The sequence below is a fragment of the Pinus tabuliformis genome, chromosome 4_1 (genome assembly GCF_031772625.1).
Source record: "Pinus tabuliformis cultivar Carrire ecotype Pingquan chromosome 4_1, CPIR1, whole genome shotgun sequence".
In the NCBI taxonomy this organism is placed as follows: Eukaryota; Viridiplantae; Streptophyta; class Pinopsida; order Pinales; family Pinaceae; genus Pinus; species Pinus tabuliformis.
In genome coordinates this window covers 198,172,101-198,244,189 of record NC_142303.1, presented here as the reverse complement: position 1 = coordinate 198,244,189, position 72,089 = coordinate 198,172,101, and positions in this window count along the sequence as shown.

Genomic DNA, 72,089 nt, shown 5'->3' with positions numbered 1-72,089 from the left:
GGTAATTACCCCCTTTTTCTATCTATTGGAATATTTTATTAATGAAGTAAAGTCACAGGGTTTGCCTATTCGCAACACTAAAATGTATGTTTGACTACAACTTCTGGAGAACAGGAACCAATGCTTCAGCATCCCGCAACAGATCCGCAATTCACAGCAATGACCAGCCATAAGGAGGCTGCACAGCTAGAGTCACAGATCCCTGAACCATTCTTGGACCTTTCACTGATCTTGTCTATCTGGTGTTGGTGCCATTCCAAACTAATGTACATTTCTGGGTATACGGTTACTAGGTTTTGGGGAAAGATGTTGTTCTCCCTCGCTGTGTATAAAAGACAGGTTATTCCTGTAATTGGGGGACTCCCCATTGATATTGTAATAGCCCTTTACAGATTAATAAAATATCATCTCTTTTGCTGCTCCATTCTTCGTTGTGATTAACGCAGCCCTGATCAGGGAGCTAGGCCTGCTCTCCTGATCAGGTGCTACGTCTTTCTGTGTGTGTTATTTGTTATTTTATGCTTGTTGTTACAGTTCGTTAATCCTCATAATTTCTTTTCTGGAGTTTTATATTTAGTTCAGTTTTACAGCTATGTTTTGAATCTTAATCAGGAACCCTTGGTTGGAACGGACTGTACTCTTGCCCCTGCATATACCTTGCCAATTGCCTTGAAAAGATACGCACCCGGATTGATAAATTAATGTAGGAAAAGGGTGAATAGATTGTTCATTCCTGGATACCAACATTTTGGCACCATTGTCGAGGAGGCTAACAAGGTGCGAGACATGATCCAGACCAACCAGAGGGTCAATCTCTCGTCCTGGGGAGAGAACGAGTTTTCTCACTCTACTTCAAGTCCTAATCATAGGTGTTATTTTTTCTTGTTTTTTTATTTTTCTTTTCTGATTGATTGGGCCACTCTCTTGTCCTAGGGAGGGAGGAGTCTTTTGACACCCTACTCCAGGCCCTGAGTTAGATTTATTTCTTTCAAACCTTTGTGTGTTTTAATTTCGAGAAACCCTAGCTTTTACCCTGGGGAGGGAGGAGTCTTTTGATGCCCTGCTTCAGATCTGGAAGTATTAGGTCTTCTCGGAGGTGTGTGTTTGTTCCTGGTTCTTGTCCTAGGGAGGGAGGAGTCCTTTGATGCCCTGCTCCGGGCCCTGAACCCTAGAGTACTGTTTTTTAGTTGTCTCTCTTTTTGTAATTTATTTTGTCTTGGGAAGGAATGGTCCTTTGACACCTTACTTCAAGACTAAAGCATTGTAAGTTGATACCAAGACCTTCTGTCATATCAACATTTGTATGAACAGAGAACAAAATAAGAGGGACAGAGGAAGAGCCCCAAAGAGAGGAGGACCGGACTTGGGAAGAAAGACTTATATCCAACAAATTATAGCAAAGGTAGAATCAAAAGCATCCTCTCGTGCAACCGTGAGACCAGGTGCATGGAGAGTAAAGTCTGAGGGACAATCAGTAGATCAACCAGTGTTGTCTACAACATTCTTTGGTGATTCGACACAGCAGGTCCCTCCAGCAGTTGAGGAAACATCCAGCAGTATACCTGACCAGGGAAACCTTACGCTGGTAATAGAAGGGGAAGAGGTCGCAAGCAGAACATCGACAGGGTCAGACCACTCCAGCAAGGGAAAGGAGGTCATAGCCGAGGGATCAAGTCATCAGGATGTAGGAGAAGGAAACGAAGGGGTACTTGCATCACCAAGGGACCAGGGAAGTGCTGTTAAAGCAACTCGAATCCGAGTGGTAAGGAATCCTCAGCCATCTTCCACAGAGCCTGTTGAAATACCTAGCAGTTATTGGAGGATATTTATGGCTCCCACAACCTCCACCATCGAGTTTCTGATCGGGGATCTGGGAGCTGGTGCGCCCACAAAGCCTATTCCATTAGTAGCCTTACCAAGCTTTCATGGGCTTGTTTCAGAAGACCCCGACACATTTTTATTCGAATTTGACATAGTGTGCCGGGGGTATGACTACATGATGGATGCCCAGAAGTTAAAAAATTTCCCTGCTACATTAAAAGGGACACATTTTTATTCGAATTTGACATAGCGTGCCAGGGGTATGACTACATGATGGATGCCCAGAAGTTAAAAAATTTCCCTGCTACGTTAAAAGGGACAGCTCTACGATGGTTTATGGGCCATGAAGGAAGCTCTATTTCCACATGGGATGACATGTGCACAACTTTTCTGGAAAAATACCAGGATTACTGCAAATCCCAGAACATAAAGGAGGAACTTTTTAAGTTCACACAAAAAGAAGACGAGAGCTTGGAAGATTATGTGGAACGATTTAAGTACACATTACAGAGGTCAGGTCACTCTGACTTGGATAAGGAGATTCTAAAAATTATCCTCCTCCGGGATTTTCGTGAGGACTCTTTGGAACTATTGAACATCGTAGGAAAGGGAGACATCTCCAAGGAAAGCTTCGAAGTTATTTGCGAACTATGCATTCAGTGCTCAAGAGGGCTCGCAAGAAACAGACAAGGGATTCGCTCAACAAAGGTGTCTAGCGGGGGTGTTACGAAGGCTGAAATCGGAAACTTGCTAGACAATTTGAGAACGGATATCCTGAGTACTCTATCAGCACAGATGGATATGCTACAAGTAAAACAGAAGCAGCTGGAATTGGAAAGGACCATGGCTATATTCTGCCCGAAGTGTAGAAAGAAGCATCCAGAGAGGGAATGTCCATTAAACTCCATAGAGGAATGTGCAATCTGTGAGTTAAATCATGCAACAAGCTCATGTCCCTCCTTGCCAGGCTTGAAAGCAGTGTTTCAAGGGACAGGGGAAGACATAGAGCAACTGTACCTCATGGGGTCTAGAAAGCCATGGCAGCCTCGACCACCAATGGGAAATCAAGGTATGTACTCAGATCCATCTCAATATTTCAATAATTTCAATATGAATCCTCAGTCCATTCCCTATCCTCCCATGTGACCACAATACCAGTTTCCACCTTGGCAGTAGTGGAACCCTCAAGCCAGTTCAAGCTCCCCATGGGCTCCAACTTGGCAAGGATCCTCTCCTAGATAGTTTCCTCAGTCAATGCCACAGTAGCAAATCCAACTGCCTCTAATGTGCCTCATGGTAATCAACCTGCCCATCCTCAGCCTCCAATCCAACCTAACCTGAATCCTAATAACAAGGTAGTTCATCAAACTGACACTCTTAACCTACCTTCGTATAGCATTTCTACTGCAGAGTTGTATGAAATGAATTTGCGATCAAGGTGGACAGTCAATGTTCAACCTCCTCTAGTTATCATTGAACAACTTGATAGTGAAGGTAAGGAATCAGAATTAAATAATGAAGAACCAAAACAAATTGATAGAAACCAGCCGCCTCCTGCAAAACAATATCAATCTGAACCACCTTATCTCGAGAGACTAACTTTGAGTAAACCAAGCCCTCAAGCTGAATTCGATTTATTAGGTGAATTACAGAACTTATTTGTCAAAATTCCCCTGTTACAAGCTATGAAGGATGTACCGATATATGCAAAGACTCTTAGGGAATATTGTTCAAAGAAACCTGCAAAGAAATCCAAAGACCCCCTTACTATTCATGTTATGGGAAAATTGTCAGATTTCATGATGGGAAAGTCAATGCCTGTAAATTATGGAGATCCAGGGAACGCAATTCTGATAGTACAAATTAATGGGGTAGAGATTCTGAATGTGCTAGTAGACCTAGGTGTTGCCATCAACGTTATCACCACTGAAACCATGCATACATTAGGTCTTCGTAACTTGAAACATACACCTACAGTGTTGGAATTGGCAGACCAATCTATAGTAAAACCTGTAGGGAAGTTAGAAGATGTAACAATTTCAGTGGATTCATGGCACTATCCCATAGATTTCCTTGTTTTACATACGCAATCTTCGGTGGGCAGCCATCCTTTGATTTTGGGCAGACCATGGCTAGCTACTATGGATGCTTACATTGGGTGTCATTCAGGGCACATGGTTATTTCAAATGGGCACAACACTAAGAATCTAGTGTTATACCCACCTGCAGAGCCAAACCCATCCATAAAACCAATAGGTAGCAAGAAAATTTTATCTAGGAAAGAGTCTGAAACGGAAAATGAGGAATTGAGACCAGTCCTCACTATTGGATAGGCCCTTCAGTTAAAAATGGAATCAGAGGATGATGTAATCACCTCTTTCATGGATGATCCTTGCTCCGTTTCAGAGCCAAATCAACAAATCCTAGAATCTATCCTAAGCTGCGAGACACAAGAAACTATTGAAACAGCAGAAGGATCAGAGGAGCTACCTGTTGATGCACCCCATGGAAGCGTCCCAGTGGAATTAGAACCAGGAAAAACCCTGAATATTAATCCAAACCTGTCAGAATCCCAGAAGAAGCAACTTGTAGATGTCCTTCGAAAACATAAAGAAGCCTTTGCTTGGGATTACTCAGACATGAAGGGGATTCCTGCTGATTTATGTACCCATCATATATATTAAGGAAGATTGTCATCCTGTAAGACAACCTCAGAGAAGAATGAACCCCGCATTGAAAAATGTTGTGAAAGAAAAACTTCAAAAATTACTGGACGTAGGTTTTATTTACCCCATTTCAGATAGCCAATGGGTTTTGCCATTAGTAATGGTCCCCAAGAAAAATGGTAAATGCCAAATATGCGTGGATTATAGAGAATTAAATAAGGCAACGCAGAAATATCATTTTCCTTTATCGTTTATTGACAAAGTTTTGGACACATTGGCCAGCAAAAATTTCTTCTCCTTCTTAGACGAATTTAGTGGGTATAACCAGATCCGAATAGCTCCTAAATATCAGGACAAAACCACTTTCACATGCCCCTGGGGAGCATTCACATACCGGGTCCTTCCTTTGGCATGTGTAACACACCTGCAATGTTCCAGAGGTCAATTTTGGGGATCCTCTCTGATTTGGTGGATGATAGTGTTGAAATTTACATGGACGATTTTACTCCATATGGGGATTCATTTGTAGAAGGGCTGAAAAAATTAGAGAAAGTTCTCAAAAGGTGTATACAAGCGCGTGTCTCCGTAAATACAATAAAATGCCATATGATGATGGAGGAAGGAATTGTTCTAGGACATTTGCTCTCAGCTGAAGGAATCCGGACACCCAAAATGCCCACGTAGGTAAGCATATTTATTGGTTGTGCTGGTTATTACAAGCGTTTTATAGTATGTTAGAGCCTAGATTTGCCTCAGGCTGAAAAGACAAGGTTCTAGGTCCACATCAAACCACGCTCAGCCTCATAGCTAGCCCTACGAGGATAGGATAGGGCTCTCTCCGGGTCAATCTTAGCAAAAGGTAATCGATGAGGCTCGAGATGACTAAATTTTCAACTGATCTTAGGCTAGGTATTAAGTGCAAGGATTTGATTTGGTTTTTGGTAATTTTTGTTGAAAAAATGGGAAAGGCAAATTGGGCTTGGGGATGAGGCACAGTTTCTGCAGAGTTCTGATTGGGGCAAGGAAGGAAATCGCTTTGATGCTTTAAAGTGAGTCAATGGATAGATCAGACCGATGAGGAGCTAAGGAGAGCAAAAGATTCTCAAGAATTCTCCTTAAACAGATGAAAACATGAAAATTTAAACAAATTCAAAGGCAGAGCATAGCAGTTATGGATTCTACCTCAATCACTCATTTGTTCAAATTCAAAAGAAGAAGCAGGAAAATGATACACATAACACTAATGAGCTTACAATTACTCAGAGAAGCACACCATCAAAACATAAAGCCACATGGATCCCAAACAGTGCTGCAAAATCCTGGTCTTTCCTTTGCCAAAAATGCAGAATGAATGTACAATAGAGTGCCAAACTTTTCCCAAGAGTCCAACCCTGAAAATGACTTAGAAATTACATGATATAGCTAGCCCAACCCATTCCCTTGCCTCTAGGGGTCAAGCTCATCATTCTAGGAGCTGTTTCAACCAATTCTAAACAAAGCACTAAAATCTAGGGAATCAAAACAAATTGCCTCTATAAGGTAGGAAACTTATTCATTCATTAAATTTTCACTTTTTAGTGAATAAGTCCTCTAGAACAAGTAAATAAGTGCCAAAATTACATCATGTTCATCCAATTACATCAAGATAGATCAAAAATTACATCAAAAAGCAAAAATAGTCAAACTGCCCGAATTTCTGAGCTGAAAGGTGAAAAATTTGGCAAAAAACCTCTGTGCGCCACGCCAATTTCTTTGTGTGCCGCGCCATTTTGAGACTGAGTTTGAGGCACTTTCTGAAGTCAAAATTCAGCCCAAGTGTGCCTGTTAGAAATCCCTACCTGTCTACTTTCCAACCCAAGTGGAATTTCTAAATTTGGTGCCCATTTGCCCCTCCAAAACCTCAATCTCCCAAGACTGCTTCCTATGTGTGAAATTAGGGGCACAGAGGTCATTTTTTAGTGTTTTTTGACCTCCTGGGGATTCAAAACTTGCCCAAACTTCTTGGCCATGCACCAGAAGTCATGATTTTTCATGAAAAATCCAAAAATATAAAAAATTTTGCATTTGGAGCCTCCTATCATAAGCGTGCGCCACGTGGTGTGGCGCTCAAGGAGAAAAACCTTGTTTTTTGTACAAAAATTTGCCAAAATGTCAAAAATGCCCCAAATTTCTTGAAATTTGGGCTGCAGCTTCTTCATTAAGTGTTATGTTATGTTGGGCTAAAGAGGCTTTGGCCAATATTTAAAGATGATCAAGCTCCCTTTGCCTCTTTTGCTTCCTTATTGCCTTCCTCAATTTTGCCTTTAAATTCCTTATTCGTGCCTTGCAGACCTTGTTTCGTGCCATGTAGTGGAAAGCCATGTGTCTCAGCAATGCATGGTCTTTTTCGGCCTTATCCAACAACCTCTCTAAGTGCATGTTAACTCTCTCGAGATTGGCCTCCCGATCCTCATTAATCTCTTGCTCCAATGACGTGAGCTCAATTCTTCTCCTTTGTGCAACCTGGCGATTCTCGCAAATGTTTTGTAGCTCCATGATTTCTTGCTGATCCTCAAGCTGTTTTTTCCTCTGCTCCAAGTACTTCATGGTCCACTTATCTCTCTCTAAGTCAAGGGATAAGGCTTGGATCTTTGTTTGCTGCTCCTGGATGATCTCCCTAAGCTTGGCACTTTGTGGGCTCGTATCTGTATCATCATCATGAATGAGAATGAAGTCAGTCTCTCTTTCACCTAAAGGCCCCTCATCCTACATTGGCCTCTTGCCTTTGTCTTGTACCTGTGATGTTGATGGAGGAAACGAGGCCCCTTCCACACCGGGTGGAGATAACACTCGTTTTGCTGCTACAAACAAATGTTTGATGCCTCTCTGATATGTGATGAATACCGGCACACTAGCGGTCTCATGGCGCTCATACTGATGAGAAGGTCCACCTTCATGCTTAACCTCTGATAATCCCCGTGAAGCTCTGAAGAAGTCACGAGAGATGAAATCATCCCAAGTGATGCCCTGTACTCCAAGCTGATGAACCACCAAAATCTTAATAAGAGAAAAATGATAGACACTGTTAAGTTGTTGCTGAGGGGTTTTATGCTGCATAAAGGTGGTCATCCTCTCTATGTTCCAGCAAATGAAATACGGAATGTTCATCATCCGTACCCTGGTGAAATGCATGAGCAACCTGATGTGATAAGCATATAAATGAGAGAACCATCCCTCGCAGCTGAAATATTTCATGATCGACTTCATTAGTGGAGCATATTCATCTTTCAGATATTGGAATGGGAACACTCTCTTGAGTTGCCTCAAGAAACTGGTTTTAATGTATGGCTCATAATGCTTCCGGTCAATCTTTTGTTTCTTGTGTCATGGTTCACCAATGTTCGGTATACCGGTTGCTAATGAGACAGATTTTGGTGTAAGTGTGAAGGTGACACCAGCTAAGATAGCTTGATCTCCATGTAAGTGCAGCACGAATAGATGAGCCAGCTCATGATGAAATTAAACACTAACCACCTTTTGACAAAACTCAAAGCATGACTGATGCTGAAAACACAACATGGCAAGAGGACAGGCCTGCAATTCTGTAAGGGTGGTCAGTTCTTCCCTAACATGTCTGCCACTTTTATGAGGCCTCCGGGGTGCCTGTTCTTCCAAGGATGAGTCACTTTGGGTTTCCATTTCATAGTCCGATGAATGCTCAGATGCCATGATTGTTGTACAAAATACCTTGAAGAAAAGATGTTGTTGTATATGAACTGTGCTTGGACTGGTCTTTAATGATGTATGAAACTGCTGTGTTGTAATGCAATATAGTTGGATTCTGCCACCAAGGGGAAAAAAATGCAACAAGGGAATGTTAGGAAGGGGAAAATAGTAAGGGATTAGGGAATATTAGAATAAATTTTATTAGGGAAAGGAGGAGGGTTTGAGGGGTTTTATGTATAGGGTTGGGAGATTTTTATAAGGGCTAGGGTTTTGGGGTTTTGGGATTTGAATGTAGGAAAGAAAATGTAGGATTGATGAGCTTAGTGGGGGGGTAGGAAATGATGAAACAAGGGAGAAATGGGGAAGGAGGAGAGTCCTTGGTGACAAATCAAAGATTTAAGAACCCACAGCAATATTCCTTTGAAGGAACTTTAGAGGTAGGGTTTGGATTTTTGTTTCAACCGTTATCACCCATAAACCACCATCACTTATCACAAAATTTGATGCAACATCAAGAAGAAGGCTCTACCTGGCAAATCCACGCAAGGAATGAGCAACTTGGAGAAATTTCAAGCAAATTTGGGCTGTGGACTGTATGTGCCGCGCCAAGAACCCAGTGCGTCGCGCCCGTTCAGAATAACACTGGATAATTTCTCCCAGTGCGCCGCACGCTTCCAGTGCACCACGCCACTAGTTCTATGCACCGCGCCGGCTAGTTGCAAGAAATTTCACCCCAAAACATGCACTTGCTCACCCAATTCACTTTGAAATGCTTCTCTTTGACCTTGGCATGCAGAATGACATTGATCTTCATGGAAAAACCTTTATAAAGACATTGATTTGATTTTTGGTTCTTCAAAACCCATTTTTGTAATGTTTTGAAATTGGCACTTTTTCACAATTAATACAACTCTGTCTTTTGGTTCCTCCTTGATTTTTTGGTTTGAATGATGAATTTCTTGGTAATTTTTTGCAGGGATAGTTGTCATGGAATTTGGCAAAGGAGACCAGGGCTGCGCCTGAAGAAATCAATAGCTGAAGAACATTTGAAAATATTACAAAAACAAAATGTCGACTTTTCTTCAAAATAGAGTTTTGAAGAAGAGTCATAATCCATCCATATGACGATGAAAATATTTGAAATGAAAACTTATTAAGAACATCCCTCTGGCCTGCTGGCTTTATTGGACATTGTGAAGACACAAATTGTGAAACCCTAGACCTAGTGACTGAAAATAACTCTTGCTAATCAAAAGACACGAAAACTTGATTTTGATGAACAGACCTGAGCCAGCAGTGCAAAGCATGAGGGGAATGAATGACAAAGCCCTTTCATCAGATTATGGCATGCCCCTAATGGAATGCAACTGTCGAGCGAGATGGGACACCTAAAAATGAAATGCAAAAAGAGTTTTGATCTCTGACGGAGGGATGACCAAACCGACTCTAACATAGTAAATTTTGCGAAAGTAGCATATCCATTTTTTCCATTGCTAACAAAAGATTCAAATTTTGTGTGGACAGGTGACTGTGATACAGCCTTTACGAAAATCAAGGAATTGTTCTGTAGTGCTTTGATCCTTAGAGGGCCGGACTGGGCATTATCTTTCAATATTCACACGGATGCTTCCCAAACAACGATTGGTGTAGTATTAGGACAGCAAGAGGACAAGGTACCATATGTAGTTTACTATGTTAGTAAGAATTTGGCTCCTGCCAAATTAAATTACATAGTGACTGAAAAATATTTCCTTGTTGTCATCTACGCCATCAACAAATTCCGACACTACATTACCGGGTATCCTACCTTTGTACATACTGATCATGTAGCTATCAGGTATTTAATGAATAAACCTGTTACCCTGGTCGCATTACAAGATGGCTTTTTCTACTACAGGAATTTGACATTACTATAGTAGATAAACCAGGGAAGGACAATGTGGTTGCAGATTTCTTGTCTAGGATAGAAAATGATGGTAAGAATACACCAATTGAAGATAATTTTCCAGATGAACATCTTTTTGCAGTTTCTGCTAACACTCCATGGTATGCAGATATTGCTAATTATCTTGCTACAAGGAAGGTGCCTCGTCATCTGTCATATAAGGAGAAAAGGAAGATTATTCATCAGAGTACCCAATATTCATGGATGGCAGGATATCTCTTTCATACAGGGGTTGACCAACAGATTCGGCGTTGTGTGGCAGAAGATGATATCTATGAGATATTAAAGGTTGCACATGATGGACCCTGTGGAGGACATTTTGTAGATAAAAGAATAGGTCACAAAGTGTTGCAAATGGGATATTACTGGCCTTCCATCTTTCGTGATGCTCGGGATTATGTCCGAAGGTGTGATAGTTTCCAACGGATGGGACAACCTAGGAAAGCAGATGAAATGCCTCTACAGCCCCAGATAGTCCTTGAACCGTTCAAGAAATGGGCCATCAATTTTGTTGGACCCTTTAACCCACCTCATCAAAAAGCTTACATCTTGGTTGCACCGATTATGTGACCAAATGGGTGGAAGCCAGAGCAGTCACGAGAGCAATAGAGCAAGTGGTGGCAGACTTTCTCTTTGAAGAAATATTTTCCCGATACAGTACTCCAAGGGAAATTGTGTCGGATGGAGGATTGCAGTTCACATCTCACATGATAGGGAAGCTGATGCAGAAATATGGGGTCAAACATAGAGTGACAAACCCCTATCACCCTCAGGTGAACGAACAAGTAGAAAGCACAAACAAGATATTGGAAAATATCTTGACAAAAACAGTAGCAAGTCATCGCTGGGACTGAGCATAGAAACTTCCAGAAGCTTTATGGTCATATAGAACAACATGGCAGAACACAACTGAGTTTTATCCATTTGAGTTAGTCTATGGGAAATTCCCCTTGTGGACGGTGGAATTTGAGATAAGTAAGCTCAGAACAGCTTTAGAAGTAGGTCTAGACCTATTAGAAGCACAGAAACACCGTCTGGAATAGTTGAATGAGTTGGACGAAATTAGATCAGTAGCTGTCCAAAAGACTACTGCTGTTCAACAGCAAAGAATGAAATGGCATGATAAATTTATCAAAAGTAAGGTGTTTCATGTGGGGGATTGGGAATTACTTTATGACTCCCGATTTAAGGATTTCAAAGTCAAGCTTTACGCTCGCTGGATGGGACCATATGAAGTGGACGCAGTATTCGACAATGGAACGGTTAGGCTAATTACAATAGATGAGAATCATACCTCGTTATTAGTAAATGGACACCGTCTAAAACTATACCACCGTCCAGCCTCTAAAGATCCCTTTGTCAAACACCTTTATGATTCATCTAATTTAATGGTTGTTGGAATAAAGTACACTCTCACTCTTCTGTAATATATATATATGTGTGTGTGTGTGTGTGTGTGTGTGTGTGTGTGTGTTGTTATTACTTACTTATTTGTATTTTGCGGGAATAACAAAGGAATATGGCCAGGAGAAATGTAACACTCGGCATTGTTACTCCACCAGTGCTGCTATTAAACTGTTGTTGTTACTCCACTAATGTTGTTACTCCACTAGTGCTATTACTCCACTAAGTGTTGTTACTCCACTAGTGTTGTTACTCCATTAAGTGCTATTACTCCACTGGTGTTGTCACTCCCTGATGCTGTTACTTCGCAATCGCTGTTACTCCGTAACTATTGTTACTCAACAGGTGTCGTTACTCTGTCACTGATGTTACTCCACTGGTGTTGTTACTCCATAACTGTTGTTACTCCACTAGTGTTGTTACTCCGCAATTGTTGTTACTTCGCTGGTGTTGTTACTCCGTAACTATTGTTACTCCACCGGTGTCGTTACTCCGTAAATGTTGTTACTCCGCCGGTGCTGTTACTCCATAACTATTGTTACTCTGCCAGTGTCATTACTCTGTAATTGTTGTTACTCCGTAACTGTTGTTACTCCGTCGATGTTGTTATTCCACCATTGTCGTTACTCCCTGTTGTTGTTACTCCCTACTTTTGTTACTCCCTGTTGTTGTTGCTCCATCAAACATGTTGTTGTTACTCTGTCAGACATTTTGTTGTTACTCCACCACAAGGTAGGTCCCCAGGTATGTCTCCTTGACTTTTATGGATTTAATTAAAATATTCCAAAAAGACATTAATATGTGCCGCAGACGGCCGTAATTAAGTTGGGGGGGAACCGTCATAAGAAACAACGACGTACCACGAAAATGCATTCATGACACATGATTCATACCAAACTAAATCTAATGATTACGGTACTTCGTAATCACGACCTCGATGCCTTGGAATGTGTATTCATACGCGAAGAGTCATAACCAGTCACCTCACCAACACACTGCATTAAACCACTGAAATATCCAACAGTACCGCCATAACCCGCCATCATTCTCAAACGTACCAGTACTATTTTCATCTGTTTCCCCAAAGCGACCATGACGTTATTACAGTTGCCAATGGTTTGGATCCCTGTCATTTTCCCCTACTAGCTAACTGCATTCGTCGTGTTGATCCCGCCTCTACAACAATGGGTGGATGGTCTGTGCGGCATGAGCCAGAAGATACAATGAGAGTTCGGAACAGTCAGGAGGTATGGCAGGTCTTTGAGAACACAGGTTGGAATGTCTACTTTGACAGGTTGAGAGGGTCGAATGAAGAAATTGCAGCAAAATTCACACTCAACCTGGGAGAAGAAAGCTCTCGGGTCTGCGGGATAGAAGTCCCTGTTATGGAGGAAGCCATTGCAAAATGGACAATGATGGTTGTCAAGAAGAACTTCCCTCCCAGAGTTTCCTGAAGCCTTTTTGTAGGCAGGAGAAAGCATCGTTCAGAAGGGTTGAGGATATGACCGGCACTCGCTACTGCATCCATGGGGAGGGGTAGCAGAGTTTGTCATAAAATATGTAACTTGTGAGGGGAGATACTCCACTATATTCAAATATCATCTCCGAATATTAGCTCACCTCCGATTCCCCCAAGCAGAGGCCTTTTCACTAAATTTTCCTTATTTCTTACTGAGAAGTCTTCAGCTGATGGCGCATTCAGCTCAAAGGTCACAACAGGTGTTGGCAGTCATTACCCACCATGGGCTGATCCAGTTGTTGGTGATGAATGCCATTAGACGAATCCCGATTCCATGGGAACTGTTTCAGGATTCCACAGAGGAAGAGATAGCAGCCGCTGTGGCTACCAGGGAAGATGAACCAGAAGCCATGGAGGAAGAAAATGCAAGAGAAGATGATTATGTTGACCAGGAGGAGCCAAAAGAGATGGAGATGGAAGTTGAAGAATTCGAAGAAGAGGTTGCTCCCCAAGAGCAAGTCGAATTTGTGGAACCAATGGAAGACGCAGGAGTTGACACAGAAAGGCCCACTAGTACCGCAGCCGAGGCTAATCCACAAGAACCAGCCTCGATTGTGGAGCTAGCAGAGCAAATTGACATCATGAAAACTATAGAGGCAATACCACAACAAGCAAGGATAGGAGAATCGGTCAATATTGCAACCAAAGGGACCCCACAAGGACTCCCTGCCACCATGGAGCTGATGGAGGAAGACAACCCGAGCGAAGAAGAGGTCGTGACCACCCCGACCATAGAACCAATGGAAGAGGAGGAACTAGGACAAGAAGGGCTCGGAGCTGGAAAAACCATGGAACCTGTGGAGGAAGCTCTGGGAGAACTAGGGCACGAGGCTGGCGCTGCTCCACAAGAACCAGCGTCAACCTCGGGACCGAACACTGAAAATCCCTACCAGTTTTCCTTTTTCTCCTCCATCCTAAGAGGAGCAAGGGTATCTCGTCCCCCTCTGCGTACAGAAGAAGATCTTGCCATTCCTCTTGCCTTGAATTTATCACGAAGACCACAACCGGATGGGGTAGATGCTGCTCAAGTGACAGGCACTTCGGAGCCTGAAAGGAGAGAAGAAGCAGAGGTCCCTGAGGCTGGGGAACCAGGAGGGGTTCCAATAGACACATTAACAGGAGGGCATCTCGCAAGGGCACCACCGGTCGTGGTGAGCACACAACAAGGGGAAGTAACCGTTGGTGAAGAGGAGGGACCAAGCGAAGCAGTCCTGATGAATGAGCCAGTGGTAAAACCAGGTGAGAAGGCCGTGAAGCAAGAAGTAATCGAAGAAGAACGGAGAGTGGAGGAAACCCGACAGTTGGCATGGTAGAAGATGTCCCGGTGGATTTACCTCCAGCTGCTAAAACTAAGGAATTTTTGGTTAAGTAGGAATGGGTAGAGCTGCGTGAATAGCGAAGACTCCCTGTCAAGCAAAAATACCAACTGCAATTTAAAGAGACAATGCGGCTTAAGGTGGAGTTCAGGAAACTAAGGAAGTAGGTACACAAAATGCAAAATCGGATGAAGAAATACAAGTGGCAAGCCAAAAAGTCCAAAGCCATAGGAGTAGAAGCAGAGACTCAAGTGGACCAGATAGCCACAACCTTTGCTGCCACTCAAACAGACCCAGTTGAGCGATTGTTTGAAGACCATGAGTATGCCTTAACAACCAAAGTGCAGACTTGGAAATTTACTGTAGCTTGATATCAAAATGAGGTCAGAAGAACTCAGGAAAGAGCCTCCACAACCATTTTTGAATATGTGGAGTGCATAGATGTTATTAAATTGAGGCATGTGAAGCAGCAGATCAAGATGGAGCAGCTGGAAAAGCAAGTGGCAAAGCTGAAGACTGATAAGGAGTAGATGTTTAACTTCGTGCAAGAGGTGATGGCATGTCATCCCCCTGCTTCTTGTTATTCTCTATTCTTTCATAAACGTTTTGTTTTACTCTGCATGGGGAGCATTAAGAATGAAATTAGTCATGAAATAGAGGACAATGTACAATTCCTCCGCATAATGAGGAGCCATGACGTGCCAACTCAGTATTTGATGTGTGAGTTTTACCTGCATGGATATCTACTGCACATGGACAGAGAATTTAACCCGGTCCCATATGTGGGGGACATTCATTTAAGGGCCCTCACCTCTTATACTTTTAATCAGATCAGCTGGCAGAAGGCCTTTAACACATTTGAGTCCAATCAAGTCACAAAGCCATTTATAGTAAGAGGATAACATGAAAGGTCAATCACCATGTTCACTAAACACAACACCTTTTTGGGAATTGAGGGGAACAAAGAAAGAATGTTGAGGACACAGAAATGGTGCCTTGATCTTTGTGTCAGGCAATTGGTCACATTTCAAGATGAGGCCCTTGATTGCTATCAGAAAAGGTGGATGATGTCACCTACAGCTGTCTGAAACAGGGAACCTTTTGGGGCACCAAATTTTGCACGAGCGCTCCCCAAAGTGCCCAGGTATGTGGCATGTGTCCGAACATGCGGGGTCTGGTGGATGGGGATCCAGTTTCAGTTCCCCACTATCTGGTTGCTAGTAGAAGATTACACCCCAGCATATAATGTTCTGGGAGATTGGTGGAAGGAAGTCCTCCTCTCAGATGGTTTTAAAGTTCCAAGGACAGAGATGGTTGAAGAGTATGATCTCGCCTAGCTCCAAGAGGCCAACAGTCTGCAAAACCCAGACCTGCGGAGGCGGCGAACTGCATGAGGGCATGCAGAAGGCTAGTTTGGGGGAGATGTTGGGCACCAAATCGGGCTATCTTTCTATTGCATTTCCATCACCCTTTTTGACCTCTTTGCACTTATTTACCTATGTTTACTATGCTAAATCTGCAAGGTAATTACCCCCTTTCTCTATCTATTGGAATATTTTATTAATGAAGTAAAGTCACGGGGTTTGCCTATTCGCAGCACTAAAACGTATGTTTGACCGCAACTTCTGGAGAATAGGAACCAATGCTTCAGCATCCCGTAGCAGATCCGCAATTCATAGCAATGACCAACCATAAGGAGGCCGCGCAGCTGGAGTCGCAGATCCCTGAACCATTCTTGGACCTTTCACTGATCTTGTCTATCTGGTGTTGGTGTTGTTCCAAACTAATGTACATTTTTGGGTATACGGTTACCAGGTTTTGGGGAAAGATGTTGTTCTCCCTCGCTATGTATAAAAGACAGGTTATTCTTGTAATTGGGGGATGCCCCATCGATATTGTAATAGCCCTTTACAAATTAATAAAATATCATCTCCTTTGTTGTTCCATTCTTCACTATGATTAACGCAGCCCTGATCAGGGAGCTGGGCCCGCTCTCCTGATCAGGTGTTGCGTCTTTCTGTGTGTGTTATTTGTTATTTTATGCTTGCTGTTACAGTTCATTAATCCTTGTAATTGCTTTTCTGGAGTTCTGTATTTAGTTCAATTTTACAGCTATGTTTTGAATCTTAATCACGAACCCTTGGTTGGAACGGACTGTACTCTTGCCCCTGCATATACCTTGCGCGTTTCCTTGAAAGAATACGCACCCAAATTGATAAATTAATGTAGGAAAAGGGTGAATAGATTGTTCATACCTGGATACCAACACCCACTGATAATAATAGATTTAGACTTTGTATCATATAGCATATTTTTCTTACCTTGTTCATCTTGGGTCAGTGTGAAGCCTTTGTCAACGATTTCCCATACTTCGTATCCTTGCGCCAACAAATGAACCTGCATTCTTCCACTCCAAAGTGCATAGTTATTTCCATTGAACAAAGGAACTATATTCTTAGTGTACTCTGTGATCTCCTTCCAGTTGTTAGACTGCTATTGAAGGAACTTGGCTTCGATACCAATTTTTGGAAATACTGAGGGGGGTGAATCAGTATTCCTTAGTAATTATCACTTTTAAATATTTTCAGAGCATTAGTTAATCTTTAATTATTATTAATGTTTATGCAGTAATAATAGTAAATAAAAGAACATAATAGACACAAGAATTTTAGGTGGAAAACCCCCTCCGGGTCAAAAACCAATGAACGTTTTTCTAATAAATTCTTTAATCTTCAGTCCCAACTGAAATGAAAGCAACAACTTCCTAGAATTCTATAAAAGCATTCTTCTCCAGCTCCCACTGGAAGGACACTCCAATGCCCTAGTTTCTTCAGTAGTCAACTGAATGGGTGCCCCAACATCCTAGACCAACCTACCACCCAGAAGTTTTCACAAGCTCCAACCTATAGGAGACTTCATGCACCATCCTAGCGCCTCCTTGACACCCTATAATGACTGAAATGAGACAAGAGTGTGGACTCCCGTACCAAGGACAACGATCCACAATAAAATATGATTTAAAATGATTTTAACCGAACACCCAATCACACTATGACCTGCAACCCAACCATGACATCATCCCAGCAGAGACTCCTATACCTCCCAATAATGCCTTTTTGACTCTAGGTAGATTGACTCTTTTACAATAATCACTCTTCCAATGATGACACTTTTACAAATGACTCTTTTATAACTTTACAATTATGACTCTTAGCCTTGACACTTATTCATAATATATGGATGGTTGTCATGTCTTCAAAGGATGTCCTGATGCAATGCTTCATTTGATTTGATACTTCTGCTCTTGAATTCTTGATTGAAGTTGTACTTGAATCTTCTTCTACCTGCATGTAAAATTTGCCCAGTGAAATACCCTTCAACCTACCTCTGCCTACAAAACACATGTAAGTGCATAGTAATGAATAAATACAAATTAAAATTACAATGCGTACATGAAGTGTGCTTGTCACTTGTGTTGTTGACTTGTTGCAGCAGTAGACAAAGACTCCCACTCTTGATATAGGCCTCGACTCTATGCAAGACTATATCCAAAACTAACGTTAAGATATATACAATAAAAACTAATGACAGACCCTAGACTTGTGATGGACCAAGTTCTAAGTACAACAAAAAAGACCATTCTATAAACTATGACAAGACAAGTAACATGAACTTACAACATCACATATATTTAGCAAAGGTGGTGTAGCATCAAATGTGTAGTATCAAGAATAGGACATCTGAAATGTGGTATCAAAATTAACTGTGACATATAGAGACATAGAGATATAATCAAGACCCTGTATATACTTATGTTGTCCTGCAAAAACATATTTCTGAGATGATACTCAAAATTCAAATGTAAACACTAATCATCTGTGAAAGCATGCTTTTTCTTGAATTCTAGTAGCTCGATATTGAACCTATTGTACCTATGTAATTTCGGATCTATAGGGTCTAAAATTTCGTCCTGTGGTATCCCTTTGAGTCCTCTTTCCAACCCCACAGATCTGATCAAGATTGGATTCTTCAATAAAGATTTATGCCTAATCTGACAAGATGACCTGATTATAGACTAGTTCAGTAGAGCGAATTTGTACGAAGTGCCACATGTCACTTTTGCAACCTTCAGCCCTAAAAATGCTACTCAACAAACTAAATTCCTTCCTATTTATGTGACTATTTTCAAAATTTGAATCCAATGCTCAGAGAGAACATTATGACGATTTTCCCAACATCACTTGTTTGACATGGAATTCGGGAGCCTACAAAAACACTAACTTCCTTAGATCATATCTCCGAAAATATAGTGAACCAAGCTCTAAAACTCAGTCAAGATGTTCATCAAGATTTTGGTTCAAATGGGTTTTAATTTCAGCTTCTGAAGCTTCTCAGAACAAATGTTATAGTGAAAATTCCACAATGACCTGTTTGAAGCCACAAAATCCCTACTAGAGGAGGATATGAGGGTCATTATTTATATGAATGTCTTGAGTTGATAGGGCACTCAACAAGTGAAAGTTGGAGGGATTTTAGGAGCAAATCGTTTTTATTAATTATTGACTTTTCAATGACCACAACCAATTATGAGTGCCATGCCACAACCCCATAGGGTTTTAGCCCACTAACTCGGGTTACTAACTTCAAACATGAATATCTCTCAAACGCGAAGAATTACTTGGCGTGTCATATATCAACGGAAACATCTCGACAAGTAGAATCCATATGGAATATCCTTGACTCAGAATAGAGTAATTTTTCGAGTCAAAATGCAAGATCGGGGTAGCCCCTGGTGCTGCTTGGGTTTACATCAATGACAACCGTTGATCAACATGTTCTCTTGAAATTGAAGGCATCACCTAGAGCTAAGATTTTTATGTGGTACATCCTTCGCAACAAAGCACCAATAGGGGATAATATCCAAAACCAAACTTATCATGGACCAACCCGGTGTATACTCTGCAAACAGGAATTGGAAATAATTGATCATCTATTTCTTACATGTCCTATTACTACCGCATTTTGGCATGAGGTACTCACAAATCTACAACTTCAATATAGATGGCAAGGTGCAAATATTTTGGAAGCATGGAAATTGTGGTGGACAGCAACTCACACTCCTAGGATTCAAAATCTTCCCATTTTGATTTGTTGGAGTATTTGGCTTCAAAGAAACAAATTCATATTCTTTGGTATTATACCTTGCTGGCCTCATGTCATAGCACACCTCATCTCTACTTATCACAGTATCCCGGAGGAAGACCATCCCCACATTGTCTGTAATATATCAGCTGAGATTATTGACAAAAATTATCCTTGGGAATATTTTGATGGTTCAGCACAGCTTCATGGTTGTGGTGGGGGTATTTTACTACACATCACAAATAATCATTTCTATAAGATACAGATGGGACTGGGGGATGGGACAAATAACTTTGTTGAACTCATTACACTCCATCATTTATTATATTTTGCACTTGAGAAGGGATGTTGTCACATTCATATTTTTGGTGACTCCAAACTTATCATAAATTGGTTTAATCAACAATTTGCATGTCATGTACACACACTCTAGAATATATTGGATGAGACTATGATGTTGAAATCTCTATTTGATTATATCTCTTGTCATCATATATACAAGGAACACAGTCAAGTTTTTGACGGAATATCCAAGGCGGCCATGCACCAACCACGGGGGCTTTGGATGATACACGAATAGACTGATCAATACTTCTACATATATTATCATTGGCCATATGAGGAACACTAGCTGAATGGGGCCAACAGGCCCTGATTTTTTATTTTCAAGAGATTTTGATGTATTTAAAATTTTACATTGTATATTTTATGTTAATATTTCTTTGAGAAACATATCTTATGTAAATATTAACAGTCTCCCATCTTGGGATAGTTTATATTTTTTGATAGCACAACACAGACAGTGGCATGACCACACATACAGCATATGCTTTCAACATCTAAAACATGTAATTTTCAACTCATTTAATGAAAATTAGGATTTTCCCTTGGGAAAAAAAATATGTAGGCATCGTCTTTGCCCACTTGGTAAAATAATCTATGACCACAATGATGTAGCCATGCCCCTCAGTGGATTAAGGGTTACATGTCATAAATTTAATTCCCCAATTTGTGAGAGGTCCAACGGTGATAATAGGATGTAAAGGAGTAGGTGGAGCATGGGTTATACGATCATAGATATGGCAGGCATGATGCTTTTGGACCGTGATGATGCAATCTTGAAACATAATAGGCCAAAAGTAGTCAGCACGCAAAATATTTTGTGCAGTTGCATAACCAAACATATGTCCATCATATGCCCTAGCATGGAATTCATTCAGATCTTTCTCAGCCTCCTCATGAGTGAGGCACCGTCTAAAAATGGCATCAATACAATGACAATAAAGGGTGTCACCAATTATAATATTTTTTTTTAATCGAATATTTCGCTTGTCAAAGCGAGAGGTATCAGGCCAGAAATTCAAGGTCTGCGAATAGATGATGATATCTCCATACCAAGGATCAGATGAATTGACAAAAACAACAACTTTTCAGGAATAGAATCGTCAAATGTCATCTCAGTTTCAGAAGAGGGAATGTCATATATCAATTCAATAAAGAATAAGGATTTCTTGGATTTGGACTTGATGAATTCTGAATCGAACTCATAGAGAATGACAATCCATTTGGAGTAGTTTCCCCCCTACAATTGTCGTGATAATATGTATGTCATGGGGTTGAAATCAGAGACAACGAGAGCCTTGCGAAGCAAAATATAGTGGTGAAACCTTTGGATAGCTTAGACAGTCGCCAAAGCTAGATTTTCAGCGTGAGTATATTTGATTTTTGTGTTGTTTAAGTTCTCACTCAAATTATAAATGGAATGTTCGTCCCCTACGTCGTCCTCTTGAACCAATACCATAAAAATGGTAGTAACTGCAGCATCTAGATACAGGAAATAATCGTGTTGATAATCTGAGGGATACAACAATGATACTTGAAGCAGAACATCTTTCAAAACATCAAATGATTTTTGGGTATTTTCATCCCAATGGAAGGGAACCCCTTTCTTCAACAATCGAGTAAATCCTTTGCTCAATTCAGCATAATTGAGAACAAATCTTTGTAGAAAGTTAACCTTCCCTTGGAGGCATTGTAACTTAATAAGAGAGGAAGGAGCAGGCAGATCAAGGATCGCATGTACTTTAAGCAGGTTAATACAAATTCTTTTTTTGATACAATGAAGCCAAGAAGTCGATCGGATTGAACACAAAACAAACACTTGTGCGGATTGAGCTTGATATTATAATGTTGATAACATAGAAATATAGCCCTAAGACGTATTAGATGATTCACATTGTGTTTTGAGTGGGCAGGTAGGTCACCCAAATACGGTTGTACAATGTGCTTAATGTCATGGAAGGCATAGTGAATCATAGCCCTCTAAAAAATTTCCCCAACATTTTTCAAACCAAAAGGGATCTTTCGATAGAAAATGTGCACTACAAACAAAGAAATGTGGTTTTATGTTGGTCCAATATGAGAATGTTAATTTTGTTGTAGACGAAAAAACTAGCCATAAATGAAAAGACTTCACGTCCAGCACAATCATCAAAAATCTGGTCGATAAACAGGGTAGGATAGTTGTCCTTAAGACAAGCATAGTTAATGTCTCGATAATCGACACACACATGAATCATGCCTTGTTTCTTCATGACATGAACAATGTTCGAAACCCAATTAGTTAGAGGAATTAGGTAAATGAAACTGGAACACAGAATTTTTTCAATTTCTGCCTTAATAACAGCAGCTTTCTTAGGATGGATCGGACGTAAGCTTTGTCAAACTATCTTAGCATCTGGATACATTTTAATCTCATGTACAACAATATTTGGATCACTAAATGGCATCTCTTAATATGAATGGGAAAAAATGTCTCATAATTCCTAGAAAATGGCTTTATAGATCTTGACCTCATCAGGAGAGCAAGATGCACCAATATGTATATTCTTGACAATTTCGGGCTTACTTGAAATATCAATAGGAATAGTCTCTTCAATATTTGATAAATTCTTCTCATAATCGATATCATGAATATATAGGGAATCTGTAGATATCTCAATGACATTGGTGAATATATATCACTAATATTATCCTTGAAGGTATCAGGTAAGGAGGAATGATGATGATTATCTTCCCATGGCGCATCATTTGGAACCATGATCTCCATGATTCTTTCATCAATAGAAAAGGTACCAGAGAAAGAATCAGAAGATGAGTCATAATCTAGGTAATGATCGACCTAATTTATCAAAGAGGAGAAATAAAAATGTGTCGAATACGCTGAATAGATAGCTTCATACTCGAGCTCAACATGATTGATCGGCTTGCAGTCACCAAAGGTATCAATATTAGAAGTATCTGATACTATCTAAGGATCAAATGGAAGAGTACAGGAAGAAATCATGTTGATAAAGGGAACCAGATTTTGATTTTTAGGAGGAAGGGAAAAAGTTCCCATCAAAGTGTAATATTTGAGTAATCCAACTCTGACATGATGATAAGGATGTGAGGATTCTCTTACAAGAAGGATGCTTCTAGTAACTTGATAATTATTGGAAAAGAAGGTGAGATGATCAATGGCCATGATGCCCCCTTGATGAGGGAAAGCAATCATTCTAAAATAAGTCAAAATGATAGCATCCATGGCATAAACCCTTGTACGTCCCAATAAAAGGTTATAATCTAAAGGTCCATATATAATTTCAACTTCTAAGAACACCATCTTTCCAGCTAATTATACTTGTAATGAAGTCAAAATTCCATAAGGCTTGAAGCCTCTTCCATTAAAGGATTTGAGAGTAGTGGGTGACTGGTTGAGTTGAGGAGAACCAATGGCCTTCCAACAAGAGAGTGACATGATAAATCTCAAAGATCCTTCATCCACAATTGTACGATGGATGGTCTTACATCGAATAACAGCCTCAATCATAAAAGATAATTGTGGTGGAAGCTTGGGTGTATGATTCTCATGATTAAAGACTACAAGACTAGAAACCAAAGGATCGATGCCCCTAATTGCAGCAATTTAAGTCTTCTTCTTGGTGGGAAATTTCTGCAAAAACTCGAGAGTTGACATAGCCAAAGGAGCTTGAGCCATATCCTCAATTATGTTACAGTTATGTGTAGATATCACACAAGGATTAAATGTGGATTTGTGAATAATTCCCTTCAAAGGTTTAATAGTTAATTCAGCTGGAACCACATTTGGAGAAGGATCCAAAGTGGATGACGTAGAACTAGTAGGTTCATTAGTAGCCTTAGAAGTAGAGGGATTCAGATTACCGTATTCCTTATTTCTTGTAGCCACCATAGCTTCATTCTTTTGTTTGGTGGAGGAAAGCATCATAATTGAGGAAGAGGAAGTAGGATCCCATGCAACCATGTTTGTCTCTCGGATAGGAAATGGATATGTTAACACGGTGGGTGTAGCAAATGGCTTAAAAAATTGATTTATTTTCGCTCGATGTGGACAATCCTGAGTGAAATTTTCCTCATTACATATTAGAGAAGGATAATGAGGTTTCCATTTTTCTTTAGGAGACTCGTTACTTTGTCTATCCTGCGAAGGATTATATTTCTTCTTACTTCCCAGTTGCTAATATTTTCCTTTTGTGGATTGGATAGTATTAATCTCAGAAGTAGTAGTCGCACTAGTAGTAGAGGACAAGTATTGGGTAGCCACAGCAAGAGTTGAACCAGATAGTTTTATCACTGATTTTTGGCTAGTAGAACCAATCATGCCATCAGCACCATGCGATTCTTTACCAGGAGGTTGTGGAACAATATTTTGAGGTCTAAGAGCATTAGGTATTTGTAGGTTTTAACCCCGTACAGAAATTACCTGCATAGGAATTCTAAAACACAGAAAATAAATAATGCAAGAGAATAACACATATACACAGAGATTTTCCCCTGGATCCTAAAACCGGGACTACCAGCTTGATTTTTCATTATGTTCTTGTCAATGTTGCAATACATATTTATACATGCCAAAGCATCTAATACCATGGACCAAAAACCATTGCGTCAAAAACCATGGACCGAAAACCATTGCGTCCAAAACCATGTGCGAAAATCATGCACAAAACCATAGGTAGGTCTGTCCAACCTAATGTAGGGGCCAAAACCAAAATTTTTCGGGGTGCTGCCCTGGACCCCATAGAGTGGGGTTACCTGCACCCCTCAAACCCCCTGTGACTCCCCTCGCTACGCAATCGGCGCAACGAAGGGGGGGCTCCGCCCCCCTCCTAACCCCCCGGTTAACTACGTGGGCTAGTCGTGGAAAGAATATAACACAACCCAACATTCTCCCACTTGTTTTTTTCTTTCCATAGGGGGCCACAAGAGAGCTTAGTCATTTATCTAGCCCTGCAACACCCATTGTTTCTCTACACCAAGAGAACTTCTCAGAGCTCATAGATTTTTTCAATGCATCTGCAGTATTCTTCAAAGTGTCCACCTTTACCAGCAACACCTTTTTGTCTTCTATCATATCCCTCACAAAGTGATATTGAACATCAATGTCCTTTGTCTTTGAATGATATGCAGGGTTCTTTGCCAAGAAAGTTGCACTTTGGCTATCATAGTCTATCCTTATAGCTCCCTATACTAACCCCATACTTGAACACAATCTCTGCAACCAAACTGCTTCCTTTCTTGCATGAGTGGCTGCCATGTATTCTGCCTCTGTAGTTGATAGTGCCACTACAAATTGTTTCTTACTCATCCAACTGACTGCACCTCCAAATAGGTTAAACACATACCCACTTGTAGATCTTCTCTGATCTAGATCTCCAGCCCAATCTGCATCAACAAAGCCATGAATATCCAACACTCTATCCAATCCCGGTCTTCCTTGGTAGCACAAACCATGATCACTAGTGCCACGCAAATACCTAAAAACCCGCTTCATAGTTGTCCAGTGCTCCTTCCTTGGTTTTGACATAAACCTGCTCAATACTCCCACTGCATGTGCAATGTCTGGTCTAGTACAGACCATCACATACATCAGGCTATGACTGCACTTGCATATGGAACACGAGACATTTCCTCTTCCTCCTCTTGTGTCTTAGGACACTATTCAGCAGATAACTTTACACCTACAGGAATAGGAACCTTCACCGGTTTACTATACTGCATATTAAACCTCTACAATATCGTCTCGACATACTTCCTTTGTTTTAACCAAATCTTCCTCTTTGTCCGGTCTCTTCTAATTTCCATGCCCAAAATATAGTTTGCAACACCAAGATGTTTCATGTCAAATTTGGAGGACAAATGGGTCTTCAAATCTTGGATAATTTCTTTGTCATTTCCAACCAGCAACATATCATCCACATACAAGACCAGATAAATAACATGGTCACCAATTAATTTAAAATACACACAGTGATCTGCTTTGTTTCTAGTGAAGCCAAGTCCCCATATAAATGTATCAAATTTCTGATACCACATCCTTGGTGATTGTTTTAACCTATACAGAGACTTCTTTAACTTGCATACCAGTTCTTTCTTACCCTTCACCGCAAAGCCTTCAGGTTGCTTCATGTAGATCTCCTCTTCCAGATCCCCGTGAAGAAACATTGTCTTCACATCCATCTGTTCTACCTCAAAATCAAAAGCAAGAACACTAGATAAAAGTAATCTAATAGAAGTTACCTTGGCAACAGGAGAAAAAATATTACCAAAATCAATTCCCGGCACCTGGGAATAACCTTTTGCTACCAACCAAGCTTCTCCACCTTTCCTTCTGCATTTGTCTTCTTCTTGAACACCCATTTGTTGCCAATGGGTTTCCTTCCACCTAGCAACTCCACCAGATCCCAAGCCTCATTTTTGTGCAAAGATTCCATTTCATCAACCAAGGCCTCTTTCCAGAGTTTTCCATCCTCTGAATCTATTGCTTCCTTCATAGTTCTAGGATCATCACCAGTAATAGATAAAGCAAAATTTGAACAGAAAGCAAATGGACTACACCTTTCTGGTTGCCTTCTTTCTCAAACTGATCTTCTTACACCCGGAGTTTGTGGCTCTTCATCTTCTGATTCCTCCTCTACTGTAGAGTCTAATTCTTCCTCCTTTAGCTCAAACTCTATCTTCTCAAGTTCCTTTGGTTGGACTTCATGTTTACTAACATCTTTCATCTCTCTGAACACCACATCTCATATGTTCCTTGTTACTAGGTTCCAAAGCTTATAAACCTTTAAACCATCCTTATACCCAATAAAGATGCACTTTTCAGATTTACTATCCAACTTGGTTCGTTTCTCCTTTGGAACATGTACATATGCATTGCATCCAAATACGAGGGTTTCTTACCAGTCCATACCTCTTGTGGAGTCCTATCCTCCAACGCTGATGAAGGTGATATGTTGACCAGGTAACATGTTGTCTCCACTGCCTCTGCCCAAAATTCCTTTCCTAACCCGGCACCACTGAGCATGCTTCTTGCCTTTTCCGTCAACATCTTGTTCATTCTTTCTGCAACTCCATTTTTCTGAGGTGTATATGGAGTAGTCTCCTGCTGTGCTATACCACACTTCTTATAGAATTCTTCAAATTCCTTACTGCAAAACTCTGCACCATTATCTATCCTCATCACCTTTATCTTCTTCTTTGTCTGGTTTTCCACCAGAGCCTTAAATTCTTTAAACCTGTCAAAGACTTCAGATTTCTTCTTAAGGAAATATATCCATGTATTCCTTGAGAAGTCATCTATAAATGATACATATCACACAGACTTACCCAGTTATGGAACCTTCACAGGTCCAAACACATCACTGTGCACAAGCTCTAATATTTGTTTCATCCTCTTACCACCAGAGGGGAAACTCACCCGATTCTGCTTCCCATATACACAATTTTCACAGAAATCAAAATCCAAAGAGATATTACTCATACCTTCTACCATACCTTTACCATGAAGTATTCGAAGGCCCATCTCTCCAATATGTCCAAGCCTTTGATGCCACAACATGGTCTTCTCTCCAGAGACCACTAAATTTTCCGCTCCACTTTTAGGAACCACAGAACTGTTGCACCCATCAACAACAGTGCTACCTTGCAGCCTGTACAGATTTCCAATCCGAACTCCACGCATCAATACTAGTGCTCCCCAAACCATCTTACAGGTATCCTTCTCAAACACTATTTTTACACCTGCATCATCCAGCTTGCTTATAGAAATCAGATTTCCGGCCAATGCATGAATATGTAGAACACCCGGAATTGTTCTAACCCTTCCACCTTGCAACTTCAACTTTACTTTTCCTCAACTAATGAGTATAGCCTTCCTATCATCTACTAATAAGAAATCACCACCATCATATTTCTGATACTCACAGAACCACTCTCTATGGGGAGTGAAGTGAAAGGATGCACTAGAGTGAATCAACCATGCCTCATGATCTACATGTGTACTTGAAGAAGCCAAGTACACATCCCCACCTTCATCTAAGGTGGTTTTTGCCTCTGCGGAAGGAGCATCATCAGATCCCTTTCCTTTGTTAGGAGCTTTAGATTTACAGTCCCTTTTGTAGTGCCCTTCCTTTCCGCATTTCCAACACACCACCTTTATTTTTCCTAGAGATTTAGATCTCCTTCTAAATTTATATCTCCCACTCGATGACTTATTTTTGTTTCTATTCTAGGACCGTCCTCGTATAGACAAGGCATCACCATTATGGTTCTCCATATTTTTCCGTCTCATCTCCTCCGTCAGTAAGGATGAGACTATTTCATCAAACTGCAAGGCAGTTGCACTCCTACCTATTGCAATAACCAAACTATCCCACGAATCTGGTAGAGAACACAACAAACTAATGCACTTATCTTCATCTGAAATTTTGATATAAATAGATGATAATTGACTTACCACAGTATTAAACGCATTCAAATTCTCTGTCACCGAGTCTCCATCTTTCATCCTCAGGTTATACAATTTTTTCCGCAGGAAAAGTTTATTCACCAGAGACTTAGATTGGTACAAATTCCATAACTTATTCCACAAAGCCTTAGCCGTAGCTTCCCCGGATACATTCAACAATACTGAATCTGAGACACACAATCGTATTGTGCTCTTTGCCTTTCAATCTAAATTCTTCCATTCTTCATTGGACACTCCCATTGGTTTAGTACCCAGATCTACCGTGATCCACTGATCTTTATCCACCAATAGATCCTCCATCTTGTGTTTCCACAACTCAAAACTCTGACCATTAAATTTCTCAATCTCTAACTTTCCAGTGCTCGCCATCTTCTTTCACCACCAGAATCGATCTCGCAGATCTCCTACTGAAAAGGGTCTACCACAGGCCCAAGCGAAACCCCTCAGCAACAAAGGCATCCCCTTGAAGCCAAAACAACTCTGATACCAAATGTAGGTTTTAACCCCGTACAGAAATTACCTTTATACGAATTCTAAAACACATAAAATAAACAATGCGAGAGAATAACACATAAAACACATATGCATGGAGATTTTCCCCTGGATCCCAAAACCAGGACTACCAGCTTGATTTTTCATTATGTTCCTTTCAATGTTACAATACATATTTATACATGTCAAAGCATCCAATACCATGGACCGAAAACCATTGCGTCCAAAACCATGGACCGAAAACCATCGCGTCCAAAACCATGTGCAAAAATCATGCACATAACCATAGGTAAGTCTGTCCAACCTAATGTAGGGTCCAAAACCAAAATTTTCTGGGGCACTGCCATGGACCCCATAGAGTGGGGTTACCTACATCCCTCAAACCCCTTGTGACTCCCCCTGCTATGCAATCAGCGCAACGAAGGGGGGGCTCCGCCCCCCTCCTAACCCCCCGGTTAACTACGTGGGCTAGTTGTGGAAAGAATATAACACAACCCAATAGTATTTTGTCATATAGTGAGTTGGATTATGTATAAATAAGATCAAGATATTGGGCACGAGCAATGACTTGATCTTCGGTTACAACTTTGCCTATAGTAACATCTTTTCATTATAGGTGCTAACAAATACTTAGTAAATTATTCAACTAATAATTGATCGGGAATGAAGTCCTTGACCAAACGACCATGACGTTGCCACTCATTAGTATGATCAGAAATGTGAGTGGAATCAGTTTGTTTGAAATTGGTCAAAAGTTCAGTTCTATTCTCATAATGAATGGGCAACTAGAAATGAGTTAAGAATGTGGATGCTAAGGCACCGGAATTGTTGAACGAAGCTCGTGGAAAATCAATATACCACTTTTCTTCTATACTAGTAAGTGTGCATGGGAAAAACCATAAACGGACAAAATCATCATTTAAAGAGTTCCAAGAACACCATAAATGATACGTCATAACATCCGTAGATGGGTCTTCCCCAAGATTTCCATTGAATTTTGGGATATCTCTTGACAATTTCATAGGAATGACTAGCCACCAAGGAGAATGACAAATAGGATCATTGGTAATCTGGGTTAGATCTGGAAATTCAAGGGTTGCCACAAATGGAAACTACCTATTAAAGTATGGTGGAGGCTATCACGGGTAGGAGGGAATGGCTTGAGAAACAGGTATATGCCCTCCAGTATAAGGAGGGTTTTGGTAACCTGGATAAACATAACCTTGTTTCCCAGCTCCAAGATAACCTTGAAACAGTTGAAATGGCTAATTTTGGATTCATTGAACTTGGTAAGGCATTTGAGGAATACCTTGATATGGTTGCCCTAAGGGATTTGGCATCATCCAGACATAAGGTTGGCTTACTTGTGCCTATGCCATGCCATATATGGGTTGATTCACTTGCATTTGAGGAAAATCCTAAAAAAGTGGTGGAGATTGTAAGGCACCTTGAAGAGGTTAGGTAAGTGGGACTTGGGAGGTCCCAGATACCGATCAAATAGGTTGATTTAAAGGTGTAGCCTATAAAGGTTGACTAACTTAAGAAAAATATTGAGAAGGTTGAAAGTAAGAACCTAAGATGTAGGTGGAATAGGTTGAGAGGTTTGAATTTGATTCACAATCTATCTAGGTTATATGGGAAATGTAGGATGCTAAGGATTTGTAGCCATTCCTGGAAATGGAGGACTCGAATAGGGTAGAGCACCAACTTGCGGTATTTGGTCAGGAGATTGGAACATTCCAGAAATAGGTTTCCCCCTACTAAAAGATAAGGGGAATATGGAGGCAACTACCCTCCTGGAGGAGGGTACCCAGTGTAAGGTGGAGTGAGTTTTTGTAGATTTCCATACCCACCAACATGTGGACCATATTGTTTCTCAATCGAGGGTTCAGATGTAGTAAGAGGAGCAGACTATGTATCACTCATCAAAGAAGTACCATATGACATTCCAGAAGAGGATGACATGGGAGAAGTCCATGGACTAGTTGATGCACCAGAAAAGGTACCAGATAATGATTGGTAATTAGGTGGAACTCATGGACTGTGAAAATTTGGAAGGCACAAATTTCTACTGCAGTAACTGATTAATTTTATTCTATTTGTTAAATTACTAAAAAAATTATTTACTGTGTCCTGCAACAAATACTGAAACTAATACAATGCAGCATTCACCAATTAAATTAAATGTGGAAACAAAAAACTGAGAAAGAAAGAAATACACAACACAAGTGACACAGTTATTTTTGGAAAAATGTCCCCAGAAAAACCCAATGTGGGAAAACCAGTGCAGTAGCTGAGGGTTTGTATTATTAAGTAGTAGTTTTATGAATACATTTCGTTGGATGCTCAACTAGCTATCTGATACAGAGAGAAACTGGAAAAAAATTTAGTGAGAGAAATATCACACTGTTCTGGGAGATTCGATTATGATCTGTGGCTTGAAAATTGGCCCCACGCTACCTCTATGTAGCTTCTACATCAACCCTATGCAGAACTGTGTCACTCTGGCTGGGCTCTACGTCAATCCCTTTGCTGACGTCCTGCTGACTGTAAATTAGACCTTCAAGACTTATGGTCTCACACCTTGACTTATTGCACTGAATCTCACCTCTCCTAGCTAGAATTCGAAGTCCCTTTGAAGCTCTGCACTACCTCTGCATGGCACTACAGTACGTCACTAAACTGCCCTCTGCCTTCTCTGCCTTGGACTCCATGAATTTGGATATCTTCCTCCAGTCTACTATCCCTGCCCCTCACTAAAATAAATCACTTACATCTTCTCTCTAGAAATTGTTTTGTTTCCCTCTCTAAGAAATGTGATGTCTTGATCTCTCACGATGTGTTTTCCAAATGCCCATATTCTTGACATCCTCCTGACCTGCCTGCAAGATCCTATCCTGTAAGTCGATCCCATAGGAGCTCATAGCTGCCAAGTGATGTACATGTACCCATCTACTAAGAGAAAATTCCACCTTATTCTCTTTTCCTTTGATGTACTTGAACTCAAAATCAAACTTGTTGATCGTGGCCAACCATCTAGCCTACCTGGCATTTAGATTTGGTTGGTCAAACAAATACCTCAACCCAATATGATCAGTCATCATTAAAAACCTCTTGCCAAAAATATAGTGTCTCCATAGCTTCCATGCATGTATGATCGCAGCTAACTCAAGATCATGCGTGGGGTAGTTCTGTTCGTGCTCCTTCAGTTTCTGAGACTCATAACATACCACCTATCCATCCTGCAAAAGGACTCCACCAATCCCCCTCTTGCAAGCATCTATGCATATCACAAACTCTTTGTCCAGATCTACAATCTAGCATTGGTGCATGTGTCAACAACTGCTTAAGTTTATCAAAGCTAGCCTCACACTCCTTTGTCCATTTGAACTTCTTACCTTTCCTTTGCAATGATGTGATGGGATAAGAAATATGCGAGAAGTTCCAGATGATCCTCCTATAATAGCCTTCCAGACACATGAAACATCTCACTTCATCCACACTCTTAGGATTTACCCACTCCATGATGACCTTTATCTTCTCAGGGTCTACTGTAATTCCCTCCTTGTAGACCACATGTCCCAAGTAATGTACCTCACTCTGAAAGAAACTACATTTGTTGAGCTCAGCATACAATTGATTCTCCCTCAACAACCTCGACAATGCTGCTAAATTCTCAGCATGCTCTTCCTCATTTTTAGAATATACGAGTATATCATCAATGAACACAATAACAAACTTATCCAAATATGGACGCAACACACTATTCATCAAGCACATGAATGTAGCTGGAGCATTAGTTAAGCCAAATGGAACAACAATAAACTCATAATGCCCATATGTGGTCCTAAACGCAATCTTGTAAATTTCCTCCTCTTTGATGAATACCTGACGGTATACGAATCTCAATTCAATCTTCGAGAACATTGCTTCTCCCTTCAATTGATCGAACAAGTCATCGATCCTCAAGAAAGGGTACCTATTCTTGATCATTACTTTGTTCAATTGTCTATAATCAATGCATAATCTGAGAGTACCATATTTCTTCTTCACGAATAATACTGGTGCGCCCCAAGGTGATACACTTGGCCTAATGTATCTCTTGTCCAAAATTTCCTTTAACTGCAACTTCAGCTCCGCCAACTCAAGTGTGCTCATCCTGTAAGGTGCTTTTGATGATGGAGCTTCCCCTGGCACTAACTCAATAGAAAAGTATACATCCCTATGAGGTGGAAACTCTATAATGTCCTCAGGAAATACATCCTTGAACTGTTGTAAAACTAGGTACCTGTTTAACACATCTGCATCCTCAACCTCCTTACCCTTATCACTAGAAATTTGTACTGCAAATAACATACACCCTTTCCTGCGACTACTCTTTGCTTGCATATCTATCACCATCCTAACTGATGTGGCTTTCTTCTTACCCTATAAAACTCTTGGTTCTCCATTTTCATCAACACACTCAATAGCTTTGTCATAACAATCTACCTTGGTTCTATGAAGATACAACCAATCCATGCTCAACAACATACTGTATGATCCAAATGGTAACACATTTAGATGTGTTTTGGTAGGAATACCACTCAAATCAAATGCACAAACTCTTACCGAATGATGAACTCGCTTCTTTGTACTTGTAGCCAACTGCACTAACCAAGATTTTTCATGAAATTCCTTACTCAAACCACACTTATTCACCAAGTCAGGACTAACATAACTATAATTAGATCCATGTGTTGGGGTAGTTTAATCACTATTTAATTTGATTGAACCACAAATATTTAATTGTCAAACTAGGGTAGGTTTGTTTATTTCAAAGGTGTCTGCATTATCTGTGCCTATACATAACAACTATGGAAAGAAATGAAAGAAAATGTCGTTGAAAACAATTGCAGAACTTAAAGAACTCATTCAGAAATTAAAAATGCATTCTACAGGAATGAAATATACTCATCACACTTCATGTTTTTCTCAAGGAACATGCACACCACACATCATTAGTAAAATTGTATCAGTTGATTAAATAGTATAGTTCTAACCTATCTTGTGTAACAGCATATAATGAATCTAAAAAGAGAAGTGCATCAGTACTACAATTCATGCAACAACATTAATGAATCACACTTAAAAGAAATATAAAATAAACAGCTAATTTACTACTACTGCAATCCCTGCTAAAGAGGAGGGCCCTTCCTCCCTAGCAAGGTGCAGGGATGGAATGGAAACTAATTAAAAACTCAACACGAAATCTATATGAACATCACCATAAGTGTTTTGTATTAAAAATAATTGGAAATTACAAGATCACAATGTCGATGTTGTTCCCTTTTCATGGAACCGAACCTTTTTATAAAGTTTACAAGCCCCAAAAATTAGGGAACAAATCATTCATGAGAATCTTATGATTCTCATGATGATTGATATTAAGAGAAAAATAGAAAGCACTACAAATATTTTTCCAAAAAAAGACCAATTCAAGTTACATCATCTCCACAATCATAACCGCTAAGATCCTTTGACCATCCGTGTATAATGCATGATTCTTGACAATTGTCTTCGAAGACAGCAACCATGATCTTTGGCAATTGTGATGTAATAGCAAATCGAGGTGTAATAGCAACTCGAGGTGTAATAGCAACTCGAGATGTAACAGCAACTCGAGGTGTAACATCAAAACTTTGTACTGTAACAGTAAATCCTTGAAGTGTAATAGCAAGTGACAACAACAGTTGCTCATCCTTAGTCCTTAGTCGTAGACAACATGCGAAAGAAAAATAACCAAAGAACTTCTCCATAATTACCTTTATTAGCCATCTCAAAAAGACATCACTTCATTTGATATTTAACGAAAGATGGCAAAATAATTTGTTGAGAAAGGATTTCTCTTATAACTAGGGAAAATGGTAATTGGGACATAAATTTCATAGTTTTATAGAGAGAGAATGATCAAAAATGGGGAAAGAGGTGCCTAAGATATGCTTAAATTTTGCACCCAACATCTCCCCCCAACTGAAGCAACTGCATGTGCTCATGAAAAATATTTAGGTATTGTTATTTTATCATTGTTATAAATATGTCAAGTTATAAGCACCAGTAGTATCTTCATCAACTGGTCTACAACCCTGATTATTCATCAACTGATGTGACCATGATTCCTATTCATAATCACACAATCGGTAATGGGGTTGGTATTCTTCAACCGGAAGCCAAATCAAGGGATACTTAAATCTAAGCCCTATCGAGAAGGCTCCCATTGAATTCACAATCCTAGCATATTCTAGAACCCGTGTAACAACAACCACAAAATTAGGAAACCCAAAAGGGTCACACTCTTGCAGACTTGCACTACTAGCATTTGTATGTTTAAGGCATCTCGTCAATGCTTAGCTCTTTAGCTGTGTAAAGAGGTTGAGGCAAAACCCAACAATCCTCCTCCTGTAGATGGTTGATTGTTCCCTTATATTAGGGGTACTTAGAAACTTCTTAAATTCACACCTTAATTCAGTAGCCATGCCTGGTTCTTCTCTTATCCACAAGGTTTCCTTCTCTTCATTGGTGTTAGATGAATTCATGTCTAGATGCCATTCTACTTGACTTCTCATGCAAGAGATGAAGGTGCCCAACTACAAGTCCCCCATGTAGGAGAAAATGTGTACAACAATATGCAGGTTAGTGTATTCACAAATCATATTATGTATAAAAAGCTCACAAAGTAAGCTTTTCTCATCAAAATCACATGCACGAAAAACATCTAAAAAAGTCCAGGTAGAATTACCTAGATACAGTCTATTCTCATAGACATATTTTAACTGAAACAAATAAAATCTTTCCCAAAGAAAGATTGGATAGGATGGGGAAGGCCTTCTACACCCCAACAAGTTCAGGGTGAGTCTGTACAACTTATTTTTATCATCTGTTAAGTTCTGAATTTCCTATTGTAATTGTTACACTCGTTCCTCCTTTTCCTTCTCAATTTCCTTCCTTTCCCATCTTGTCCACTCCTCTGTCAACTTCTTCTTAGCCCACTATTCTTTGAGAGTATTTACAATTTTTCAAAACTCCTCTAGTGAGATCACTCCCTTTTTCAAAGAGAGTGTCAACCGCTTCCAATATCAACAAAAGTTTTTCTGAACACCATCCGGCTTCAGGATCTCGTGTCTCTCACATGCAACATCAATAGGGAGTGTAACAACATCTCAAGATTCAAGTTTTTCTTCTCTGGATGTTGGTTCTTGTGTAACAATAGCTTCATCAGCAGGTTCTTGTGGATCAGCTCTTACTTCTTCTTCATGAGGGACCTCTTCCTCAATTTTTGGTTCTTGTGTAACAGCAATATCGTCGGCAGGTTCTTGTGTTTTGGCTTCTAGGTCAATCATCGTGCGATGCTCCATTTCAATTGTTGGTTCTTGTGTAACAGCAGTGTCATCAATGGGTTCTTGTGTATCAACTTCCCATGGTTCAGTTTGGGTTCCTTTCAAGATGGTACTTGCAGCAAAAACTTTATACCCGGTTGTCTCTAAAATCTTAGTACATGTTGAACATACAAAACCTAGTGTAGTTTTTGTTCTCATCTTATCAACGCCTCTGCCAAAGTATCCAGACCTGGGACCCTTGTTTCTACTTTACTATCCTCTAATTGTTGCCTTAATTCTTTATTTTCTTTTTCTAATTCTTCAATTTTATGCAGCAGGATTTGGGTCTCATCCTTACCTAATAAAGGAACCTCTTCAGGATGGGCATGTTCTTCTTCTTTTTTCTCCCCTGCATCCTTATGCCTACTTGACCTCTGTTTATATTGAGGCAGGGGCTCTCGATGAGTTCTAACTCTGACCCTCTTCTTAGGTATCCTACCACCTATTGACTTTTCCAATGATCTTTTCTTGATTATGCTCCCAGAGGATTGCCCTTTCTCTTTAATCACCCTAGCTTCCTTTGGACCGTCAACAAGGGTTTCAGCTTACTTCCAGCATGAAGTCCTTATCTTTCTGCTCATAAACTCTTCCCAACTCTAGCTTTTCCATTCTAGGGTGTCCATTATGATTAATTTTATAATTTCGTGATTGGTGACACAAGGTTTTGGATGCACAACAACCTTCACAGCAGCATCCATATGATTCAAGTTCTCCAACATGAAATATGGGAGGTTAACCAATTGTCTATGTCAAAAATGGTTTAACAACGGGAAATGATAATTAAACACTATTTTCGTCTGTCCTTCTGTTGAAGCCCCGAAAATCGGGTCGACAACAAGGGGGATACCCACCCGGTCCGGACCTTGGTTGGCAGCTCCTTATCCGTTTGGTATAGCGGGTCCGACTGGGGATAATGGGACCAGCTTCCCAATCTAAGGGTGTGTGTGTGTGTGTGCAGAGTTGGATGTTTGCTGATCTAAGAATACTTAAAGCTAATCTACTTCAAACTTTTAAACTAACTCTATGCTATTGTAATCTAATGAGAAACAGCACATCTAATCTATGCTAACCCGGGGTGTATTTCTTCTATTATGCAATCTAAAAAGATTTCAGACAATAACTGGTAATAAAGATCATTCAGCTATCATAAGAATGGAAATCAATTCAAGATGAACCACTTTGCATAAAAAGTTAGGCAAAATAGTTGTGAACAGCATATCGCATAATAAGTTATTCATATATCAGACATAAATAAATGACTCCACCGTAAAAAAGTGCCAAATGGTAACTCACACATTCATGCAATAACATATAAACAACTATAGACTATATATCACTTTAGGAATATAAGCAGAAATGGCCAAGAGATAAAAGTACCATTTATGACTGGTTCTACTCATAAGCTTCAAGCAACAATGATCTATCTCTCCTTGCTCCAACATCTACTAAGAGTACATAAGTGCAACATCAGTAGCAGTTATCAAATGCAAACATTAATAAACCTTGATCCATCCATTCATCAAAACCCCCTCCGAGGGTGCAAAAGTGCATGTTCTGAGGACAAGTTTTTGACAAATTTCTGGACCCTTCTCCAAATGCATGAGAAGGGTTTAAATACTGCTAACTAAAATAACTTAATTACATAAATTTCGGATACAGTTTAAATGACCGCCCTTTTTCTTAAGCAAAACTATTTCTAAAAATTGAATCTAATTCTTGACTATTTCTGTATTTGCTCCTCAGTGTTGCGAGCATGCAAAATTCGCCTGGGAAGAGTCGGCTGGTCGTCTTCTGCTTTTGTTTGAGCTATGAAAATAGAAATGGCAAGCACTGGCACCACTTTCTAGTAAACTAGAAGATATTTTTGAGAATCTTCCTTTGGCTGGGTGGATTTACTGCGTGTATACTTGGTAATAACCCAAATTTCTCTCAAACTGCTCCTGCTTTTGCTATTTCGGTTTCCGGCCTTGCGAATGACTAAGCAAGTTAGGGACTTTGCTTTCTGAACAATTTTCTTAGCGATGCGCGATTAGCGCTAGGTGCTAATCGTGCATCGAAAACTGCCTCCGTTCTTTGTTCCGGGCTTTTCTGGTGCATTTTCCGCCTTTAGCGCTTTTTCCTTCACCGGGTAGAAGTTTCAGGATTTTTCGTAAACATGCTGCTTTTGTGAGCTTTCTGACCCTGAATGTTGAATCACCTATTGACATCAGCATCTGTTGAGTGATACTCTGGAATCTGCGGTTCTGTTGCATGCGGCATCCGTTTATGAAGGCATCTCTTCTCTGTTCTCCGAGTATTGACGCTTTCCCCTTTTCCTTAGATGTTTCCTGCTCATTGCTTCATATTGTTTCCTGTTTTTCATTCCTGTAGTTCACGCAAAAGAGTAATGATAATCAATACTGATATGAAAGCTCTGACCTCTATGAATGTATAAAATCATGACACTCATCGTGAACTAACTCTTCGAAAAACACAAAACTGTCCTTCTTGAATACTTTGGCGTACATTCATTAATTTCTTTTAAGGCGCGTGCCCAATTTTGGTTTATAGATAGCTTTTCTTGAATGTTGAGCCGAGGAAATTTGCGATGGGCGATAGCAGCATCGCGTCATCGCATTACCTAGATGTGTCATCGCAACTTTTTCAGATTAGATTATCACAGATCGCGTTTATCGCAGATTTCAAATCGCGTTTATCGCAGATCGCAAATCGCGACGAGTCGTTAAATCATTGGGTGCTACTTATGCGATATTGCGATACGCGACATCGCATATCAGCCGTCGGAGATTTCTTAAGATTTTCATTTAAGAGCGCTTCATAATGTACGCGATGCGATGAATTTCGCGTCGCCTCTTTGCAGTTTATTATGCTCATAAGAAAATGCTTTATTCTCTTCTCGCGATGCAATATAGTTTTAAGGAGTTAAATACAAAAGTTTTAAAAAAAATGTTTTTTTGGATTTTTTATTAAGTGTCCCCATTTGCTTAGTGTTATTGCTAATACTAAACAAAGAGGGGGGTTGTTGGTGGCCACAACACCTTCACAAGTATTGTATTTGATAATGTATAAGGAAACATCTCCCCATGGTTGAGGAAGCGACAATCGGTCAATTCCCCTACCCTTCTTCTCCAATTGTTCCTCCCCTTGCATAAATTTCACCTTGAGAGAAGGATCATTGATTTTCTAGTTAAGCCACCTTTTTCCTTCAGATTGCAATGTTGATACTCTGGAAATTACTTCTTCAGTGACTTCTAACTTCAACCCCCTGACCTCCGTCTGATTCCTATTCAAGTTCTTGGCAAACTCCAGGGCAACAATTTCTTCTGACCCTTTGAGTCATTCGAATAATTCGAACCACCCTGCCTCTTTAAAAATATGGCATGCCTCCAGGCAATTCTCCAATGCTTCTATGGAACTGGGCTTGTGCAAGACCATTTCACTTCCCATCTCTGCTTCAGACAATACCCTTTGTGCTTTGTCTTCTTTCTCTTCTGAAAATTTTGTGAAATGAAGATACAGTGCTTCGTTGAGATAGATATCGAGGCAATAAAAGCAAGGCAGTAAAAGCAGTGATGTCGGATCAGGGGATCGTACGATATGCGTTATGGTCTCATTATTAATCTGGGGTCATGAAGATCTGTTTTAAATGTGATTTAAACCTATAACATGCTTGACATAAAAGGATGATAATGATTGTAGGATTTTTCAATGATTACAAGGTCTATCACTTTAATGTTTGATTTAAATTATAGATTGTGAAATGATTCACCCTCCCCCGAGTTTCAATGCAACGGTCATCCTTGACCGTTAGGTGGAAAATCATATTAATTTCCATAATTGTTAAATAAAGGAAATCAATATACGTTTCGAATGACTCACTAGTGGTGACGTGGCAGAGAAGTATTGGTGACATGATTGATTCCGACGAAAACATGCTGATTAGGTCCTTTATTGCGGTGGCAACATCCTGGTGATATCATTTATTAAGGCAGACGATTGTGCCCGATTTCTTGTTGTAGACTATTAGATGTTACAGGTGTAACAACAGTTTTAATTGCTAATACTACTCTTTATAGCATAACTCTAACTACAATAGTTTGAAAAACTTTTAAAGAAAGAAGGAAAAAACTTAAGAGTGTAACATCATAAGATAACATGTATGAACTAGATGGTGTTGTAACCAGGAAAGAACATGTAACAGCTGCCGCATAATGGTTTTCAAATGCTACCATTATCTACATGCGCCCCTAGAAGAGGTTTTCGCACATATTTTTGTTTATATATTTATTATTTTATTTTTATTTTTTATTAATTTTTCTCTTTTTTATTCTTCATTTTTTATTATTTTGGTGTATCAGCTGCCAATAGATTTTGTTTTCAGCTATTACACTTATTGAGAACAAAAAATTTCGCAGCGCAAGAGAACTTTCCCCTGCTTCTATAATTTGAAGATCAGATTCTGAGACAATGTTAACAAATGAATCCTTTGAATCTGGTTTGTGATATAACCAAAGACGATGCCCATCAACAAGTAATGGTATCTTAGCATTGTCGATGGTGACTAAACTCACAATCCCATTGTCAAATACCATATCAACTTCATAAGGACCTAGCCATCTGGTGTAGAGCTTCCCCTTGAAATCCTAGAACTGTGAATCATATAATAGAGCCCAATATCCTTTCTGAAACACCTTTTTTTTATGAATTTTTCATGCCACTTAGCCCTATATTGTTGGATGATATCTATTTGTTGAATGGTATCCAACCTCTTCTCATCAAGCTCATTTAGCTGACTTAACCATTGTTTCTGTGTTGTGGCCAAATCTAGATTCACTTGTGGTGTTGTTATGAGTGTCTTTATTTCAAACTCTATGGGAAATAAAGGATTTTTACTATACATTGATTTGTATGGTGAGAATCCCATAGTCTTCCTCCATGTAGTCCTGTATGCCCACTGCGCTTCTAACAGTTTATCAACCCAATTCCTTTGGTGGCTAGCCACAATCTTGGTAAGAATTCCCTCAATAACCTTATTGGTGCTTTCCACTTGGCCATTTGCCTATGGATCATAAGGTGAAGTAATCCTATGACAGATTTTGTATTTCTCAACTAGCTTCTAGATCAAATGAGATGTAAATTGTGGCCCTCCATCTGTCACTATTTCCCGAGGAGCCCCAAAGCGAACAAAAATGTCTTCAAACAAAAATTCCGAAATAGCCTATTCTGTAGCTCTGGTTAGTGCCTTCGCTTCAACCCACTTGTGACATAATTTGTGGAGAACATGATGTAGGAATTTTGTTGAGATTGAGGATTAATTGGCCCTACAAAATCCAAGGCCCACTTCTCAAATGGTTCTAAAACTATCTGGGGGTGTAACGGCATCTCATATGACTGGAGCGGTTGACCCATTCTCTGACAGTGGTCACATCCTTTCACATTTTTTTTTGCGTCCTAAAATATAGTAGGCTAATAGTACCCTATTGAAAGCACCTTATACCCTGTCCTTTTATCTGCAAACTACCTCCCATAAGGTTCTTCATGACAAGCTTTAAGGATATCAAATATTTCATCCTCCCTCACACAGTGCCTGATATGATGATTTGGCCTGGTGTGAAAGAGGTTTCCTTCGATCCAAGAGTATCTTACACTTTGCTGAACAAATATTTTCTTCTCATGCGAGGATAGGTGTTGTGGGAATATTCCTACAACAAGATAATTAGCTATGTTTGCATACCATGGTGAGTGAGTTGAAATAGCAAAGTGATATCCATCGGGAAAAGAATCTTCAATAGGCATGCATTCATTATCAACAGTCATCCTAGAAAGAAAATCAGCCACTACATTATCTTTCCCATGTTTATCTAGGATTGTTATGTCAAATTCCTGTAACAGCAATAACCAATGTGTTATCCTACCATTAGTGATTGGTTTATTCATTAGAAAACGAATGGCAGAGTGGTCACTATGCACAAACACTTGGTATCCCGTAATGTAGTGTTAAAATTTGTTGATGGAATGTACTACTGCAAGAAATTCTTTTTGTCACCGTGTAGTTCAATTCAACTGGAGTCAAATTATTGCTTATGTAGTAGATAGCATTTGGTTTTTTTTCCTCTAGCTGACCCAACACAGCTCCCACAGCAGTATCAGATGCATCAGTGGCTATATGAAGCGGAAAGCCCTAGTTTGGTCCTTGCAAAACAAGGGCTGCTCATACACACTTTTTCAATTTTGTAAAGGCTTTCTTGAATTTCCCTCTCCAAACAAATTCCATATCTTTAATAAGAAAAGAAAATAAAGGGGATGCAATTCTTGAAAAAAATCTATAAATCTTCTATAATACCCTGCATGTCCCAAAAAACTATGTACCTCTTTTTGAGTTTTGGGAACTAGAATTTTCAAAATTACCTCTATCTCAGCAGGGTCTACTTTAATTCCATCAGCAGAGATAAAATGTCCCAGCACAATTCCTTCATTCATCATCATGTGACATTTGTTTGTACTTAAAGCAACATTAGTTTGTACACATTATTATCACTCATATTTTCCTTAAAGTTGTCATAAGAAGGAAAGGGGTCCGAGGTAACACAAACCAACTTTTAAGTACATAATCTAGCCAATATGTACTCAAAGAGGGCTCTCTCTTTAAGATTTAGCTTTGTTTTATAAGATATTAGGCTAGTTATGAAAGCTTGGGGGTTTTGATTGTGTTTGGTGGTGGAATTCAGGAGCAGATGGATAGAACAAAGTATTTTAGGCCATTGGGCTATGGAGTCAATTGCAGATGGATAAACTGGATTAAGATGATTCAACAAAGGAGGGCTTCACAGGGAAAGATATCCAAACAAGGAACAAATGGTAACTTGAAAGGGTGAAATGGACTTAAAAGGGAAGAAGGGAAGTTAAGAATCCTTCAACATGTTTCAAGAAGAGGGAAATTGGGTGATCACTAATAACAAGTAATTAAGAATTTCTTATTAAATGACCATAGTGAATAAACTAAGAAAAAAGGAGCAATTAAGAATTCCCTGCCTATGATAGCTTAGAAGAAAACATTTAGAATAAAAACGATTTTAAAGACAAATTGCAATTAAGCACTTTCTGAAATATACTTTTTCGTTTTAATATTCAGATATGAAACACAAGTGAAATATTAAACCAAAAAACAATAACACATAAGATATAGAATACTTATTTGTCCGGTGTTTGACACATGAATCCCGTAAAAAGTCCTTTGCGTTATTTCTTCATCCAGCCAACCATACAAAAGTTGTCCAATAGCTTTTGTTTTCCAAAATAATAAGTCTACAAAAATGTCTAAGAATCCACCCTAAGTACTCTGAATGAGGGAGTATTTATACAAAAATTTACAATAAAATATCTCATAACTGAGAGAGATATAATCTAGGATGACTAACTACATTTTACATAAAAGTAGAGACAGATGGTCTCGAAGATAGAAGCTAAAGGTGAACTAATAGTTTGTTGTCCCTATTTTTGTGAATGAGCTGGGGGCAGACCCTATGATGGAGCATCTTGTTGTCTTCCTCGTAACTCTGTGCTGGCTATTTGCTTTTTATCTTCTTACCGATACTCTTTGACATGTTTTGATACTCTTTACCTGTTTTATCCTTATTCACCTTCTTTTACCAAAATTGACTATGGTAAATACTAAAAACTTACTTTTTTACCAAGGTAAATTATAAAATTTTTGTCATATCTGTCCACCAATCTTCCTTTGGTATTTTGGTCCTTTGTAGTTGCTTGAAGATTTCATAGCCTCTGTGTATTTTACAAAATTAGGCTGCACTAGAAACAAATGTTTTATTTCATGTTCAACATAGAAAAGGTTCTCTAGACTGTCATAGAGAACTCTACCTGTAGGTAGTGCCTTGGGTGCAGATGCACTAGCTGATGAACTAGCTTGGTTATTTTCATACTGACTCAGCTTGTCAACATAATCTACATGCCTCATCAATTTATCATTAATCACTAGAGGACTGGGAAGTCCTTTGCTCTGTAAAATGCCAAACTTCTCCATAAATTCATCAATGTCCTCTTGCATGTTTTGACATCTTCTTTCTAAGTTTTGCATCAAAGACCTTTTGGTCAATACCTTCTTGATTTCTAAGATAATCCCAGTTCTATCTTCAATATTCAGCTCTTCTAGCTAGTATTTATTTTTTCTATTCAAAAAGTTTACTAGCTTGATGGCTTCCTTAGGCTTCCCTCCCAGCTCTTCCTTAGTTTTCTGAAGCTCTTGAAGAGCCACTTTCACTAGTTCAATCTGTTCAAAAATAATTTGTATAGATGACCAAGCATCATTTATTGATTGAGTAATGTTGGTCCATAAAATTTTCCTAATGTCTGTTAAGGGCTTTTCAAAGGTGAGGTCCTTCTCTAGTGTTTTCACCTGCTGAGCCAAGCCTTTATTCTTCCTTACCTCTTCAGCAAAATTAATCTTTGAAACATCATATTTCTACTCTAAGGTGACAAATTTTTCTTTTACCTTTTGGAGTTCAGAAACTTGGAGTTTCATCTCCTCCATTGACTTGATTAAGTCTTTTGTACTTAGACTTGCAGTTCCTGCCTGTGTTGTTCTTGATCTTGTACCTGTAATTGTTTTTGTTGTGGCCAAAGGGACATTGGGTGCCAGAGTTGTTGCAAGTGTTGATGGGACTGTCGTGGAGACCACTGGTATCACATTTTGAGGCTGAGAGGTCGACTCACTCTACCTGCTCTTTAGTGATTTTTCTAATTCTTTCTCAGTCTCCTTCAACTGTTCATTTAGCTTAAGGACTAAGTCCATAAGCTCTTCTTCAGATTTCTTTTGGATAACTTCAGCAGTTTGTGGATGCCTTGATGGAGGCAACTTTAACTACTTTCTCAAGGCAGCTATGTCTTCATCTTTCTTCTTTATCAAGGCCTCTGTAGCTTTTACATCCTTTGGGTTATGACCCAATCCAATAACCAACTCCTCCAATGATTTGATTCTATTGTCTTTAGCCTGTGAGGAGGCTCTTTCTAGTTGTAGTTGAGCAATGGTATTGTTTAATGAATTTTCTAATCTTTGGGCCATCATGGCTTTACTGGTCAATGTAGAATATACCATCTCCCATGTCTGCTTATGTAACTCAATCTGATCCAAGGGGTGAATGTCCTTGGCCATGACATCAAAATCAGTTTTGAAGTAATCTGCAATTGATTGAGGCTGTTGTACTTTGGGCTTGAAAAAGCTCATCTGCATCTTTCCTTCCTTGATGTCGTATGCTGACATCAACCTATTCTGATTGGTGGGAGCCATCTTTAAATATTGATTGTAGACCTAGACCCTTAGTGGTTCATTTCTAGATTTTATTTCTTTGAACTTTTCTTTAATGTCTAAGTTCTTATTTCCTAAAGGCCTGAAGGATGATACTTTAGCACTTTGTTGTCTCTCTAGCTCCTGTCTTTGTGAGCTAGAAGGTGTCCCACCTGCTGGGAAAGTATGTTGACTATCTACACCTTCTTTTCTTTGACTCTCTGTAGTTTCTTCAAAAAATTCCTCCTCTGAATGGGGGTTTAGCCGGTGCCTCTTAGCACCAGGCTGATCTGATGGACCACTAGCAGGGGTAGCTACTTCCCTGTCTCTCTTTAAGCTCTTTTCCTCATTCAGAGGAGTCTGCAAAATTGGGGGGTCTCCCATGTTGACTTGAGTTGGGTGGGCCTATGTTTGAGCCTGCTCCTGAGAGGTTTGAGGCTGCTTTGACATGGTTGATTGTTCTGTTGCTGGAGTGTTGGTCTCTTTTTCTCTTCCCTGTGATGTCTCTGCAAGTGGTGCACTGGTCTCCTGTGAGTGCCTTTGTGAGGTATCAGCTGTTGAGGCACTAGTCCCTGATGTTGGCTTCTGAGAAGTCTCAAATTGCACCTGTCCAAAAGAATCCAGGTCAAGTGTCTTTTCCAGATCTTTCATTACATTTTCTACATTGACCTGATCACTATCCATTTCTACTAGGGTCCCTTCCCTCCATTCATCCATGTTAGCATATTGCTCAATCTCTGGAATTCTGTGATGAAAATATGGTGATAGTCTATTTTTCATTCTTCTATCACAGATGAAACTGTGGGGGTCATATGGAGTCCAACTAAAACTTTTGTTTAATTTCATGTAGTCTTCTAGGATTTGTTCTGCTACTTTCCATGCTTCCCTATTGTTGTAGAAAAATGGGCCTAAGTGATCCTTGATCCTCAGTTGTGCTTTCTTCTTGGCCTTAGTAAAATGAATCAGATCTGAGTTTATCATCTGTCTATAATACTCCAATGCAAACAACCTCATTGGAACATATTTAGGTAGCTTGAATGGGGAAAGCTCACACCCATATACCCTGATCTCTGTGTGATTCTGGTACAAGTACCAGTCACCTACTCTGTACTATTTTGATAGCTGAAGGATCCTTTTGATTTCATCATTAATCCTAGGAGGAGGATTTCCTGTCAGCAAGGTGGTCACTGGGTGGACAAACTGGTCAATGAACTCATTATATGAATAAGGGCAAGCAAAAGATTCATGGAAGATAGAAGTCCAAAAGATGACAGACCTTGGATTACCCTTTGTATCAAGTTTCTTAACAGAAAATGGGAATTTGTCAGATTGATAGTAGAGGATGAGGTGATATATGAAGGTGGAATACTTGAAAACCTTTTCATTCTCCAGTCTCATGAACTGGTCATGGATTTTGTCAGCAATAAATGAAGCATAATCATACTTGATAGCAGGGGGCTGACCAAGGGTAAAGAGAGACATCAACACTAGGGTCAACTCATCTACATACTCACTAGTGTTGAATCCCATGATTGCAGATATCATATCAATTATGATTTTGCATGTATCTGTGAAGAAAATTGATAGATAAGGAGGGGGATCTTTAGGTTGATGCTCTTTTAATACGAAAGTTTGGCAAAGGTGACTAAGTTCAAATTGGAATAATTTGGTTGATTTCTCAAGCAAATTTCCAAGGGAAATGGGGGTGAGGGCTTGACCAGGATGAAATTGCAGCATCTCATTGATTGAGTCAGTAGTTATTGTGAAGAGGACTGTTTGGTTGGGGGACATCACTGCTCTGAGGTTGGGGTCGTAATTTGCATGGCACTGATGGATTATGTCAGGGAAAACATGCACAAAGGGGAGAAAGTACATTGGGAGGTTGGATTCCCATAGTCCTATGGCATCATAGCCATTCAAGTGGTTATCTCGGCATTGGAAAAAAACTTTCAGATGGTCTTTATCAGTGATTAGGTCTTTTATTTGAAAATCCTTATCTACCAGGGGCAGATAGTCTAAATCACGGTGAGGGGTGGTAATGGGTGCAATATTTAGGGCTACCGGAGTTTCCATACTAGTTCTTGTGGATTCAGAAAGGAAACTGAGGTTTTTTAAGTGAAAATGATGAAATAGCAGGTCTGGGAACTTGAATTTCAAGTATAGTGACTGAATTATGGTGAATTGGGATTCTTTTCAATTAAATTGTAGCGAAAGCAAGTATTCAGAGGGTTTCTTGACGGGAAATTGGTAAATACCTGCTTTTAGGGACGAGCAATAGAATGCAGGTACACTGGGTGTGAATGGAGGACTTTGGGCGGCGTCGACTGCAAAGTTTGAAGTTGGTTGGCGGTTGGGAGCACAAGCTAGTTGACCTCGTCATTAAGTTTGCATGGAAGAATATGTACGCATAATAGAACAATGAAATGATTTGTTTTGTTTTTTATGCAAAGTCAAGAATTTGGCGGGTTTCGGGATTTGTACGGGTGGCGTCAGTGGGAGGATTTGATGTTTTGTCGTTAGTGGGAGGCGGTAAGTTTTTTTTATCACACCGCTTATGGAGGGGGGGCGGTATTTGGGCTTGGGCGAGCGATTCCATAGAATGAGTGACGTGTGGCGGAGGCACTATTCACAAAACCGCTTCATGATCACATGCTAACGTTCGGTCGTGGAAGGCCGTTCGATATGCACGACAGTTGTCAGATCTCAGAGGCTTGATCGGATAGCTATCGGGGAGGTAAGGTGATGGGGTTTTAATGAAGGCGGGCCCGATATAATTAAAGGTTTTTTAATCATATCGGGAGCAACAGGATTGGTCGGGAAAGTTATTAATTAACCATGAGGGTTAATTAATCCTTTTTTAATGTGGCGGAGGTCGGGTTCTTAATTAGTTACGGATTAACTAATTAATCCCCATTAATGGTGTATTATGGTTATATTTTAACCGAAGGGGAGGGATATCTTTATATAGGGGAACTATATAATATTATAAGTTAGCAGTTAATATGACCAAGTGAAGTAAGCGCTAAGTCTAAACATTTTGATGTGTATATTTAAACTTAGGCTAAGTGAGAAATGAGGGTTTTTTATTGAAAATGTTTTAATTTCCCTAAGTAAAATAGGATTTTACTTAGGAAAAACTTTATCAAGGGAATGAATGATTTATGAAGGGGTGTGATCTTTGATGAATGGGCTTAAGTACTTAGGCATTATAAATTATTGGGCCAAGGGTCCGGTCCCTCCAGAAGTCAGAGAAATGCTCTGAGCCCCTCTAATTTGATAGATACCTTGGCACTTAGGGGAAAGTTAGTGAAAAGTTAGGGGAAATGAGTAGGGAAGTTAATTATTCTGACTTTGTTTGCTTGATATGTCTTCCATGTGCTACATGCCATATGCCTTGTGATGAAAGTAAAAGATTCACACATTTAAAATTATCATTCACCACACATTTATTCTGCAACCATCATCTACTTACCCTACCTACTTAACCTGGCATTTTTACTTCTTTATTAGGGTGCTCTCAAACTGGCAAATCCTTATCAAACTTTTCTTTTCTTTTACATGGTAATGCCTGTCTAAGTCTACACTTATTACATCCAAGGGCTCAGATTAAACTATTGAGCTCCTATTTTCACTCTACCTATCTACTTATCTACCAAGATTAAACTGTTTGGTCAGATCTTTATTCTCTACTTCTAAAACATGAAATTGAAAATATGAACTAGTCAAGCTTAAACTATTTGACTATTCATGAATTGTGGCATAAGTGACAAGATGCACACAATTGTTTATTGTACAAAAGTGAAAAAAGTAGTGGCATTTAGACTTGCAACTTTTCTTTTGGTGGGGTTCATTTTCTTTCACTTTTTTGACCATCTTTTTATTCTTTTCACCCATTGATTTTTCTTTTAGGGTATACCCTCTTTACATTTTTTAAATTTTTCAATTTTTTCACAAATGTGGAAAACCTTTGCAACAAGTAAAGGTATGAACATATTACACAGCTCATCAAGTCAATCATCATATATGACACCTATTGGTATAGGGGCATAACACACATTGTTCTAGTATTTTTTCAAGATTAACTAATGTTGTTTCAAAAGAATCACCATAAGGTGTCAAGTCATCCATGAATATTTCTAAACAGTCATTTAACATATCTGATAATATCCCCAATATCGCCCATTGGAAAGTTTTCGGCACATTACAGAGTCCAAAAGGAAGAACTTTGTATGCAAAGATTCACGAAGGGCAAGTAAAGGTGGTTTTATCCTGATCTTCTAGGGCAATCTGAATCTAATTGTAACCACCAAACTCATCCAGAAATGAAAAGAATTTATTTCCAGACAAGGTATCAAGGACCTGATCTATGAATGGAAAAGGGAAATAGTCCTTTTGGGTGGCCTTGTTAAGTTCTCTATGATCCACGCGGAGTCTCCACTTGCCATTCTTTTTAGGGAAAATGACAAGTGGGGATACCCACTGACTATCAGAAATTGGATAAATGAATTTAGCATTTAGGAGTTTTTGCAATTATTCCTTTACTACCTCCTTAATACTTGGGTTCATGCCTCTTTTTGGTTGTCGAACTAGATTCCAACCCTTTTTTAAATAGATATGGTGGGTGCACAGTCTAGTATGAATTCCTTTCATATCTGTGTAATCCCACGCAAATGCCTTTTTATACTTCTGTAACAATTGTAACAACATTTTTTTTTGTTCGGGAGTCAGGTTCAGGTTAACATTCAGATGTTTACTTGGTTCTATTTCAACCAGGATTCTCTTGATGTTTGGAGTGGTCTTCATATGTTCAAAGCTCAAATCCTCCACAGCCTCTTCCTCCCCTGAGTTCTCAATAGAAGTGAAAGAAAGAGGATTACTGATAAAACCATTTATAATATCGTCTTCTATCTCATCCTTAAAGTATTGGGCTTTACCGAGGGTAAGAAGTGGCTGGGAGTTATCTAATTTGGGTTCGAACTCATCCCACAAGGGGTTTCCCAGCTCCCTACTTGGTTTTGCAGGGGGATAAAGGCTAAGGTTTTTCATAGCCTGTCCATCTGAAATTGTCATATAGCCTAATCTACAACCTATAAATGCATCCGTAGTGGCCAACTAGGGTCTTCCCATTATCAAGGGATTCCCCCCTAAATTTTACTTGGGTTGCAAGATAAGAAAATTTTTTGGATATCTCCAAGAATCCACTGTAATAACTATGTCTTCTAATACCACTTTTGTCTTAACACGAGACCTATCCGCTAATTCAAGTACAGTAGGTGTTTGTCTCAGCCCGTGAAAACCTAGTATGGTAAATAATTCTTTATTCATTACGTTAATTGATGCCCCTAAATCAATTAATGTATTTGGGATGGGTGTCTCATCAATGTAAATGGTAACTGTATGATTCCCTGGATCATTATATTTAGTCAGTGGAGACTAACCAGTCATTAATTCTGATAATTTCCCCATCGCATGGATAGTGACAGGTTCTTTAGGCTTTCTTCCAAGTTTTTTAACACACAGGTCCCTTACTGTTTTCGCATAGATGGAAACGTCCTTGATAGCTTGTAGCAGGGGAATCCTAACATGTAGATTTTTCAACTCTCTGAGAAAATCAGAGTCAAGTTGTGAAGTCATCCTAGTTTCTGATAATCTTTGCAGATATGGGGGGTCCTTAGTTATTGTAACAGTTGGGTCAGCTGATACAGATGTACCAGCATTATTCAGGTTAGTTGTTACAGATGTAACAACATCACCTTGACCTGCTATAGTAGTCCCATGAGAGTCCATAGGACTGCCCTTAGGAGATTCACATTCTTCCTCAGTGATGACAGGAGAGGTTTTTACTACTTTTCCCAATCGTATATTGATTTCATTACATTCAAAGGGAGTGATATAGTGAGTTTGGAAGGAAGCGGGAGCTTTCAAAGCCTGGGTTGTCTTATTATTTGGGTTAGGATTAGGTTGTACAGGTAATTGGGGTCATATGGGAGGTGTAGCAGCAGGTGTTGAGAGAGGTGGCAGTTGTAATTTTTGTTGCATTGGTAACACAGAAGGGGTTGGACCTAAAGAATTTCCTCTCCAATTTTGGGGCCAAGAATATGGCTAAGATGGAGGGTATTGAAAAGGTGGAGAGGGAGACCATTGGTTCCATGGTGAGGAAAACTGAGCTAGAGGAGGTGAGGAATATTTCCATGGAAATTGTTGTGCATTATATACATTATTCCATGGATTAAAAGAAAAATATTGAGGCATACCTAGTGGTCGTGGCTGCCAGGGCTTCCTGGACCCAATGAAGTAGGAGGACTGGACTTCCTCACTTGATTCTTTAAGCACTGATTTTAGTCTGGGAAGCTCTGGACAATAGCCTGTAGAATGCTCCAAATCACAAATGTTGCACAAGCTGATGTTGTCAACTTTACAATCCCTCAAGGAATGTTTATCCTTACATTTCAGGCAGAATATAGCCAAAGCTTTCTCAGCTTCATCCTGTGCCTTTTTTACTTGTGCAGTTGTCAGTTGGGCAGATAAAGTACTGAGGAGGTCAGTTTTAAGATTCTCGAACAGGTTCCTGATCTCGGCTCTGGTCACACCTCCATTTGCAGTTTTTTTATTCGAACGGAGGTGTCTCGTGTCATGCTTCTTCCTCGCATTGATCCTCTCGAGCATCTCAAGTAGGGTCCTATTATCTCATCAAATGATTCTTGAGATATATCTCCCTTTGCCAACAGATTCAATGTATCCTGGCAGTCATCTCTAATTCCCCATATGAATATAGTTTACAGGATATCAGGATCCAAATCACTATGTTTAGATCCATTTAGATTATAGTGGAGTCGCTTCACATAATCCTCCAAGATTTATTCTTATTTTTGTGTCATCCTGAATATTTCATCCCTCAAGTCCTTGGTCCGACAATAGTCCTGATATTTTGGCAGAAAGGTAGTTTTCATCTCTCCCCATGTCTGAATAGTAGCAGATCCCAGTCCCATGAACCATCTTAATGTTGCTCCCTTTAGTGTAGTAGGGACAATTTTAGCTTCTGAGCATCTGAAGTGTAATCATAGCTCCTGCACAAGACATCAAATTCAAACAAGAATGTATCAGGATCTTCCACAGTAATTTCTTGAAAATATGGAAGAGATGATAAGGGAATGTTTTTTATGGGAGATTCGCCCCTTATATCACTTATTGGGAATTAAAAGGTGGTAAAAGTGGCATGAGCCCTTGTATTATCATTCTTATTATTTTTATTTCCTTTCATTTTGGATTCCCTTGTTTCTTGTTTCGATGAGTCCTCTCCCAAAGATGATGATTTTATAGGTTACTCTGGGGCTGGTTGTTTCACAATGCTACCTGAATCCTGGTATTGATAAGTAAAAGATTGTTTTTCCAGTTCTGGCTCAAAGTGCTCCCCACTGTTTTCTCCTTGGACTTCAGACCCAATGTCCTGGCCACTATTTTCTCAGTGTTGTTCTCGAATTGAATCTATAGTTTGGGGAGTATATATACTAGTTTGAGGGTGATGAGGTCCTAAGATGGAGGAACCATATGATTTTGACCTTAATATGGGAGTAACATCTTTCTGTGGTCATTTTTTTCGTGTATGTTTCTGTGAATTTGATTGTTATCTCTCTACTTTTGAAATTAATTCCTGAATTATTTTTTCCTCCCTAAATCTGCGCTTTTCTTGTTCCTTTTATGACTTGTTTTCCCTGTAGGTTTATTAGATTTATTATGTTTCATGTCTCTTATGTTCATACACTCTACACATGGACCCTATGTGTAATTATTTCACACTCTAAGTTCCTCATTCATTACAATGGTGAACTCGCTCAAGTATGTTAGAGCGATGTGCACGTCTTACCTCTCGTCTTACTGCCCAACGTTTATAAGACTGAGGACACTTCTAAAAAAAGAAAAAAAATTCAAAAGTTAACACACCCTAAGTGTTCTAATGATCACAGTGGTGAGCCCGCTCAGGTATGTTAGAGTGATGTGCAGGTTCTTACCTCTCGTCTTACTGCCCAACACCTGTGCACTAGAAACACTATACTAACAAAACACACTGGTTGACTGTATCGTCAACTGCCTTCCCCAGCAACGGCACCAAAATGTTGGGCCGGATTAATCACTATTTAATTTGACTAAACCGAAAGAATTTAATTTTCAACCAGGGTAGGTTTGTTTATTTCAAAGGTTTCTACACTATCTATATCGATACATAACATCCAGGAAAAGAAATGAAAGAAAATTTCATTGAACACAATTGTAAAACTTAAAGCACTCATGCAGAAATTAAAAATAAATTCTACAGGAATGAAATTCACTCATCACGCTTCATGTTTTCTCAAGGAACAAGCACGCCACACATCATTAGTAAAATTGCATCAGCTAATTAAATAGTAAAGTTCTAACCAATCTTGAGTAACAGCATATAATGAATCTAAAAACATAAGTGCATCAGTACTACAATTCATACAACAACATTAATGAATCACACTTAAAATAAAGATAAACCAAACAACGAATTTAATACTACTGCAATCCATGCTAAAGACGAGGGCCCTTCCTCCCTAGTAGGGAACAGGGATGTAATGGAAACTAGTTAAAAACTCAACACGAAATCTGAATGAACATCACCAGAAGTGTTATGTATTAAAAATAACTAGAAATTACAAGATCAAAATGTCGATGTTGTTCCCATGTTGTTGTTCCATTTTCATGGAACTGAACCTTTTTATAAATTTTTTAAGCCCCAGAAATTAGGGAACAGATTAGTCATGAGAATCTCACGATTCTCATGCTAATCGATATTAAGAGAAAAATCGAAAGCGATACAAACAGTTTTCCAATAAAAGACCAATTCAAGTTACATCATCTTCACAATCATAACCATTGAGATCCTTTGACTGTCCATAGATAATGCATGATTCTTGACAATTATCTTTGAAGACAAAAACCACGATCTTTGGCAGTTGTGGTGTAATAGCAACTCGAGGTGTAGCAGCAACTCGAGATGTAATAGCAACTCGAGGTGTAACAACAAAACTTCGGAATGTAACAACAAATCCTAGAAGTGTAACAACAAGTGATAGCAACATTTTCTCATCCTTAGTCCTTACTCGTAGGCAATACCTGAAAGAAAAATAACCAAATAACTTATCCACAATTACCTTGGTTAGCCATCTCCAAAAGACATCACTTCATTCGATATTTAATGAAAGATAGCAAAATAATATGTTGAGAAAGGATTGCACTTATAACCAGGGAAAATGGTAATTGGGACATAAATTTCATAGGTTTATAGAGAGAGAATGATCAAAAATGGGAAAATAGGTGTCTAAGATATGCTTAAAAACTACATCGAACATGAGGGTCAATCAAAATAGAAATAACTTGATCACAAAGCTTACCATCCATCTCAATAATAAATTCTTGGTGTTCTACCTGCTTATTGTCCACCACTACATAGATACATGGAATACTTTGACCAACATCCCCAACATTTTGTGCTTCCTGTGCACTGTATATCTTAGGCCTTCCACCATGATATTATGGACAATCTCTCCTAAGGTGTTCCTCACCACATGTCCAACACTCCAACTAACTCGTGCCCTCACCTCTATGTTGTTGGTGTTGTTGTTGTGACCCATGTCCCTCTCTAGTTGCATTAAACTTCTTTTGCGGTGCCACATTTTCTTTCCCATCTACATTCTAAGGTCTTGTCCTCTTAGGCTACCATTTACCTCTAGGTTTTTCTTTTCCCTTCCATCCATGCTAAGATTCATTCTTACGCTTTGATTGCTCATAGCAATGCTTCAATTTACCAATGACTTATTCAAGTGACCAAGGCTTATCAGACTCAATCCGATCTCTAAATGCTAATGGAAAGCCACTGAAAATTATCTGAAATTTAGCCTTCTCATCAGTAAGATACGATACATACCTCAATAGCTCTAGAAACTTGGTCATGTACTCTTCATCTATCATTGATCCCATATTTAGTTCATAGAATTCTTTAGCCTTACTGTCATAGTATCTTTCTGACAAGTATTTCTTCCTGAAAAGCCTCTTGAATTCCCCCCAACTCAAGTTGTTTGTCCTTATATCTCGGGCCCACTTAACATCTTCCCACCAGATGTCTGCTTTACCTTTCAAGCTAAAGATATATATTCTATCCTTCATGTTATTTGTGTACTCATGCAACTCAAAGAAGTTGTTCATCCTGAGTATCCAAGGCTCTGCATCTTCCGTCTTCTTCACATCTCCATCAAAAGTAGGTGTTTTTTATTTCGTGAATTCATCCGACAAGTATCCCCTATCATTCCTCCTATAAGGATGATAGCAATGACGATCATGATGTCTAGTAGAACCAGAACTAGAATATTACCTATACTCATCGCTCCTTGTTTCTAAAGTGTCCAAAAACCTGCCATCTCTCACTGTATTGGATCTATCTGACCTGTGTCTACTAGGAGACCTACTGCCATATGCCCCATTAGTTCCATCCTCAAGTCCATGGTTGATTTGAAGCGGCCGTTGTAGCTACAATTCCGACAAACTCTGAAGAAGTATAGCATTAACCTTTGCTTTCTTCTCTTGTGGTTGTATAATCCAGTCATTATCTGCCTTACAACTCTCTATCTCTTCCTTCAAACTTCTCAATGTAACTACCAAATCATAAAAGTTCCCAACACCATACTATTATTACGATTCATAGGGAGAGTCTTTGTAGTTAACAATTTTGTGAGCCATTTTATATTTCTTCCTGAAATACATAATATGTCAAATAAACCAAAACACAATAAATAAACGTACAGGAGGATACCTTGTCTGCAAGATTGCCAAATCAACGTGAACGTGATACATGTATAACATAATCATAACAACATATAGACATATGCAATTAAATGTATCAATACACAAGTGTAACTCTAGCTAGGGTCCAGTCATTAATACAACACCATATCAACAATGCATGCTATAACCTCATGCATGAAAACAACCATTTCTCCATTGTACACACTGCCATATGAAACCATCAATATGCATAAGCAATACCTAACCAACTACACATATTCATAAATGCATGTAGTCGAGCATTAGCGATCAATTCTTGTAATCAACCTACAAGAGTGATACATGTAATAAAAACATACAAAAATGTAACCTAACATGCAAGGATGTAAGTAGGTGACATAAAATCAACATGTAAGTAAGATATAATCCATATGCAACCAGTTACATGCTCATGACACTTCACGAAATCAATATCAAATTCTCCATAACAACCATAATCAATCATCAAGTCAATGCAACAAGCACATGAAATGAAAGTGTAAGAGACAAACATGCAACTGACATGCATGCATGATCAACACAAACCGCCCATCCAGTCTGATATTTGAACCATGCTCTAATGCCACTCTATAACACCCCCCTCCCACATCCACCCAACTAACCATGCCAACCGGCGTAAACATGAGATGAGAGACTACTATGATCATATTTGACCTCCTATGTGACCTTACAGAAGTGGAATCGACTGAATATCACACACAGTCATCTAACATCATCAACAGAACCCTCAAGAGACAAGTCAGCCACTCAAACAACATGTCCCTAGGTCCCAATATTGTTCTGGATCTCTTAGGCCATAGTCACTCTCATGCTATGGGTAACGGAGTGAAAAGAAACCTAAAGTCGCTCTCACAAGCTTGCCTACCAATGACCAGGGACCAAAATTGCCAGCTACCTTGGGATCTAAGCCACTTTTTCAGGTCAAGAGCCCAAGCCATTGCCCAAAATCGAGTGATAGATTGGAATCAGTAAAAATACAGGGAAATAATGATGCAAAAGAAATAAATTGAACAAGACCACAATGAGACCCCTATTAGCCATGATAGGAATTTCGTCAAACACATTATCAACATTTAACCTACAGGTGTAAAAAACAAAATTAAGTGTAGGGATATCATACTTATCTGATAATCACTATGAACCATTGTTCCCTCATGACAATTGTTGCATTATACTCTATTAGGTCATAGACACATTATCCATTCATGTACAAGTAAAAACATGCTGAGATCCAAATATATTTGTTGTCATAAAATGTACATATAACCAATCATAATAGGAACCTAAATAACCTAAACATAAGAGCCAAAAAAATCCACATATACATCAATACATTTACACCTAAAAATCAAGGGAATGAATTTCTCATTAATGAATGCAATGAACCAACCGAAGATGGGACTACCACGTTCCACCTGACCATAGATTGGTTGAGCTAAGTCTCTCTTCAGCCAATCACCTGCATGCCATATTCCAAGCATGAATGTGGGACTCATGGAACACACCAAAAACACCAATCAAAATGGATTCCACCGGAGTTCTCTGCCTACACTGTTAGGAATTTGAGTTCCTCCTAGTCTCTTAGCATTTACCATGCATCCACAGTCTCATTCAGGGATCATTAGGCCCTACACCGAGACATACTCTCCAGGCTTTACTGTGCATCCCATCCTAGAACCACTAGGCCCAACGAAGAGAAAATCCACCTCTTGGCTTTACCGTATATCCTGCCATTCACCGACAAGGATCCCTAGGCCCACTGAGGAAAAGCATTTGGCTTTACCGCAACCCACAGTCTGGTTCAAGGGTTACTAGGACAATAGCTTTGTGATCCTCAGTCCGATTCAGGGACCACTAGACCATGTGTTTTTCAATTTGGAGATCCACCCCACTTCGCTTTGAATCCAATCCAGCCATCCCACATAAACCGTATGAGAGGACCCATCTCATCAACGTTATCAAGAAATGGCAAGGCTAGGCTGAAAATATTGTCACACCTGGCAAAACCCATTCCATGGTAGAAAAGAAACAAATGCAATATGATGCATGCCAAATAAAGCAAGGAAAATACATATGCAAGTTGATACCTACAATGAAGCCTATTATAGGTTCTTGATCCTGCTTGATCTTGCTTGATCTTGCTTTTCCCTGCTTGATCTTTGCTTCCTCTTGCCTTCTTTTCCTTTCTTGCTCCACTGCCAAAGTGCTCCAAGAAACTCTAAGTTTCCAAGAGTAAGAGAGGGAGATAAGAATGAGAGAGCTCCAAAAGTCAACTGACAAAAGGTTACCAATCGATCCTTAGAATCCTTTTTATGAATGAGGCCTTTATCTTCTCCATTTTCCATTATTTTCCTTCATTTTCCTCCTCACATGCTACCTATGACCTTTCACCATCCTTTTCTCCTAATTTCCATTATTTTCATAAATAAATGTGCCAAAGATGTCATTTTTCGTTTCCAAATCCTTAGTTATTGCCTCTGTCAATTTCCTTAGCCGCTAAAAAACAAATGAACACCCCCTAGGATGTCTTGCGCTACATTCAACTTGGAATAAGTGTCCCATCAACCGTGGTTTTCTTTAACTTTTATTACATGGAATTTTCACCATGGTTGTTACAGTCATGGTTAAATTTCCCAAAGAGGATTGCTAAGGGAAACTCAATTCAGATATCTGCCCCACTCAGTTTCGAATCCAATCCGGCCATCCCACATAAACTGTATGAGAGAACCCATCTCATCAAAGTTATCAATAAATGGCAAGGCTAGGCTGAAAATACTATCACACCTGGAAAAACCCATGCCATGGTAGAAAAGAAACACATGAAATCCCATGCATGCCAAATCTAGCAAGGAAAATACACATGCAAGTTGACACTTGAAAATGAAGATTGTTGTAGCTGCTTGATCCTGCTTTTCCCTGCTTGATCTTTGCTTCCTCTTGCCTTCTTTTCCTTTCTTGCACCAATTCTAAAGTTCTCCAAGAAATTATAAGTGTCCAAGAGTAAGAGAGAGAGAGAAGAATGAGAGAGCTCCAAAACTCAACTAACAAAAGGTTACCAATTGATCCTCAGAAGCCTTTTTATGAATGAGGCCTCTATTTTCTTCATTTTCCATTATTTTTCTTCATTTTCCTCCTCACATGCAACCTGTGACCTTTCACCTTCCTTTTCTAATAATTCCATTATTTTCATAAATAAATGTGCCAAAAATGTCATTTTTCCTTTCCAAAGCCTTAGCCATTGCCTTTTCTAATTTCCTTAGCCATAAAAAACCCAATGATCACCCCCTAGGATGTCTTCCCCAACATTCAGCTTGGAATAAGTGTCCTATCAACTGTGGTTATTGTTGTTAACTTTTATTACATGGAATTTTCACCAAGGCTATTACAGAACCCTCCCCCTTGGGGGACACCTCCTCAGTGTTCAATCACACATATACCTTAGCACCCCACTGAAAGAAGACATATTGCTCATGGAGCTTTATAACACAGCTTGATGCAAGAATTTACAATGCAAGAACTGCTCAAAAGAAAAACATCATGACAACATACCGCATAGTGGAGCTTTATAACACAGCTCATTACAATATTTACAATGATCATCCTGCTGAGTTCCAATCCACATGACATCATAACATCATGACAACATAACCACATGATAGCATAGTAACATGATAATGTAATCATAATGACATAACGCCCACATCGCATAGTGGAAGTTTATAACATACCTCATGGCGGTATTTACAAGCAGCATTACCAAAAATATATACCAAAAACATATACCAAAGCATATACCAAAGCATATATCAAAACATATACTAAACACCATATCTAAGCATATATCAAAACATCATATAGCATATACCAAACCATCATAAAGCATATATCAACCACCATAAAGCATATACCAAACCACCATAAAGCATATACCAAACCACCATAAAGCACATATCAAACCACCATAAAGCATATACCAAACCACCATATCAAAGTTGCTTTGCCTCAACCGAAAAACAAGGAAGGATACATAGCCCGCATCTGATCCGCCATCTCCCATGTAGCTTCATCGGGCCCAAAGTGCTTCCATTGCACTTTAACTTGCTCAGTTCCGGAGCATGAGCACCTTTTTCTGCAATATACATTGAGGCTCCAGCTGGAATTCTCCATTTGCTTCCACCTGCAATATAGACCTACCAATCACATGATTAGCATCCTTAACATACTTCTTAAGCAAAGACACATGGAAAACATCATGGAATTTCACTGTCAGAGGCAGTGCAAGTCGATAGGCTACTTGCCCAATCCTCTCAATGATACTGATGGGTCTACAAAACCAAGGTGCCAACTTAGCACATGATCCAATCCGTAAGGAGATCTTCTTCGGTTTAATACGCAAGTACACTTGTTCCCCAACTTGGAACTCCTTTAATAACTTGTTCCTATCTTCATAACTCTTCTTCCTATCCTAATCTACCTTTAGGTTTTTCTTGATCACCTGCATCTCTTATTCCATGTCTGCCAACATATCTGGTCCAATCAATATCCTGCTAGCTTCATCGGGCCCAAAGGGCTTCCATTTCACTTTAACTTGCTCAGTTCCTGAGCATGAGCACCTTTTTCTGCAATATACATTGAGGCTCCAGCTGGAATTCTCCATTTGCTTCCACCTGCAATATAGACCTGCCAATCACATGATTAGCATCCTTAACATACTTCTTAAGCAAAGACACATGGAAAACATCATAGAATTTCATTGTCAGAGGCAGTGCAAGTCGATGGGCTACTAGCCCAATCCTCTCAATGATACTGATGGGTCCACAAAACCAAGGTGCCAACTTAGCACATGATCCAATCCGCAAGGAGATATTCTTCGGTTTAATACGCAAGTACACTTGTTCCCCAACTTGGAACTCTTGTAATAACTTGTTCCTATCTTCATAACTCTTCTTCCTATCCTAATCTACCTTTAGGTTTTTCTTGATCACCTGCATCTCTTATTCCATGTCTGCCAACATATTTGTTCCAATCAATATCCTGCTAACCGGATCACTCCAACTGGTATGAATGTTACAACTCCACCCATATAATGCCTAAAAAAGACTCATCCTCAGTGACTCCTGATAATCGATTTTTTATGTGAACTCTACCAAATGGAGATACTCTTCCCACTTCCTCTATTGATGCATCACATTCATCCTCGACATGTCGTTCAATATCTTGTTGACCCTCCCTATATGTCCATCTATCTGGGGATGATAAGTTGTGCTGAAGGCCAACTCTGTGCCCAAACCTGCAAATAATTCCTTCCAAAACTTGCAAGTGAACTTTGCATACTTTTCTAACATAGTCTTATTTGGAACACCGTACGGTCTAACTACATCTCTGATGAATACTTGTGCCACATCACTAGCTGAGAACGTAGACTTCACCGAAATGAAGTGTGCAACCTTTGTTAATCTATCCACAATGACCATAATGGAATCATGTTGTCTCACTATCTTTGGCAACCCTGTGATGAAATCCATGGAAATGACCTCCCATTTCCACTCTGGAATCATGGTCGGCTGTAGCAGTCTACCTAGATGTTTACACTCTACTTTCACTCGCCAACAGTGAAAACACCTCGCAACAAACTCTACAACATTCCTCTTCAAATTCAGCCAATAGTAGAATCTCTTCACCTTCATTAGTGTCTTCTGATAACCTGGGTGACCTGAATAAGGTTTTGCATGAAACTCCCTCAAGATCACCTTCTTGATCTCACTTCTATCTCATACATATCAAGTCTCGGAACTTGACCAATCCGTGCACTGTAAGACAATAATCCATACCCTATGCACCTCTACCTGTACCTATACCTATACCTATGCATGTACCTATACTGCCACATGTACCCGTACATGTACTTGTAATATCACTAGTACCTATACCAACACCCTACTGCAACCTATGAACAATCTCCATATACTTGACAGCCTCTTGACCTGCCTGCAAAATCCTATCCTGTAAGTTCGTCCCATATGAGCTCATAGATTCCAAGTGATGTACCTATACCCATCTACTGAGAGCATCTTCCACCTTGTTCTCTTTGCCTTTGATGTGCCTGATCATGAAATCAAACTCATTGATTTTGGCCAGCCATCTAGCCTACCTGGCGTTCAGATTCGGCTGGTCAAACGAATACCTCAACCTAATATGATCACTCATGAGTACAAACCTTTTACCAAGAAGATAGTGTCTCCACATCTTCAATGCATGTATGATCGCAGCTAACTCAAGATCATGCATGGGGTAGTTATTTTCATGCTCATTCAGTTTTCGAGACTCATAACATACCACCTGCCCATCCTGCAGAAGGACTCCACCAAGCCCTCTCTTCCAAGCATCTGAGCATACCACAAACTCTGTCTAGATCTGCAATCTATAGCACTGGTGCATGTGTCAACAACTTCTTAAGTTGCTCAAAGTTAGCCTCACAGTCCTCTGTCCATTCGAACTTCTTACCTTTCCTTTGCAATGATGTGATGGGATAAGCAATCTGTGAGAAATTCCTAATGGACCTCCTATAATAGTCTGCCAGACCCATGAAATATCTCACCTCATCCACACTCTTAGGAGCTACCCACTCCATGATGGCCCTTATCTTCTTGGATTCCACTACAATGCCCTCTTTAGAGACCACATTCCCCAAGTAATGTACCTCACTCTAAAAGAAACTACACTTGTTGAGCTTAGCATACTACTGGTGCTCCCTCAACAACCTAAACATTGTTGCTAAATGTTTGGCATGCTCTTCCTCATTTTTAAAATATACTAGTATATCATCAATGAACACAATAACAAACTTATCCAAATATGGACGCAACACACTATTCATCACGCACATGAATGTAGTTGGAGCATTAGTTAAGCCAAATGGAATAACAACAAACTCATAATTCCCATACATGGTCCTAAACGTAGTCTTGTAAATGTCCTCTTCTTTGATGCGTACCTAATGGTATCTGGATCTCAAGTTGATCTTCAAGAACACTACTACTCCCTTCAATTGATCAAAAAATTCATTAATCCTCGCAAAGGGTACATGTTCTTGATCATTACTTTATTCAACTGCCTGTAGTCAATGCATAATCTAATAGTACCATCTTTCTTCTTCACAAACAATACTGGTGCACCCCAAGATGATACACTTGGCCTAATGTATCCCTTGTCCAACATTTCCTTCAACTGCAACTTCAGCTCCACCAACTCGGGTGTGCTCATCCTGTAAGGTGCTTTTGATGCTAGATCTACCCCTAGCACTAACTCAATAGAAAATCCTACCTCCTTGTGAGGTGGAAACTTTGTAATATCCTTAGGAAATACATCCTTTAACTACTGCAAAATTGGGTACCTATTGAACACATCTGCATCCTCAACCTCCTTACCCTTATCACTAGAAAGGTGTTCTACAAATAACATACATTGTTTCCTGTGGCTACGATTTTCTTGCATAGTTGTCACCATCCTAACTGATGTGGTTTTCTTCTTACCCTACAAGACTCTTTTTTCTCCATTTTCATCAACACACTCAATAAATTTGTCATAACAGTCTACCTTGGTTCTGTTAGGGCCTAAATCTGCCTTAGGCTGAAAGAAGGCAAAATTCAAGGTAACCACAAACCACGCTCAGTCTGGTAGCTAGCCCTACCAGAACAGGAGAGGGCTCTCTCTGGGTCACGCTCAGTGAGGAATAAACAATATGGTCTGAGATGACTTAAACTGAATACTGATTTTAGGCTAGTAAATAGATATGGAAAAAGGCGATTTTTGAATGACTGAATTTTCTGGGCTGCGTGGGACCAAAGGACTGCATGAGCTGGGAAATTAAATCAAAGACACAGGATATTTCGTGAGGCAAGATAGGCGGGAGGTTTAGCAATCAGATTTAAATAAAATGGAGTGGAAAGACTGTTGAGAAAAGCTAAAAAGGGCATACACATGAATCCTTTTCAGACAGAAGAAGATATACAAAATATGAATGCTTTACAAGGCAGAACATAAACTGAATTCTACTTCTCCTACTTAAGAGCATTCAACCAGGAATGATTATGAATGGATGGTAAACATAACCAAATAAATATGAAAACATAGAAATAAAAACACATTTGCTAAACTCACACCACAGGGATCTCATGAATCAGAGTTGGATCATTCTATTAATTTCCAAGCCAAAATTGTACAATGAAAGTGCTGAGTTTTTCTCCATGCTATTCCCAGAAACTCCAACACTTTACAAATGACTTTCAATATAATAAATCATCTTTGCCATGAGAAAGTGGATCGACCCAAAGTTGGGGGATTGTTTAATCATTACAAACGGAAATGAAAAGCCAACCATCAGTAACAGGAGCAGCATTACATTTAATTTCTCTGATGACCAATTGAAAAAAAAAAAATGTAGCGTATATCTTCTGGGGCGACTGTTCGCCTTCCTTTTTTCCATTTGAATAACAACTATCATTTTAATAACATGGCTTTTAAATAAGATGTGCCTTTAATGAAGAGAACATATATTGTTAATGAACGGGCCCACCTGCAATTTTCGTTTAACTCACCCACGCGCCAATATTCACTTTCAACTATCTTCGCTTCTAAACCACAGTACCATAGCCAAAAATCATTGAACAAGCTTTGAAAAACTTACTTGGAGAAAATCACACTGAAACAAATCGAATTCTCGCAGAGCGGAAGTGATTTGGCCTTTGGGTCTTTGTGCGCCGCGCCAAAAGATGTATGCGTCGCACCACTTTGGAGATGGTTTTGAGGCACTTACTGAAGTCCAAATTGAGCCCAAGTGTGCTTGTTGGAAATCCCTATCTATATACTTTCCAACACAAGTGGAATTTTTGGATTTGGATTCCATTTGCCCCTCCAAAACTGCAATCTCCCAAGACTGCTTCCTGTGTGTCAAAATAGGGGCAGAGAGGTCATTTTTTGGGTGTTTTTGACCTCCTGAGGACTCAAAACTTGCCAAACATTCTTGGCCATGCACCAACAGTCATGATTTTTCATGAAAAAACCAAAAATATAAACTTTTTGTGATTTTTAGCTCCCTATCAAAAGCGTGCACCAGGTGGCGCGGCGCACAGGGAGAAAAACCCTGTTTTTTGTGCAAAAAATTTCAAAATGCAAATATGTGCTCCAAATTTCTTGAAATTTTGGTTGTACCCTCTCCATCACATGTCATGCTAGGCCAAAGAGGCCTTGACCAAGATTCGGAGCCGATCTCTCTCTTTTTGCCTCTTTTGTCTTTTTGTCACCTTCCTCAATTTCGCCTTTAGGCTCCTGATTCTTGCTTTGGAGCTCAAGTTTCGGGCCATGTAATGGTAATTCATGCACCTCAGCATTGCTTTTTCCCTATTGGCCTTCTCCAATAGCTTCTCCAAGTGAATGTTCACTTTCTCTAAAACATACTCCCGGTCCTCATCTCTTTGCTCCATAGGTCTGCCTTGTGCTGCCATGATGTGTTGTCGGTTTTCCTTGATCAGTTGCAACTCTATCTCAGCTTGCCGATCCTCAAGTTGTTTGTTCCTCTACTCCAGGTATTTCATATTCCATTTAGCTCTCTCCAAGTCAAGGGATAAGGCTTGGATCTCTGTTTGCTGCTCCTGGATGATCTCTTTAAGTTGCGCACTTTGCGGACCCGTATCTGGATCATCATCATGAAGGAGAATGAAGTCAGTCTCTCGTTCACCTGATGGCCCCTCATCCTACATTGGGCTCTTGCCTCTATCCTGTACTTGTAGTGCTGATGTCGGAAGCAAGGCCCCTTCCACCCCGGGTGGAGATAACACTCGCTTTGCTGCTGCAAACAAATGTCTAGCGCCCCTCTGATATGTGATGAATACCGGCACACTAGCGGTCTCATGGCGCTCATACTGATGAGAAGGTCCCCCTATCTCATGCTTAACCTCTGATAATCCCTGTGAAGCTCGGAAGAAGTCACGAGAGATGAAATCATCCCAAGTGATACCCTGTAAATCAAGCTGATGCACCACCAAAATCTTGATGAGAGCAAAATGACAAATGTTGTTGAACTGCTGCTCAGGGGTCTTGTGTTGCACAAGGGCGGTCATCCTCTCTATGTTTCGGCATATGAAATATGGGATGTTCATCATGCGTACCTGGGTGAAATGCATGAGCAACCTGATGTGATAAGCATATAACCGGGAGAAACGGCCTTCACAACTGAAATACTTCATAATTAACTTCATTAGAGGGGCATATTCATCTTTAAGATATCGGAAGGGAAACACCCTCTTAAGCTGCCTCAAGAAACCAGGTTTAACATATGGCTCATAAGGATGTTGGTCAACTTTTTGTCTCTTGTTCCATGGCTCTCAAATATTAGGCATGCTCGTAGCTAATGAGATAGAGTCTGGTGTAAGTGTGAAAGTAACACCGGCCAAAGTAACTTGAGCACCATGTAAATGTAGAACAAATAGGCGAGCCAACTCATGGTGAAATTGAACATTTGCAACCTTTTCACAAAACTCATAGCATGACTGAAACTGAAAACAAGAGACGGCAAGAGGGCAGGCTTGCAATTCTGTGAGGGTAGTCGGTTCTTCTCTAACATGTCTGCCACTTTTATGAGGCCTTCGGGGTGCATGTTTTTCCATGGGTGAGTCACTTTGAGTTTCCACCTCATAGTCGGATGAATGATCAGATGACATAATTGATGCTATGAAAACTGCTTGGAGAAATGAATGCTGGTCGCAAGACTGTGTTGGACTGTTGTTGTAATATGGTTGAAATCTGTCACCAAGGGAGCAATGTAACAAGGGACTGTTAGGGAGGGAAAATATGAAGGGATTAGGAGTATTAGGATAGATTTTATTTAGGGCAATGTAGGAGGGTTTGGGAACTTTGCATAGGGTAGGGTTTGGGGGTTTTACATTGGGCAATGGGTGAAAGGGAATTGGGGATAAGGGTTTAGTAATTTTAGGGGATAGGGAACAATGACATTCAAAGGGATATGGTATAAGGAAAAAGGGACAGATGGGATGGAAGGGGAACCTTGGTAACAAAATGATGAATTTGCAACCCTTAACAGCAATTGACATAAGGATTTTTAGAGGTAGGGTTTGGAAATTTTGTTTCAAACATTTGGAACCATAAACCACCATCACACAACACACAAAAATGGATGAACCACCGAGATGTCGACCCTACCTAGCACGTCCAAGCAATTCAATGGTGATTTGGAGGAATTTCGGGCGTTTTTTGGGTGTTAGACTGTATGCACCGCGCCGCCTGTTCTATGCGTCGCGCGCTACCGGTGTGCCGCACCTGTTCCAGATTGCACTGGAGGATCGCGCCCAATGCGTCGCGCTGGCCCAGTGCGCCACGCCACCTACTGTATGCACCGCGCCTGTCAAGACACCTCCAACTTCACCCAAAACGTGCGCTGGCTCACCCAATTCACTTTGAAGTGCTTCTCTCCGACCTTGGCATTTAAAATGACCTTGATCCTTATGAGAAAATCTGTATAAAGACATGGAGACATGGTTTTGATTTTTGTTTCTTCAAAACCCACTTTTGCAATGTTTTGTTTTGGCACTTTTTCCACAATTTAATGCAACTCTGTATTTCACATTCCCTTTTTGGATTTTTGACTAAAATGATGAAATTTTTGGCAATTTTTTTTGCAGGGGTAGCTGACATGGAATTTGGCAAAGGATGATCAAAATCTGCTTTTGAAGTACTTCATGGTGGAGAACTTTACATATTTATCATAAACATTAATTTGACGATTTCCTCTTCAAAACAGAGTTTTGAAGAGGAATCACCCTTGAGCATTATTAATGATGAAAATCCAAACCTCCCTCTGGCCTGCTGGCTTTATTGGACATTTTGAGGACTGAATCAACTAAACCCTAGACCTAATAACTCTTTGCTGACCAAGAGATTTAGAACAAGACTGTAAATGACCTTTAAAATGATTTGACAAATAGACCTAAACCAGCAGGATAAGGCATGAGGGGAAATGACTGACAAGACCCTTCCGTCAGATTATGGCATGCCCCTAGCAGAATGCAACTGAGTGAATCGAGCGAGACACCTAAAAATGAAATGCAAAAAAGAGTTTTGATCTCTGACAGAGGACTGACAAGGCCAACTCTAACATTGGCTCCAATGGGGATGGTAGCTCCAGCTCCTTGGAGGTGCCAAGAACTGCAGATCTTTGGGAGAGCAAAGAGTGCCTTCATCCATTGGCTATGGATTCATTATCTCGACAAACAACACCAATACTTAGACTCATTTATTAGCTGAAACTTTCACTCAAACTAACTTAACTTTAAACTGAAATGATTGCTAAAATGAGTGAAAAAACTTGACTTTAACAAACTAACTCAAAATGACAAAGACCTAGACTTAAAACTTAAAGCTTGGTGGCAGTACATGGCCACCTGTGTTTCTTACAAGGCAATAGACGATCAAACTATATCAAAATTCGAATGTAACCAATCAAGTAGATGCCTTCTTGATTGATTCTCCTGATCAGATCTCCTGGTCAACAGTACATACTTGTAACTGGGCATCGAAAAACATAATTGACCATGATCTCCTTCATCACTGAATACTGCAATAATCACCTTCACTGCTGACTGCAACAACTCTGCCATTGGATCCTGAAAAACATGAAGATTTTCCTCCTACTAAACGAGAAATGTGTCTTTCTCCTTTGATTCTAATCTTCCTTCATAATGTACTTCAGTAAAAGCATGTTCATAGTCCTCAAAAAATTCTGAACAAGTAGATGAGCAGATTTCCTCTTCAAAGAACCTTTCAAAACATGAAACATAGGAAGAAGAACCTGAAATGGAATCCTGAATGGCCTGATCTTCGGTAGTCTGAATATATTTTTGATCATCTTCATATGATATGACAGGCACATTCTCATTACATTCATCAATCATGAGAAAAGAAACTTCAAATGATTCGTGAAACTCAAGCATGACATTTCTATCATCTACCAACGATTCATCCAAGGAAACTTTTTCACTTACTTGACCGCAGATCTCACCTTGTTGTTTATGAACTGACTGGATTACCTCTTTATGAAGGCTTTGTTATGATGACATGAGAACATTTGGATCCGTAACTTTGCCTTCTTTATTCCAGATGTTTTCAGCAGCAGAGTTCTCCTCCATGGGATTCAGTACAAGGTATTCTTGGTCTTCACAATCTGAATCTAAATCTGAAATGGGTGACTTAACTTCATCACATTCTAAAATGGAAACTTGACTTTCATACATGCTGTCATCTTCTATGGACAGATCTGAAACGACACTTTTTCTTTCATCACTTTCAGCCATATGGACATCTCCAACCTGCTGATCTATAAAACTGATTACAGGACTGTCATCCTTTTCAGAAGAGGAAGAAGTTCCACCGTCACCTTCTTGACCATGTGCACGCTGTAGATCTGCGTTAACTTGAGCTGGAACATGACCATTCAAGAGTTGATCTATCTCATCTTCAGACTGAGGAGATAATACTTTTTGTTGTCTTCTGCTCAAACAGTGATTTTCTTCATTAATTTCAAGTGAAGGTGTATACAAATTTTCCTCATACAGCTGATCCATTTCATGTAATTCCTATTGATTGTCAAGATGCAAAATTCCTTCATCTTCCACCATACTAGGATCTTGATCCTGCTGCAAATTTTCATGATCTTCTTTATGCTGCTAAAATGAATTTTCGTACAATGCTTCCATGATTTCTCCGTCCACCAAGTCATCACGCCCATAAAAATTCTCAAGATCTTCAATAAAACTATGAACATGGCTACAACAGTCCTGAACTAAAGCCAAGGATGGATATGATTCTTTATACCTTTCAAAGAATATTGCATGAAAATCCTTTAAACAATAAATAGAAGTAGGTGGCAAACTTTCATACCAAGATCGGGCTTCGTCTTCCAGAGTAGCCATAAACATTTTCATCAAACAGTCTTCAAGAAAATTGATCTTTAATTTATGCACATGAATGTGAAATTTCACCAGATGAAGAGCAGCGTCATTACCTTCCACATTTCTGAACATAGGCAAATTCTGAAGCCAATCCACCTTGGGCATTTTATTTGGAAAACCTGGGATATGACCTCGGCTCATGGGAGCGTATCTTCTTGCAAACTGTTCCATCTTTAAACTCTTCAAACTACTGATCTTCCTACAGTGGAGTCACCATGAAGCATTGATTGTTGAATTCTTCAGTGAATGGAGTCGCCAGGTGAATGATTTTCAGCCTTCTTATGTCTGATCATTTTCCACCATCAACAATCAGCTCTGAACTTGAGATATGTGCTGGGGTAAGACAATCTACAAGCAAACCATTTTCCGTCCCCAGTGGAGTCGCCACTATGTTAGGGCCTAAATCTGCCTTAGGCTGAAAGAAGGCAAAATTCAGGGTAACCACAAACCACGCTCAGTCTGGTAGCTAGCCCTACCAAAATAGGAGAGGGCTCTCTCTGGGTCAAGCTCAGTGAGGAATAAACAATATGGTCTGAGATGAATTAAACTGAATATTGATTTTAGGCTAGTAAATAGATATGGAAAAAGGCGAATTTTAATGACTGAATTTTCCAGGCTGCGTGGGACCAAAGGACCGCATGAGCTGGGAAATTAAATCAAAGACACAGGATATTTCATGAGGAAAGATAGGCGGGAGGTTTAGAAATCAGATTTAAATAAAATGGAGTGGAAAGACTATTGAGAAAAGCTAAAAAGGGCATACACATGAATCCCTTTCAGACAGAAGAAGATATACAAAATATGAATGCTTTACAAGGCAGAGCATAAACTGAATTCTACCTCTCCTACTTAAGAGAATTCAACCAGAAATGATTATGAATGGATGGTAAACATAACGAAATGCATATGAAAACATAGAAAGAAAACACATTTGCTAAACTCACACCACAGGGATCTCATGAATCAGAACTGCATCATTCTATTAATTTCCAAGCCAAAACTGTACAATGAAAGTGTTGAGTTTTTCTCCACGCTATTTCCAAAAACTCCGACCCTTTACAAATGACTTTCAATACAATAAATAATCTTTTCGATGAGAAAGTGGATCGACCCAAAGTTGGGGGATTGTTTAATCATTACAAACGGAAATGAAAAGCCAACCATTAGTAACAAGAGCAGCGTTACATTTAATTTCTCTGATGACCAATTAAAAAAAACAAAAATGTAGCGTAGAACTTCTAGGGTGACTGTTCACCTTCCTTTTGGCCATTTGAATAACAACTATCAGTTTAATAACATGGAATTTAAATAAGATGCGCCTTTAATGAAGAGAAAACATATATTGTTAATGAACGGGCCCACCTGCAATTTTCGTTTAACTCACCCACGCGCCAATATTCACTTTCAACTATCTTCGCTTATAAACCACAGTACCATAGCCAAAAATCATTGAACAGGCTTTGAAAAACTTACATGGAGAAAATCTCACTGAAACAAATCGAATTCTCGCAGAGCGGAAGTGATTTGGCCTTTGGGTCTCTCTGCACCGCGCCAAAATATGTATGCATCGCGCCACTTTGGAGATGGTTTTGAGGCACTTCCTGATGTCCAAATTGAGCCCAAGTGTGCTTTTTGGAAATCCCTACATGTCTACT